At 42.7% G+C, this 72,089-nt stretch overlaps 1 protein-coding gene and 1 long non-coding RNA gene across 5 annotated transcripts; both read left to right on the forward strand.

Annotated features, from left to right (window-relative positions):
* Positions 1-12,036: 12,036 nt before the first annotated feature.
* Positions 12,037-15,712, forward strand: IRF2BPL (interferon regulatory factor 2 binding protein like). Its single transcript, XM_007426862.4, has one exon. The coding sequence runs from the start codon at positions 12,763-12,765 to the stop codon at positions 14,920-14,922; it is 2,160 nt and encodes a 719-aa protein (XP_007426924.1). The 5' UTR covers positions 12,037-12,762; the 3' UTR covers positions 14,923-15,712.
* A 4,120-nt stretch (positions 15,713-19,832) lies between these two features.
* LOC103061343 (uncharacterized) lies at positions 19,833-46,181 on the forward strand. 4 transcript variants are annotated; one of them, XR_015796949.1, is made up of 4 exons: positions 34,028-40,894; positions 42,502-42,606; positions 43,032-44,771; positions 45,022-46,181. It is a non-coding gene; the product is annotated as an uncharacterized LOC103061343 (long non-coding RNA). The 4 variants fall into 4 exon arrangements; XR_015796947.1 differs by having other exon boundaries at positions 34,039-40,894; positions 42,502-43,381; positions 44,704-44,771; positions 45,022-46,175; XR_015796948.1 differs by lacking the exon at positions 34,028-40,894 and adding an exon at positions 19,833-20,008 and having other exon boundaries at positions 42,502-44,771.
* Positions 46,182-72,089: the final 25,908 nt, after the last annotated feature.

Raw genomic sequence — 72,089 nt, forward strand, 5'->3', positions numbered from 1 at the left:
TTTAAAATCATGAAGAGATGAGTGAAGGATATATAAAGTTCCTGTATCTATTTAACTTGTTCAGCAACAATAAGAAAAGCAGAATTCTGAGATGACAACTGGAATCAAAATTGGTGGTTGAAACGGTAATACAGATGACACTACTTTATTAGCTGAAAGTAAAAAAAAAAAGTCTTAGAAGAGCTCATTATTAAAAATAGAAAGTGAAAAAAATGGTTAATGTAAATATTATAAAAACAGGTAATGTCAATCAGCATGTATAATAAACCCACAGAGTGAAGTTGGTAGATGGTTTTGATTTTGGGGGGCTTAAAAATAGAAAAGGATCAGTATGCTGGAGAAATGAAGGGGTCATTAAGAGGCTAAAACATACATTTATGAAAACATAATAAGGGTATTTCTATGAGAACAAAGGTCAGAACAGTTAAAGCAGTGGGCTTTCCAGTGGTAACATATAGTTGTGAATTTTGGAAAAGCCTTTGAATTAAGGATTGGGAAACTTATTAAGGGTACTATGGACTGCAAGATGAACTGATCAATCAGTCGTGGACCAGATAAGCCTAACTATTCCCCTGAGGTGATGTTCAGCAAGCCAAAACTCACATATCTGGGCATGTGATGGGAGCTGACAGTGGATTAGAAAAAAATAATGCTTGGCAAGACTGAGGGAAGCAGAAAAACAATGAATAAAATAGATGGATGGGATCAGGGAGAACACTGGCATGTTCTTAGAAAAGCTGTAGACTGTCACCAGGTTAAGATATCCCATACGGCTGGCAAGGTTTAGGTCTAACTTGATTGCAATTAACTAAACATTAAAGTGTTCTATTCCAGTTTGAAGTATGGTAGAAGTTTTTGATTTGTACTCATTCTATAATGGTTTCATGGTCACTTTTTGGCAATAATGTGGAAGTGGTTGGCCGTGGCCTCCTGGGATGTTTTTGACTTCTTGGTATTCCCTGGAGGTCCGTCTTTCAAATCCTAACCCTGTCCATCTTAGCTTCCAAGCCCAGGCAAATTCAGGGCAGTTCCTGCCATCTGCTCAGACTAATAGGTCTATAAAATATTAAAATAGGTCATGTAGTAAAGGAGAAAATCATAATTGATAGCTACTAAAATGCCTAACAACAGTATGCAAGCAACCATTCATGAAAAATATTTCCCATGTAACAGAGTATAGAATGGCTTTCTGAAAGGTAAATGAATGAGCATCAAGCAAAACTCTCTGGGAAGCCTACTTTATAATCTGGATGTTGTCAGATGTTAGATAGGGATTAGACTTCCACGAAGGAACGGCCAAGGTCTTCTAGGACAAAGCCCTTTACTTATTTTTAAGCACTGTATAAATCATAACTGCTTTTCTAGTCCAAAGTGCCTGCTGCCAGGAGAGATCTCTTAGAAGTGGCTCCGTTGAAATGATTGAGCAAAAATATATGAGCAAATGGTATTCCATGTTTTATGGTACTCCAGAATGGAAATCCCCAGATAGTATGACACACACACACACACACAGCCCTAGGTTTTCACTAATGGAAAACAGAAACTTCCCTTTAAAAAATGAAAAAGGGTTTATCAAGTAGATGTCATGTATGAATGTGCCTCTGTGTAGTGTGTATGGGGCATGGCTGGGAGAAGCAGAAGAGAGCTTGGTACAAGACAAAGAAAAGTATTTTGGCTGCTCAGGTGAAATGTAGAATGCTGCTGTCATAACTAGGATCACCATACAGCGCGAGCTGGTGTGGTTAAGTGTAGAGGTAAAAACAGAGAGATCCAGATTCAAGTTGAGCCTCGGCCATGAAAGCTCACTTATGGCCAAGAACTCTCTCAGCCCAGCCCACCTTACTGGGTTGTAGATAAGGGGAAAAAGTGGGGAAGCGTTAGGTATGGCACTGTGAGCTTTTGGAGGAAAGGCAGGATATAAATAACAAAAAAAAACAAGGCAGACTGCATATTGCCTGTTTTTTAGGCAGGACAAGGAAGATCAACCTGAAAAAAAAACTCTGTCAAAGAAATGAATAAATTGGAGCAAGGTTTGTGTATGGATTAATATATTTGTAGCAGAGTCTGATCAGGACTTGATTTACACACACACACCCCGCCCCCGTGTTCTCCTGCATTTTGCTGACATTGTGAGAATCTCCTGAACAGGCTGGTGATCGATGCCGCAGTGGGGGAGGGGCGAGAGGGCTCTGGAGGGGTTTCTTCTCAATGAAGCATTTTCCTGGGAACTTTATCCTGTTTGGCATTACTGAAAGCACAAGGGCTTCTGCTGGCAACAGAAACAAATTGGCACACTGTAATTCTCTGCCTTTTTTTTCCCATTTGTGTTTTAATCTTTTCTGAGATGCGAGGGTAAGGGGAGGTGGAAGAAAAAAGGGCTCCATTTTCTTGCAGCGTGATTCAGAAGCATTTAACACCAGGAGAATGAAAATCGGTGTTTGGAAGGAGTTCAGGAAAGCGACGCCTGGCATTCATTCTGAAGTGGAGGTTTGGTTTGTCCCAGCTCCATTAATGTCAACAGTCTCTTTCCAGCCCACCCCTCAAAGAGCTGTTGTCTGCTAAAGAATGCATTCCTGCACACAAACACTACAAACAGCTTTCATCTCTATCTCCCTCTTACATACAAATGCTCAAATCCGGCAGAAACTTGGCAAAATAAAAAGGGCCCAGCCATTTTCATTTTCCAGTACCCACACTTTTAGATCAGTTTCTTTACAAGTTTATAGGGAACTCAATACTACTAAGCTCCACGCCATGAACGGACTCAGATTGCAGATTTAAGTTAATGTTCCTCAGCTTTTGTTTCCTACAACCACACCAAATCCTGAAATCAAACACAGACACCATGCCAAGTGTCAGTGCATTTTGGAATTCAAAACAACCAGAGATGTGGTGGAAATTAAATGGAGGTGTTGAAAGAGTCCAACCGAAAAGATCTGTGGAGTTTCAAGCTTTCTCTGATGCTTCCTTTCATCTTCTCTGCATTATGCTTAAGGAATCGCAGCCATGGTATGCCTCAACAGTACCTACTGAAACCTCCATGTTCCAAGATAGTATACTGTGATCAAGTTCTGGGGAAAACAAGGATAGACCTCTGCCCCCGTGCTGTGCTTGTCATCTTTACAGTGGCACCTATATGGTCACAATTGGACAGGGTAGGGCACGTATAGGATTTTACTGTTACAGATTTAGTATGGCCTAAGCTTTGGGGAGAAAAGAAACTCTGAAAAATAACAAAGATTTGTTGTTCATGTTTTTTACTTAGCTCAGCTCTTCACTGTTTTCTCCTTTCACCAGAAAACTGACACACTCAGTTCCCCTTGGATCACAGGGATGCTGGTCTTATGTTTTCCCTGCCCCACATTTCAAACAATCTTATGCTTAATCCTTCCAGTTCTAGAAAACAACCAGAGCTAAAGTATGTAACTGTTCCATTTTTGCTAGAGTTTGGGGGAGGTATGTCTGTACAACCAGCCCAGCTTTGATCAGATTCCAAGGAGATGGGTTTGGGAGGAGGGCAGAAATCAGTAACACTGGCGATCTGTTAGTCAGCATGCTGATAATACTCTCCCTCCTGCCTCCTCCCCAGATGAAGACCATCCATATTATATTGTTAGCACAGAGTCCAGACCAATACTGCTATTGTGATGTTATTTGGATCAAATTACACTAAAGGTCCCTAGCAAGGAAAGGCTTTGATGTGCACAAGTGATGCTCCAAAGCCTTGACTGAACCCCCTAGACTTTAGAAGCCACCAAATTGTCAATTTTAATACGACAGAAGGCAGAAACTGTAAAATACCAGGGATGTGCTCATATTATCCATAATTCAATAAATTTTAATATAAATGTTATTGCCTCACCACTTTGTCTTCCCAACCATCTGCTTTCCTGAGTGGGGCTCAAGCAAGGAAAAAGGATGCATATCTTTGAATTATAATCTCTAAACCTGCTGGATCCAACTGTGGTTGGATCAAGCTTGATCAAATTGTAACGATTCACTAGTCAGCAAATTGTGGTGAATTTCCTGGATTGAAAAAGAACCTCAACCCATTTTCTGATGTGTGAGGCCCATTTCATGTCTCAATGAATCACATTCAAGGCCAATGGTTTAACTATTGCCCCAGCATAGGACATGTAAGATATTGGGGTTGGGAGGCAAGGCGGGGGGCACCTTTTCCTACCTCGAGTCTGCCTCTCATCCCTGCTTCCTGTCAGAAGAAAAACCAATCCCCCCTCCAAGTCTCGCAGCCTTCCTTCAAAGCCCTCTATCTGATGAGCCTGTAGGAAGAATAGATGATTTACAGTAGTTGAAAGGTGGGTGTTTATGCACAGAAACAGAGTCTCCAATAGTCTGAAAAAGGAAATCAAACTGCTATCCTTTGATTCTCTAAAAATATTCGATTTCCTTACCTGCCCCCACCTGCTTTTAAAAATAGCCCTTTTCACAATCTTTTCAATTTCCACTTTAAAAAAGGAGAGAGGAGTCAGGAAAAGGGGTTAAAAATCAATATTTTATTAATCATAGGCACAGGCCAACAGCTGAGACTCCCCCCTTCCTTTGGCACCTCATTTTGATAAACAATCTGTGTACGGGCAGGAGGGAGGGGCGAGAGGAGAGAGGGCAGCTGGCTAGCTGCTGGTAACCAAGCTAATAATGTTTAGCGGATTCTGCACCATCACGAGAGTTACGGAGCGTCCCACGGTGGGAATAGCCTTGGGGAAGAAAAATTACTGATTGTGTTGATTTAGTCGTGTTGATTGTTTATGTTCCCAAGAGGAGAAAGAGCTCAACAAGGTCTTGGGGGGGAGGAGAGAGAACAGAGCAGAGAGAGAGAGCGCACACACACCAAGGCCAGGCACTGTCTCTAGCAGCTCTTTTCCTTAGATACAAGCCTGTGTGCAGAGTATACAGGGACATTAGCTAGGATGCGAGCAAAAAACAATCCCAGGTATCTGGACTCCTAAATTAAACTGAAGGAAAGTTAAATCTCAAATCCAATTTATGGCTGAACTGTGCATTGGAGATTAATACAGGGCTGCATCATCTCAATATGCTGACTGGAAAGTCAACGCCATCAAAGCAACAGGACTTGCCAGCAAACATATTCGATGACATCATCGGAGTTGGGTTTACCAGGCAGGCCTGCATGCGGGGTTGAACTGTTTGGCTTTGCTTACGGTAAAAGATGACTTTGCCGCTTTTTAGCACCCAGTTCTCAAAGTGACAACAAGCATAGAGTGACCAGAAATTCAACAGGAACAAAGAAACCAATTAAAAATAGCCCCAAACTCTAATCTGCTAAAAGCAAATTGGCTCCATGCTCAGCTTGAAGAGTCTCCCTCAAGTCAAATTGTATTCCTAACTTTGAAAACATTTCCACACTGTCTTCTTGGCAACAGTTGGGAAGTAGTTTACCACTGCCTTTTCTCCCTTATATTCTTTAGCTTCCTAGCCTAGCCTACAGCCCCAGCTTTCCTGCTGGTCCACGTACAAGCTGTTTGCTTTTTGAGGTCAGCCAAGGTCAGGAGTGCTGCCATCTAAATAGACATGCAGTTTAGAAGTTCTCCAAATTAAGCTGGAGCCTTCATTTAACCCACCCCCACTGCTACCCACTGTTCCCAGTGCCAGAGCATTGGAAAAGACAATTTACAAGAACGGAGGGAGAAAATTTAATTCTCAAGGTGAGGTTGTAAGTGTTGGACAACTCATGCAATCCCTGCTTTGGGGAAGGAATTCCATGAATGAGTCCACCACCAGCCTGATCCTATTTTCAGACTGCTGGCCCTCTGAAACTGGTGGAGTCTTGGGACTGCTCCCTAGCAAGGCTGCCCACTGATATGGCAGGCTTTGCTTCTCGGTAAATTACCTGGAGTGGTGCCTCGTGAGTTTATTTAGAACTCTGATATAAGAAGAGAACCTTAAAATGAAATAGTTCCCTATTGTCTTACCAGAACCTGTGGGGCAAAATCCTTCCCTTGAGAAAGCCCGTGTCCAACTTCTGTAGGAACATACGCATGTGAATGTATTTGAATAATACCCTGGGCTATGTCAAGTCCAGTATGATTTGAACTAACAAGCATGATATGAATTTCAATATTCAAGTTAATGCTAATAATAAATGTCTAGCAAACAGTTTGATTTGAGAATCTACGCCTTCCTCCGGAAAGACAAATCCATGCAAGGAGGCATGGGGATAAAAAGATGGTGGATGAGGAGTGTTACTGTTGATGACAATGGGAGAGATTTATTTGGCCTTCTCAGTTGAGAAACAATGAGTACCTGGCAACAGCAAGAACAGCATTCAGAAATAAACCAATTGCTTAGTCTTTTCTGTTCACTTATTCTAAGAAACAGCAACACGGGATGTGATTTAGACGGGAAAAGCAGGCAGCAGAACAGAGGAGGAGAGGAAAGAGCTGAGTTTTGAAAACCCTTACTGAGAAAATGTCACCTGAGAGAATAGAGTGAGAAAAGCATTGGAGTCATTTAAAGCAGGGGAGAAAAGGGGGAGAGTGGATCGCAGACATCTTTTTTTTTTTTTAATGAGGTTTTACATCTCAACAGGATACAGTTCCTGGCTTTATTTTCAAAGTGGAACAAAACAGGGGCTGTACAGAAAAGAGTGTCTCAGCTGTACAAAAGTAAAATACAAAAGAGCCTAGTACTGCACTCTGAACAACATCGGTGTCTTGACAGGCATCTTCTGGCAGCTTAGAGACAAACTTTTACTTGACACAAATCAGGAACTCATTTGCAAGCATTTGTGGAATGCAAGAACACAATTCCCTGCTCTCCTCTCTTTCTTTCCCCCCAAAGCAAACCAGCTGCTCTGGCAGAGGCTAGATTTACAGCCACAGCCCAGTGTTGTAAGGAAATCACCTGCCTATGATCGGGCTTCATAAAAGCAATCTCTAACCACCACCCCCTTCCTATGCCCTCAAGGATTTCACAGGAGCACAGACTGAACCAGGAGGCCACCCTCTAAAGGCAGCACTACTGGCTTGCTTTCCAATCCAAGCCCAACCCAGAAAGGGAGCAGGGTGCTTTGGTTCTAGCAAAAATCACAGTGCCCTGTGGCATTTGAAAGATTAGGTTTCCTCCAACAGGCCTCCTCCAGGTGCCTTAAACAACCACCTTCATCATCTTTACCCAGCATGTCTGGGAATGATAGGGATGGTAGTCTGGGGGAGGGGGGCTGAGGAAGGCTGTTCAAAACTAGCCAGTGTGCTGTGACTTACACTGTTTTGGATTTAAGTTACTGCATAAAGCATTACTTATTTTGGCACCTACAGAAATATGCCTAGAGCAGTAGAGATTCCAGGCCAAAAATGGGCTCAGATGAGAATCGCCTAAGGGCAGATAGCCAAGGTAGAGACTCAGTGTGATCTCTATAGCTATTCAGATCCATTGGAGATCTGAAACACAGCTCTAGAGATCGGTATTTATCAGCAACAATAGGCTTTTTTTGTTCTGAAATTTACGATAATGCGGAAAGTCTGCAGGCTAGTATCCTATACAAAGACAGCAGCCAAACCCTCCCTCCACACATGTATTTTTCTAGGCATAGTTTAATACATTTATTTGATGACTCCTTAATGACACATTGTGTTTCCTATTCCTATTACATTCACTAATTGCACTGGAAAGATGGCAGCTGGTTTACACTGAAGCTGGTGATATATCCTTTCCTACTCCCAGTTCAGGCTTTTTTCTTTAAATCATCAGCACAGAAGAGGTTTGAGAGGGACTCCAGGTTCAGTTATTGCCCCAGCCTCCCCTTCTACTACACAAACAAGTTGGTGGAAATGTTGCTTTGGATGACCACAGAAGTAGCTTCCCCTGATCAGGCATGATCTGTGGAGTCCTTGGGATTCTCTAAGCTTGGTTGCTTTCTTGCAAATGTTTCATTGCCCGGCTAGGTAACATCTTCAGTGCACTGAAGATGTTACCTAGCCAGGTAATGAAATGTTTGCAAGAAAACAACCAAGCTCAGAGAACCCCAAGGACTCCACAGTTCAACCCTGAGCTACACATATTCGCTTCTATTGGGCATGATCATGGGGCAACATGAACAGTAGTCGATGTAAAGAAGGAAAAGTCACAAGCCTGGAAGTAGCCTCCTCAAACCCGGTGGCCTTTGGATGTTTAGGATAAAAACTCCCACCACCCTGATGATGGGGTTTTTATCTGAAATATTTGGAGAGCACCAGGAAATGGCAGTCTTTGCGGCTTCTTCCTATTGTCTTTGCTCCTTGACTCCTTCTCTCTCCAGCCAGCTGGCCAGGCGACCTCCTTCTCTCCCTCCTCCTGCTTGACTTCTTTTCTTGCCCCCATATTGTTTGACTGTTGTAAGCAAATTGTCACAGTTGAATAGATGAACTGTTCAGTTCTTTCTAACTTCTTTTAAAATGTGATCTCTAGGGTTCTCCCACAAGTCTCCTTTTTCTTTGATAAACCAGTTTGCTGCTGATAATACTGACTCAGCCCCCCCACTTGAGGGAAGGTGCTTGGAGAAGTGTGGCCTGGCATCTTTGTCCCTCAGCAGATGGATGTTCATCTTTGCCACTCTTGCTTATTGAGGGAAGAGAGTTCTTTTTGTTTGGGGTGGTTGATTGACATTTAATTTCTGTTTATTTCCCATTCATTTATATTGACTGAATGATTGATTGAGCACTGAAGTGTTGGGGCTTGCAAGGCACATGTTTTCTGGCTTGACCTATCCCTTAATCCCAATAGGTATCAATGATCCTGCTGGGGAGCTTTCTCAGCAAGCACATGACATATGGCAGTGGAGAAAAGCCTTCTTTTGCTGAGAGGAAAGCCTTCAAAGCATGATGGCATACAGGGAGTCTCCAGGTTAAGAACCCCTGGCTTACGGACAACCCATAGTTAAGAACGGAGCCTACTGTAGCAAAATCTGAGTTAAATACACAATAGTTCGAGTTCATTACACAATACTGCTCATACAGTATTATACAATAATACTGTTCTGGCTTACATACAAATTCAACTTAAGGGCCAGACCTCGGGAACAGAACTCCTTCTTAAACTGGGGACTACCTGTACTCCCCAAGTTGAAAGATCTTTTAGGGAGAACAACAGGTATCTGCAAGTACAAAGAATGGCGAAGTGATCTAGGGTCTGGAACTAGCTCTTTCTAGCCACTGAATCAAAAGCGCAAATCTAATAATTTCATACAGATGAGCTAAGAAACCTGCTGGTAACATAGAGGCACCAATTACCCTAAAGGGCTGGATGATATTCACGTGACAAACTGAACCATATAATAAAAGTACAATTATTGTTATACACCACCCAGAGCTGCTTTTTGCGAAATGGGTGGCCATATAAACGTGATAAACAAACAAACAAACAAACCACATTTGTTTGACATTTTAGCCCAGGGTGTTGGGTAAAACCATGGGTTCATTTATGATTTAAATAAATGCAAATCCAGAACATTGGGTTAACCAAACAAACCATGAGCAAGTTAACTATTGGTTAGTGTCACATGAACACAGATACTGAGAACCAGGAATGGAAGCTTTTGAAACCAGAAGGCATTTTGACTGGGAGGGGATTTGGGGGAGGAAGAACCCAATCCAACTTGAGAACAAGAGTGCCTGTTGCTATGGCACTAGTCATCTTCCAAAGACTCCTGCCAGGATCCTGGCAGCACCCCCTCCTTCCGTGCCTCGACCTTAAACTATTCAGTAGTCGCTGAAAGGCGCTGAGGCCTTCTCAGGACAGTTAGCCAAGGTCACGCTCTGAGGATCAAGGCAAGATTTCTTCTGACATTCTTCCTCAATACAGTGGTCCTAGGAAATGCAGCCTTTCAGAACGAAGTATCACCTGGACTAGTTGGGTAATCTCCCCTTCCAACTCATCCCTCTGATTTAAACCTTAGGCTATGTTCACATTATGTTCCAAAGCATGGTTTTTTAAACCAGGATTTGGAGATCTAGCCACAATTGGTTAACACAACATAAACAAACATAAACAAGCAATCTTCACTGTGACAACCCCACCCTGATTTGCCTGCAGGGATCCTCACTGGTTGGATTCACACCAACACATATTTATCCTAGTTATGTGTCCAACTCAGTCTGCTACTATGCCTTGTGAAGCCAGAAATTCAGTTAATTTAATAAACCATGTTTGAGTATGGGGTATTGGTGAGGCTTGCACAATCACCAAATCTGATGCCTGGAGCAAATCAGATTAGGTTTGCAACCTTGGGCATGTTCCATGGAATTAAGAAGTGTTTTCCTGTGAAAAGAGGGCTTTTTAAAAACGAAGGACACCTGCAGCCTTGCAAAAGTTTAATTTGGCCTTCTGCAATCTATGCTCTCTACCTATATTGAGCTTCAATTCTCATAATCCTTAGCTTCCTGGCTTTTCCTGCCTTTGGATTCTCATTTGGCCAGGCTTTTGGGCTTTGCCGTTACTGCATTAACACAGGCTCCTGGATTTATCAGGACGGTGTAAACGTTCCTATCCAAGGACTGGAATGATCATGTCCTCTAGGATATTCCATCTGACAACACCTGTGTAATTTATTGCGCAAAGCTGGTGCTGGCTGAGGTGTTGATTTTGGATTTACATGGAGTAGCAAGGCGCAACCCTACCTTTGCACTGCGAATGAAAACAAGAGCTCTTTCCCGCATTCGTTTTCCCTCTCCCCTGGCATCGAAGGAAAGCGCTGAGTAAATATTATTACAAGGCACGGGTTATGCAGCCCAACCCATCCATAATATGCTACAATTTCTCCGCGGGTAGCACCATTTCTTCACCCTGGGGAATGTTGACTCACCCCGGACAGTTCATTACTCGGCAAGGGCTGGAGCAAGTCGGTGACGCAACCTGGATCGGCCTGCCCAGGGACGCCTCGCAGGCAGGTCCCTTCGCAACCCGAGTCTGGGGAGTGCTGTGCCAGGCAGGCAGCGAATCGGGCTTCGCAGGCGGACGGAGGGACGGAGGGAGGGAGGGAGGGACGGCTGAAGCCAGGTTCCAACCAGACGGGCCCCTCCTCCCTTGCTCCAGGAGAGCTAAGCTTCCTAGCGGTTGCAGAGGACCCCCTCCGAGCGCGGCTGTGCTGGGGGCCTAATTGTATTTCTCTTGGGGATAGAAAACTCAGAGCAGCTACTTCAAAGCAAAAAGGCAGCCCAGTTACTGACTTGCAGCTGAAGGTTTGGGGGAGGTGATGCAGACAGATCCCACTCCCTCAGGGACACGTTCTTTGCAGCCTTAGATCCTGAATGGAATCCATTCAACTCTCACCGTGCTCAGTGGGCACCTACGCAGGACCCGAACCTTAATCACAAAGGAATGCAAGCTTTGCAAAATATGAAGAGGCTGTGACCCAAACGGTTTTCAAAGTTCCGTTCCGGTATTGCAAGTGGTCCCGCAAATCTCACCCAGTTATTCACATAAATTGGGCCACCAAAGAGATGTTTGCAAAAAGACCCGTATTTGACAGCTCGGTCATTGCTAGAGATTAAAAAGAGCGCTGCTGCGGTTCTCTAAAATGGAAGGAAAGGGGGGAAAATCTACACCAAATCATCCCTCTCCCGCCCCTTTACACACACAAAACCCGATACGTTTGTAAGCAGAAAACTCAGCCAGGAACGCGCAATCATCTTCTGCATGTGCTTTTCTGGCTGCCTGCTCGCTTTGGGGAAAACTGCCATGAAGGAGAGGGGGAGGGAGAGACCCAGCGTTTAATTTTCCAAACATAGCCTCAGTCTGCATATGAGTGTGTGTAAGAGAGAGAGAAAGGGAGCGTATCTCCTTGGTTTCCAAGAAGCAGCTCGCCTCGCTTCAGCTGTTGTACACACAGGGAGGAGGGAGGGGGTAGGAGGGGAAGGAGGAAATGGGCAGGGCGCCGAGCATGCGCAATAGCCGTGGAACAAGTGGGCTCCCTGTCCTTCCACCCAGAGGAAGGGGGAAGAAGGGGGAGAAGAAGCTAGTGGGTCGGTCACTCAGTCAGTGCGAGAAAGGGGAACAGCAAAAGCGGGGGGGGGGAAGGGGGAGGGAGCGAGCGAGCGAGCGCCCTGCGGTGACGTGAGCGCTCCACCCAGGTGGCATCTGAACTGAGGAGCGAGAGGCGGATGGAGCGCCGTGCGAGGAGGGGCAGAGCCGCGCTTGGAAGACTCGGCAGCGGCGGTCCAGAGTGACACTCCGGCTTTCCCCACTCCGAATGCCGAGGGGCTCTCGAGGATGTGAGTCGAGCTGGTGGCACTGCTGCTTGCCATGATGTCGCCACCGCCGCCAACCTGAGGCGCACCCACCTCCCCGAGCGGCCGGACCGCCTGCACGCTGTGTGGGTGCCTTCTCGTCCTCCCCCCTCTACCCGCCTCAACATACTGTTGGGGAAGTGGCCCGCCTGGGTCAAGCAGCAGGTAGTGGACTCCTCTCTGCCCCCGCCTTCCTCCTCCTCCTCCTCCTCCGTGCCTTCTTCACTACCTCTCCGTCCCGCATCTTGCACTGTGAGAGGAGGAGGGGAGGGGAGGGGGAGGAGGGGGAAGAACAGCCGCTGCTTACAGACACCGTCCGAAGAAGTGCCGGGAAGTGGCCGAAGAAGTGGCTGGGGGCTGAACCCCTGGCCCTCACCTGAGGACACTTGGAAGAGCTTCCCGCCTGGCCAGGTAAAGGGCAAGGAAGAAGGAAGATAGGAAGATTCCCCTCTCCCCCCTTCCCCCGGGTGGCAGGAATAGGGAGTGACAGGGGCCAGAGAAGAGCCCCCTTTGCCCCGCAGCCATGTCGGCGGCGCAGGTGTCGTCCTCGCGGCGGCAGTCCTGCTACCTGTGCGACCTGCCTCGCATGCCCTGGGCCATGATTTGGGACTTCAGCGAGCCGGTGTGCCGAGGCTGTGTCAATTACGAGGGTGCCGACCGCATCGAGTTTGTCATCGAGACTGCTCGGCAGCTCAAGCGGGCTCATGGCTGCTTCCAGGACGGCCGTTCGCCGGGGCCGCCGGCTCCAGTGGGCGTCAAAGCCGTGGGACTCTCGGCCAAAGAAGCAGCGGCGGCAGCGGCGGCGGCGGCCGTGCAGCAGGGGCTCAACCATGTGGACGCTGCCTCCTCGAAAGCACCTTCGGGCCTAGAGCGCTACGGGCTCAGCGAGCAACGAGGCCGCTTTGAGTACCCACCGCCGCCACCTCCAGGCAGCTTGAGTGGAAGTCATGCGGGCCGCCTCCCCAACGGCCTGGGCGGACCCAATGGTTTCCCCAAAGCGCCTGACGATGGGCCGCCGGAGTTGAATCGTCAGAGTCCCAATTCCTCTTCATCCTCATCCTCCAGACGAGGGGCACACGGTGGGCTGGTGAGTGGGCTCCCCCCTGGCAGTGGCGGGGCCCAGCTGAACGTACCACCCAACCTCTTGCCCCAGACGCTGCTCAATGGGCCAGCCACTTCTGGGGTGGCGCTGCCCCCTCCGCGAGGCCCCCCAGCTTCATCATCGTCCTCTTCATCCTCCTCGTCCTCCTCAACTTCCTCCTCAGGCGACCCATGTGGGAAGAGGCCAGGCTCCGTGTCAAGCAGTGGCGATCAGGAGCGGGAGCTAAAGGAGAAGCAGCGCAATGCTGAGGCGCTGGCTGAGCTGAGCGAGAGTCTCCGCAACCGTGCTGAGGAGTGGGCCAGCAAACCAAAGCTGGTCCGTGAAACACTGCTGACCTTGGCTGGCTGTACCCCCTATGAGGTGCGCTTCAAGAAGGACCATGCGCTGTTGGGCCGCGTCTTTGCTTTTGATGCTGTCTCTAAGCCTGGACTGGACTATGAGCTGAAGCTGTTCATTGAATATCCGAGTGGCTCCGGTACAGTGTTTTCCAGTGCCTCAGGTGTGGCCAAGCAGATGTACCAGGACTGCATGAAAGACTTTGGCCGTGGCCTTTCATCAGGCTTCAAGTACCTCGAGTATGAGAAGAAGCATGGCTCAGGGGACTGGCGTCTCCTGGGTGACCTGCTGCCTGAGTCAGTGCGCTTCTTCAAAGAGATGGTGGGTGCTGACATGCTACCACAGCCCTACCTTGATGCTTCCTGCCCGATGCTGCCCACTACTCTTATCACATTACCCCGGGTCCCTACCTCCTCCGCTAGTGCGGGGTCAGGTGGGCCAGCCTCTAGCCGTGGGCCTGGTGGGGGAAGTAGCAGCGCAGGCAGCAGTGGTGGCCTGCGCAAGAGGAAGGCCTCTCCAGAGCCATCGGACTCTGCGTCGGAAGGCAGCCTCAAGCTGAGCGACGAGCAGCAGCGACAGCAGTGGATGGCCAGCCAGAGCGAGGCACTCAAGCTCACCATGACCGCAGGTGGCTTTGGTGGAGTGCCGCCACCTCCACCACCACTGGGACCTCATTCCAACCGGACCACCCCACCTGAGTCGGCCCCACAGAATGGGCAGTCACCCATGGCTGCACTCATGTCAGTGGCTGATACCCTGGGCAATGCCCATTCACCCAAGGATGGCAGCTCTGTGCACTCAACCACCTCAACTCGGAGAAATAGCAGCAGCCCAGTGTCCCCTGCCTCTGTGCCAGGCCAACGTCGCCTGGCTTCCCGCAATGGGGATCTGAACTTGCAGGTGGCCCCCCCGCCCCCCAACACCCATCCTGGCATGGACCAAGTACACCCCCAAAACATTCCAGACTCGCCCATGGCCAATAGCGGACCCCTGTGCTGCACCATTTGCCACGAACGCTTGGAGGACACGCACTTCGTGCAATGCCCCTCGGTGCCCAGTCACAAGTTCTGCTTCCCTTGTTCTCGGGAGAGTATCAAGGCTCAGGGGGCAACTGGCGAAGTCTATTGCCCCAGTGGAGAGAAATGCCCTTTAGTAGGTTCCAACGTACCTTGGGCATTTATGCAGGGTGAGATTGCGACCATTTTAGCTGGGGATGTGAAAGTGAAAAAGGAGAGAGACCCTTGAAATCAAATCAGCAAATCCAATGCCGTTCAGCCATCTGAAGATGTAGATTGTGAATATTCAAAACAGAACACACGGGACAATACTGCAAAAAGTTTAGTCTTATGTATAGACCTTATTTTCGTCGTATGTTTCTATATTTTGAAACAAAGGTATGTACCCTTCTTCATTTGAAGGATAGAGCTGTTCTTTTTTGTTTTGTTTTTGTTAAAACAGAATATAATATTGTTTGGTCACCACATAATACCTGTTTCTCATTTCTTTGACAGTGTGTTGGCTAGGTACATGGTTAAATAACCTTTAGCAATTACCTGCTGCTGGTGTGTATTTTTGTAAATGTATGCACTTCTCTAAAAGAAAAAGAAAAAAATCCCTTTTCTTTTGCCAAGGCCAGTGTCATGCCTAAAAAGATGTTACAAAAAATGGTGACAGCTTATGTTTTACAGCCCCAGAATGTTAGTATTTCACTCTTTTTCTTTCCTGTTTTTTATTTCTTTTTATTTTTTTTGCAATATGGTAGGGTGATGTAGGAGAGACTTTTTTGTTGCAACTTTGTAAAAAAAAATGTTTCATTTTTTTCTATTGATCTGAAAAATTTAAATCATGTTTTTTTGTTTCGTTTTTTGTTTTCGTTTTGGCTTTATTGATGCACGGAAGCTTTTTAACACTAGAGCAAAATTGCTGTAAATGGAAAACATGCTCTGTTTGTCCTTTATACATTTCTGTAGTTAACAGAACACTGTAATGTGCCTTGGAGCTTAGTAAATTGTAATAAATTCAATTGATATTAATAGTTCCTGAGTAAGGTTTTTTTTTTTTTGCCCAGTGCATAAACAACAGAAAGGACAAAATGTGCTGACCTTTTTGAATACCCATAATTCTGCCACAGGTCTCTATCTTATTCTGTGCCATTTGTACACACACCACAAGAGAGAATGATGCTATTGAGCTTATCTAGACGCTGGCACTGTGCCTACTTACATTTCACCTTTTAATATTACAGGACAGCTGCTGACTAAGCATTTTCTTGTTCTCTCTTCCTGACTCTCATTTCCCCTTTCAATTCCACAGCTGTAAGGATTTTGTTATACACAGGCTTTAAAAAGAGAGATGTGTATCAGATAGAATTAACATCCTCTGTGTTAATTCAGAAAGAGTCCCAAATGTATGGAGTGGGATTTACCTTCATTTGCTGTTTAAGTCTACAGTCATGTATGCTTCTCTGGAATAAGCCACATGACAGAAGTTGGGGATTACTTATGAAGTAACAGGCACTGGATTGGGCTGTATGTTTGTTACAGGTCTTTTTTGTACAAAAAAATAACATAACTGAAGACCTAAGTAGATCTTTTTGGGAGTAAACTGTTCTAAACCTAGGTCTGAGTAAACATATTTAAGATTAGATTGTGTAAAGTAGCATCCATTGACTTCTGCAATTGATAATAAAAACTAAATCTTATTGGGGGAAAGATGAGAGATGGTCCAGATTAAAACAGCATGTATTTTAGTATTCAGCTTAAAAAAAAAGGGTTGATTTTCCGTACATCCACATGCAGAATGTCAATAGTTGCCTATTCTCTCCTCCCCTGTAAAATAGTTACTAATTGCACAGTGATTAGACTGAACTGCATTCCTCCTGGCAGTGGTTGAATGCAATTATTCTTTTTATTACGTTTGCAGAAGTGACATTTGCATTTTCATGAGATCTGGGGGTGGTAAAATGCCTGCTAGTTGATCAGATCAACAGGGAGAATCAACACACAGGCCCCTCTGGCTGGAAATGCAAACAAACATCACATTGTTGATGTTTCAATGCTTTTGCAGTATGAATGAAGAGGTGGCCCCAGTCCATTGTACTATAGGTTACCAGCAGCCAGTAGCATTTACATGTTTGGCCCATTGAAAAACAGATGGGAGGAGGCATTTTAAAACAGCCCTCTAGGCCTTTGGGTTTGTACTTGGTGGAGTACTACAGTTTTTAATTCAGGATGGGAGTATAAATAAAGCTATGTATTTTAGGGCTGTACTGTGCATCTGGATTTTCACAGCTGAGTATCTTCCTTTGCCTGCTTGAGATTTGGTTTTCAGTACCATCCTACAGACTTTGAAAAACGATTATCTTTTCCAGTGAGGGATATTAACATTTATGCAATTTGGAATGAATACATAGGCAATTCCACATTTTTGTTTTTAATAGAAAGTTCTTTAAGATGGCATCAGTCCACACAGGAATTGATACAGAATAAAAGAGTAGCCCAAGAGGCAATAAAGGCAATGTAAAAATGCCATCCTGAACTTGCCTCTTAGGAATAAACCCCACCTAGGAATAAGCCCCACTGTAATTTATTTCTCAGCAAATGTGTATCAGACTTTAAACTTCATGCTTGTATTGTGATGGGGGATAATCAGTGGATTAGATGATTTTCAAAGTCCCTTTCAAATTCTTACTGCTTATAATTCTATGGATATGTGACAAGAAATACAGCTTTGATGGACATAGCTAATTAAAAAATATTGTTGTAAATACTCTACAAAGATCCTTAACTTGCAGATTTCCCCTTTTAAAACTATTTTTCAAGATAAATCTGGTTTATCCCTCCCCCATCTTACTTCTTTTTGACAAGGAAACTGTCAAGAGACAGTGGGCATAGGTGAGAAAGAAGATTGCAATACATTGTAATACTGTCACAAATTAATATTAACCATAGCTAGACAACATTTGTTGTATGAAGGTTTTCTGTAACCATGTGACTTTCCCTTTCCTCTAACCCATTAAAGAGCTAGTCAGAATGAATGAACTTTTTAAATGATTGCTGAAGCTTTTTAAAAATCATTTACAGATGAGAGCATCATTCTATTCTATTCCATTCCATTCCATTCCATTCCATTCCATTCCATTCCATTCCATATTTGCTCTGAAGTGTTTTCTTCCCATTTTGGAAAAGGGTTTTTTTTAAAAGCCCAAAATTATTTTTAACAACTTTTTATCTCTTGCTACATCCTAAAGTACTTTGGGATTTTTGAGACACAAGATAGAACATGTACATCATTAAGGAAACATTTTAAAAAGTGGCAGAAATTATTGAGCTAAGGAGTTCCTGAAAAACCCAACTCTGCATTAAAGAGGGAAGGACTAATCCTCCCCCCCCAGCAGGCGGTGATGGTTCAGGAGGTGTGGCCTTAGTGATTCTGGCTAAAGCAAAAAGTAAAACAAAGCAAGCCCTTGAGTGAAACATGCTCAGCTGCAAATGAAGCTTGTTCCACTACTTCAAAAATGTGTCTGCTGCCATAACTCAGAAATTCTTCTTTATTTTAAGGTCTCTTTTCTTCTGCCCTTTGTTTTAAAGGGGAACCTTGTTTCCATTTTAGGTTGGTAGCTAAATTGCATGGGAGTAGCAAGTTAGCAAGATTCCTGACATGCTACCTCTCTGCCCTGCCCCCCCCCCTTATTCATAAGAGATGTTTATATTAGGCCTCTGTGAACTTTTTCTCTGTGCCAAAGTGACACATCCTGTTGCTTTGAATTAGAGGACTGGCTTTGTCACTATTATGCTGACTCTGACAAAGTTTCAGCAGCAACACAGCTTCCCCTTTGGCTCTGAGCCACAATTCTCCCTTTGCAGCTTGAAACTTAAAGCTACATCTCTCCTTTCAAATAAGTTAGCAGCGATTGCCTTTCATTATCTCTCTATCCAAGTCACCCAGGCTGGCTATAGGTTCGGTGGAAAAGCGTTGTAAATCTGGAGGCATAAGGTCGGGGAGAATGGCAGAGAAGCCCTCTAAATGTTAAGTTGCATTCAGAAGTTCAGAGAAGCTCTGTCATCTTTCTTCCCTCCCTCCTTAGGCTGGCTACACCTCTGGCGGGTGGGGAGGGGGCACAGCTGATTTGCTTTTGTTGCAGTCCTGATTTTCAGAAAGGTTTTGGGTAAATATCCGTCTCAGGAGGGATGTATAATTTGACTTCTAGACAGGACATTCATCAGAACGAACGTTGTGGTGGTGTATCTGTAGCCAAATACGAAAAGAATTCCAAGCAAAAGTCTCCCCCCTCCCCATAAAAAGAGGGAGGGAGAGTGTCTGTAACTAGATGGGTCAAGACTAATCTTACCGAGTGCATGAGCTGCTCTCCTCTCCGTGCCTGACGCAAGGATATTGGGGTGCAGATTCACCTCGTCCAACTGCGCCCTGCTCTCTGGCCCTTAGGAGCCCCTGAGGTCCTCGCACATTCTCACTCAAGCACTCAACCAAAAGGGAGAAATAGGACCAAAAGCGCAGATGAGAGAAGGTGGGCGGAAGGCAAATCGAAACAGCTACTAGAGTCTCTGAGGACACATTTTCAGAAAGGATAAAATTGTATTTCATGGAAGGAGGAGAACTCTGAGTGACGGCTCTACTCTTGCACAATTCGGGTTTTTCCAGCTCTTGGCGATGGAAGTTGTACGAGCCAAGCAGAAGTGCGCATGTCTCTGACTGAGGCGTTGCCAAATGGGCGATGCAGCAGCCTTGCCGCTCATTTGCATGCCCATTGCGACCTTTTGAAGGAAGCTGGCACCGTATCAAAAGCCCTTCCCTTTATCCAAATTGCGCATTCCTTCCTCCCGCAGTAGCTACACCTAGTTCCCCAAACACGCTCGCTCCTGTCCTCCATTTTGGAAGAGACCGATTGCCGGGAAAAAAAAGATAACCCTTTATAAAATAAGTTCAATCTGGATGGGATTTCTTTTTATAGATTCCGTCTCTGTCTTCCTCCTCCCCTCCCTAACAGAGCGATGTCGAGTCCCAGCTGGTCGCGATCCCTCCCATGCCCGCCAAACGCCTGGAGCTGGTTAAGGTCGCTTTGTTTCCAAGCTCAAAGAGAAAGGGAGTCTCCCTTGCTCTAACGTTGCTTTGACAAACGAAGCAAGAGGAGGACATGGGGGCGGGCAGGGAAAGAGAACAGGGAGGCAAAGTTCCCGCTGCAAATCCCACCCCGCTCAGTTCTGCTTTTGGCTGCTTTGCACGACCAAGCTTGCAAGAAGCGGCCCGGAATGCCACAGCCTACGGACACAGCTGGAATTAGCGCTACTTGACTGGGCCCCGGACTAGACAGGCACGTGACCCCCCGCCTCCGGCCACCCACGGAAGGGTTCGGAATGGGGACACGCAGAGCGTCTGCGCGGCGGGCTGGAGCCCTGCAGAATTCCACGCTGTCACCCACTTCCCCGCGGGCTTCTGTTGGTGGGAGGGGAAGGGCCGGTGGCACACACACACCCAGTCTGTTCCTACAGGGGCTTGATTTGCAAGAGGGGAGGGGGAAGAAGGTAGGAGTTCGAGAACTGCGTCAGGATTAACGTTGGGTCAGTTCCTGCCTCTCCCGTAGTAGTGTCTTGCGCTTAGGTTCAGCTGCAGGTGGAGGCGGGGTAAGTGGGAGTTGTGTCCAACATCTCGGAAAGGGAAATTCTTTTTCTCCTGCGGTTGGGGAAGAAGGTTCGGAAAATTAGGCAGCCTGGCCCTGCCTTTACACAGGAGCAAAAAACGGTGGCGGTGGATGCAAATGCAGTTTTCTGAGAGGGCCTTTGATTTTGGTAGGTGCTCCGCGCTGCAGGGCACCGGTACTCGGTTCCTGCTGTCCTGCTCCGCTGGCTGCGTCGGGGCAAGGCAGGGCTGGAGAAGCCGCAGTGCCACGTGAGAAGCTTGTTCTCTCCAGAGGACAAAAGACCACCCGGCTGAGGTTGCGACACCCTGAGGTGGCTCAGTTCTCCTGTCTGAGTGGGGCAGCCTTTCGTGCTTAGCCAGGACAGGAGGAGAGGCAGACGTGAGTTTTGTATATGCACGAAGCCTTTCTCCTGTGGGCCCTACAGTGCTATGGCTGTTAGATCTGAGCTGCAAAAATCCGGATGATCAATAAATGGCAGCAGAAAGTTTGCATTTCTGCACCTCACTGATACCATCTAGTGATTGTCTGGATTTCTGCAGCCCAGATCAGGTGGGGTTACTTAAGACACCAAGCAGCCAATCCTCCTTTTCCCCAAACGTTCATGGGTTCATTTGGTCGGGATTTCCATGGTGTTCAAACTTTGCGGCTCGGCTCGTATTAGTCAACCGTTGAGGGCTGCTGCTGAAGTCAGTTCTGCAGAGGGGCTGCATCATACGCAAGAGGACAGCAGCACAGCTCAGAATTTGGCTATCCAGAATGATCATATGACAGATCTCCCCACCAGAAAATGCAGAGTGAAACTGGTTAAGCATCACAATCTTATGCATGTTTACTCAGGATTAAGTCCTATTATATTCAGTGGAACTCACTTCTAGGTTAGCATGGAATTACAGCTTTGTAGTACACTCTTTGTATGTGATCAAAACTGAACATAATCCTCACATTCTTAAGCATTGATATAGATATGGAATAGAAAAGAAGACATTGAATCCCTGCCGCCATATCTGACGTAAATCTTCCAGGGAGGTACCTCACTGGACTTAGGAATCAACCTCATTCATGGTTTGTGAAATCATAGTTCGTTGAATTAACCATAATTGATCAGGCTCACAGATAATGCTAAGCTATAAATTATAGTCTGAAAACCATAGTGGCTGGGTTTACACAACATGCTAACTGAACATCTAAACAATTCATAATAGCTTAGGGTGATGTGCCCATAGAACACACTCATGGCTTACTCAGCCCCATTTCCTGAGTTTGCATGACACACCAAACCATAAAATAATTACCCCAACTGGAAATGTGCAGTGTATTAGGTTAAATAGTGACTGTGGTTCAGTGTGTTGTGCTCTCCCATTTTTTAAATAATAGTCTACGTAGAACACATGAAAATCATATGCAGTTCATAACTCGTTTGAAGTTGTAGCTCATTTTATAAAGTATTTCAAAATGTATGTGTTTCTGGAACTATTTCTAGAATTTCTAGAACATGGAATTCAGGCCCTTTCTCTTTACAGGCTCACAGTCTAGTAACTACCATACCAAAAGAAAAGAGGGAAAGGGAAAGTACAGTAAGGATGTGTGGGGCAAAGCTGAAGTACCTTTGCTGTACTGACCTTCCTGGCAGGCAATCTGTCCTTTGGGGGAATGGGGTGGGGGCAGTCAAAAAAGTAAAGATGCTGGTTGTGTTCACATGATGGAAGCCCTGCCCCCTTATTACAACTGACCACCATCTTGACCTTTTTACCTACCCACCCCTCCCACAGACATCCTTGCCTTCCACTTAGTTCTATAGTCTCAAGTAAAGAGGCTGCTAAGTGCTCTTTATGGCAAGAAACCTACTGCCCCAATGCTAGATGAACAGACCAGGGGAATCATTGTCTCATCTGCATGGAAGCCGGGCAAGGCAGGTGTGGAGAGATCATACTGTGTAGGCAAGGGCTTTCTAAGGCCATCCTTAACATAATGCAGCTATATCGCTTCCATCTGAGAGGAAAACTGCAGCAGTAGACTCTGGGCTTTTATGGCATAATCTTCTCACAGCTATTTCTTGTCTGATCATGACAGATGTAGTACTAGGATATACCCCTTTATGACTCCCATTCCCAGAGCAGGGATAAGTTTTACATTTAGGTTGAAAGTTAAAAATTTTGTTGAAATTTATGGAATTTAATTTTAAGAAAATATATTTTAGGTTGCAGTCCAAGTTACTATCCAGGGTTAAGAAATTACTGAAGTCAGGCTACACTGAATTAAAAACCCATAGATTTAAGAAAGTTTTTCAACAGCCCCTGGATTTAATCTATGTTTTGCTACTGAATTTTTTAGCTTCAGAAGTTCCTTTTCATTTTAAGGTTCTCTTGTTTTTTTTAAAGCTAGGTAAATATTTTGTGACCTTTGAAGCCAGAGAATTATAAATGTGTGGAAATAAACATGCACCCTTTGAAATATTCCAGCCAAGAAAAAGTCAAAATATTTGATTCCAGGCTTTCTGTGATGTATGCCGCTCTGATAATGTGCTGCCTGCGATGTATGTAAGGAACACAGCTGTGAAGACCTTACTCTGCATTTCAGGAATTCAGTGACTCATTTTGGCTCTTCTGGAGCTGGCTATGTTGACACAACATGACACACCTTTCTTAACTGATAGTAGTATTTTATAATTGGAGCCCAGCGGATAGGCAACCTAGTAAGATCAATAGGATATTATATTATTGCAATTTAATTGGTAAGAGTATCTGGGTTGAATTGAAGTGTGAAAAAGGGTTTTTTTAGATGAAATCTAAAACCTAGAAAAGGTGCTACTTCCTTTATTTTTTTCCCTCCATTTGTAGACCTTGGAAGAGCCAAACATCTGTTAACGGAAAACCATCAGTTTTTATGCTTGCATGTTTTTCAAAAAATGCAACTTACCTACATTTTACAGGTTAGGGCTTGAAAATACTTCATAGCAAAAGCTCTGTCATTTTTGAAAGTTCTTCCCTCTGTCTCCCTCCATCTTTTGAGAAAGGAGGTGCAATTCACAGTGTTGTCTGGACAAGCTCAGGGAGCAGGTGTGATATCTAGATGCCTTATAATGCTATACACCAGTCCATTTTTGCATGTCTTACTGTGTGCAGCATAGCACTATTTCTGCATCTTGTTGAATTCAGTGGAAGAAGTATCCAATTAATGACAGGGATTTTCTCAGATCTGCATCTAGGGCAAGAATTGTACCTTTTGTAAGTAGAATGTCTTTATTTCCATTCTGATTTTGAGAGGGGCATTTGCTTTGGCCAAATTTCTTAACCTTTCTCCTTTAGTCATGAAATATGATATCTCTGATTTCATCACATGATTGGGAAGCTTAATTATATATCTGTGAAATACACCGAGTCATAAACCACTAAAAGCCCTGGGCTTCTTTTTAATGCTGTTTCCAAAAGGAAAGAAAGATATGAAGAAAAGTCCCCCAGACCTTACATCAGAAGTAGGTGATCTAGACTTTAGGGTGACATACAGCCTCCAACCTGATTTTACATGGGTCCTCACCCTAAATTCAGAAACCTTTTGCAAGAGATCCCTGATAAGAGCAGTCTTTCACAGCATAGCACATGGGGAGGGATAGCAAGAAAGAGAAAAGGAAGAGGTGTTGAACCAAGAAAAACAACAAAAAAAGAGGATTTTGAAAGAAAGAGTGGCAACTCTGCCAACTTTGTGTTTTGACCAGATCAATTCTTGATGTAGCCCCTGGTACCACCAGTATCCTTGCAGAGGTAGCAGCACCTACCCAGGTTTGGCTTATCTCAAACAAATAGGCAGGATCAGACCTGATTAGTTCTGGATTGTGGGAGACCACCAAGGGAGCCTGAGGCTGTTGGTGGAACTGGGAAGTTGAAAAAACATATCGGAAGAAGTCAGTGGCTATCCATTTCCATATTATCGTCATTTTGTAATTTTAATTGATTTTAACTGTTTTGTAAACCACCCAGAGTTGTTCAATGAGATGGGCGGTGACAGATTTGATAAACAAACAAACAAACATTATGGCCAAGAAAACGTTGTGAAGCTTTCCATGAAGTTAGTGAGAGTCCAGGTTGACTGAAGGGAGTCTTTATCTGTATTTATGTCCAGCCCTTGTCGTGATGCCTAAGGGAATGTGACCTCAACGTAGAATAGCTGGGCCATGCTTGTTTTATGACAGCGATTGCTAATTTGCTTTGTTTAAGAAGTGAACTTTAGGGGAACAGATCCTATCTAGCCAAGTTAGTCGGCTCTGGTGATGATACCTCCTGTAGAAAAGTGGTGCATAGGAGATGGATTTGGATCTCTCTCCCCTGCCCTCCACCCAGTTATACTTCTGAGAGCTCAAAGAAAAAAGTATGGAATTTTTTTGTGGGAAGGCTATGCATACTATTAAGTTCTGGTAGTTGGAGTAAATTCTTACGGTCAGAATTCTTTAGTTCTAAACCCTTCTCAGGATCCAGATGTTAGATGTGTGTAGAAGACAGAGATATGCATTGCTGGCCCAACTCCTCCACCCATCCAACCTGGAAACCACTTTCCCACAGAGAGCCATATTTTGTTGGTCAAAATCTGTTGAAGTCCACATTCCAGTGAATGTATAAAAAGGGGCAGGTCCAGGAATGAGTGGGCCTATGATTGTGTCTTTTACATTTTTCAATGTGCAAGTAGGAGCTGGAATGTTAGATCTGTTCATACTTTCAAATGCTAGAAAAAGTTGTCATAAGGTCAAACAAAATTCTTTATAACAGTTTGGTTTTGACATGTATTACAATACTCATTATTTTCCTCCCTTAAAAACATTTTAGGTATATATTGAAAATCTGCATCATGTTACTGCTATCTGTGTTTGAATACATGAGTATAACAGCTGGATGTGGGAAGAGAAGAATATTTAAGAAAATATTAAAAATAAAACCTACATTTCTAGGCTCACATCTTACGGAGATTTGTAGTTCCTCTATGTGTGGAATGTACTAAAAATAGCCATGAATTTGAGAAGATAGGGAGAATGGAAGAGAAAGCCCACGTGTATGAACATGTACACCAGAGCAGGGAGAAGAGAAGGAAAGGCATAGATGTACTATATTTCTTCTCCACAAAGCTAGCTGGGCAACATAGTCCAATTTATCTGAAAGCGGTTGGGAAAGGGTAGTATATTGGAAGGAAGATCAAAGAAAGTTATTTGTAATACTCTGAAAATCAGAAGGGGCCTGGTAGCATCTTTTCAGACTAACACATTTTATTAAAAGGCTAAGGCGAAAGGAGAAGGGGACGGCAGAGGATGAGATGGTTAGATAGCATTACTGAAGCAATGAGCATGAAATGAGCAAACTCAGGGAGGCGGTGAAGGACAGGAAGGCCTGGCGTGATATGGTTCATGGGGTCATGAAGAGTCGGACACGACTTAACGACTGAACAACAACAACAAAGCTTTTGTGAAAGAAAAGAAGAAGAAGCAGGATAGGAAGAGTATTGATGCCTTTGAACTTCGGTGTTAGAAAAGACTCCTGAGTATACCATGGACAGCCAAGAGAAGAAATGGATAGAGTTGTCACTCAAGGCACAAATGACCAGGCTCAAATTATCCTACTTCAGACACATTATGTGAGGACCCAGCTCTCTGAAAAAGAGTGTAATGCTGGGAAAGGTGGAAGGAAAGAGAAGAAGAAGACAACCAGCAGCAAGGTGGATGGACTCAGTTACAGTGGTGATGCATACACCATTCGGAGACTTGAAAGACCAGGTTAGGGATAGATCATCATGGAGAAAAATTGTGTGGTCGCTAGAAGTAGAAAATGACTTGATAGCACATAAGCAAGCAAGCTTTTGTGAGCTGGAGTTCACTTCATCAGATGCAATGCAGTGAAAAGGTGCTACCAGACTCCTGATTTTTGGCTACCACTGACCATACCATAGATTATGGATGAATAGACATAGAAACATAAAAGATGTTACTGCAGTTGGAGATAATGGCTTTGCTCTTATAGCATTTTAAAACTCTCTTGTATGTAAACCAGCCATTCCTGCAATACAGGTAGTCTTTGGTTAGCTACAGCAATTGGGACTGGACTTTCCATTGCTAAGTGATGCGGTCATAAAGCACAATGTCACATGACTGCGTTGCTTATTGATGGCAGTGCCAGCACTTCCTAGTTGCTGTCATTAAGTGAATCACCGTGGGTCATTAAGCGAGGATGTCACATGGTCACCATTTGTGACATCCTGCTGACTTCCCCATTGACTTTGCTTATAGGAAGCTGGCAAAGAAGGTCACAAATGGCAACCATGTGGCTGCGGGATGCTGCAATGGCTGGAACTTTGAGGACCAGTTGTAAGTACCGCTCGTTCAGCACCATCACAAGTTCAAACGGTTGCTGAACGAGTGGTCATTAAGTGAGGACCACTTGTAATAGATGATGGCCTTAGGAATCATATCACAACATGGTAGGGCTTAAGGTCTTGCCAAAAATAAAATTATTCAGTTTCCAATATATTCATTTAAAGTTGAAGATGTTTTTAGAAACAGGAATGATAGAAATGAATGAACTTTTTCTGGATTTATCTGGATGAATAGACTAATATTTAAATGGTTGAGAATATGTAGCTATAATCTGCTATTCAGGCATGGCCCACCCACCATCCATGGATACCTTCATGTTCTGTCCACCAAATCACATTGGCATAGTGTTCTGAAAATGTAGTATCATCTGTTCAGAAGAAAGGGGCAGGCATATCTTATCTTTTAAATTAAGGAATGGCACTGTCTATGATGGGGTGCCCTGTTTCTCATTTGGCCAAGGGTCAAACAGCCATTGGAGGGTGTGCTGGGAACTATGTTCCAAAAAGTAGGATGGGCCCAGGAGAAAGACATAAGCAGCACCAGAGCATTTTCTAATGTGATGTCTACTTAAATTATATTATTTTGATTTAAAATTAGTAATATGACCACTTCACAGATACTTAATAATTTCCCTTTTCTGTCACATTAAAAATTACAATTTGCTGGCAACTTTTGGTGGCTTGCTTCTAAGCCCAGAGTTCTTGGGTGTTATGCCTCCAGCACCCCCAGTCAAAATCATGACTGGTAAAAGGTTTTTAACTTTTACCTGAGGGCAACACAGATTGCTCTTTCTCAGCTCTGGGGATGCCTCTTTGTACATGAGCAGGACCCTCAGTCTCCTGTGTATCATTCAACATCCCAATGCCATACATGGGGCTCCCACTTAGGCCTGGGAGAAGAAAATGAGAAATCACTCAGACCCCTTCTCAACCTGAGCTCTAGCTACTTGTTGACAGAAGGCTTCATATGACAGTGTCTGCTTGGTACCTTGAGAGCAAGGAAGATCAGCTCTCCTCCCTCTGCTTGGTAGAAAAGGTCATTCTTGATGTTTGAAATGTAGATAGTTCCCAGAGTGCTAGGGTTCTAATCCACATTCCTGTCTCTGCTTGTTAAGGAGAGAAACCTGATTGGTTTTTTGAGTTTCAGAGTTGACTGAATTCTCAAGCACTAGAGGATGAGCAGGGAGGGGAAAATCAGGCCATGTCAAGTTCCAGAATTTCAAGCTGGGCCCAGGAGGTGGGAAGAATGTTGGGTGCCTGACTTCTGATTGACCCTCTGCCAGGCTACTTCAGAGGCAGGCAAATAGTTTGCCAGCTGGCTAGAGAAAGGACCTCTGGCCTTTAAGAGAAGTTTGATAAGCAAGCATCAGCAGATGAAGTTATTTATGTAGTGGTGGTAAACACTCTCTGGCAGATCAAACTGCAGGTTTAAAAGCTGGCAGCTGGAGTGGGTAGGAAAGGATGCTATTTTCATGGCTTGCCTCTGTAAATGGAATAACCTCACTGAGGCCTTTGCATTTAAAGATGCCACTTCTGCATTTCATGCTAAGGTTAATTAGAGATTAATTAGAGGCTAAGCTTGGTTATTCAGGAGCAAGTCTTGCTGAATATGGGGGATTACTTGTATGTAAGGATATATAGGATCAGGTGGCATTTTATTTGGGAAGTTTATCTCAACTCAGGTGATTTTTTTTTTTTCTGAACATAAAAATCTAGCATTGAAGTACTAGTGAAACTCTCCAGGTCAGTTTTAAGGTTTCTGTAGGTTCAAGGACAATATACTGTTTGTGGAATAATTTCAGACCCACATCCCTACTTTATCCCCATTCATGGATTCTTTTGACATCCCTTTGATGCTATCTTTTGAAAACTACCAACATGAATTTTAAAATAACTTTTATGTACCCTTGCTGGCTCCATGATTTTATCAGACCTCACTTACATGAGGACTAGGAACATACTCTTATATAAAATAAAAGCTGAGCATTACTGGAACGCTGCACTGGATATGCCAACTGTTAAACTGGCTTCTGTAGCTGTTCCTTTAAATGCTGTACAAGCCCCATAAGTTAGTACAGAGCAGGCAACCTATGACCCCTGGGCTGCAGGTGACTCCAAATTCCTTTTTATGTGGCCTAGGATTGTCTTTTTATTTAATGTGCTCTGCCATTAGATAGAGTGATGACCCTCAATTTGAGTGGTTCCAAAAAAGAACTGAACAGATTCATGGACCACAAGATAATCAGCAACTAATGGTCTTGATGCTTATTTGCCACATTCAGAATCATAGGCAGTATACTTTAAAGGCATTGTCAACTGTTTGTGAGCTTCTGGTTGGCTGCTGTGGGAGACTGAGTGCTGGGTCATTGGCCTGACCCAACTGTGCTTTCCTTGTATTATCTCTGATAAGGCTGCCCTGTTTCAGGGGCACAATTTCTAAAAATGGGTGGCATGGTTTCCCACAGTTTTGAGATGGCAATTACTCTATACAAGTGGAAGACCTCAGGAAGGCTGCATCCAAATTTTAAAGCGAGAGGAAAAGAACATAAGATAACCAGGAGGAGGAAAAGGAGAAGAGACAGTGCTGACAGCTGATCCATAAAGAGGACTTTGCTGTACTTATCTCCTTGACACAACAAGCTGTCTCAGATCTCCATTTAAAGCTCAGGAGCAGATCAGGTAGGGCTTTTCTTGGTCATTTGGCAACCACTGAGTTTGAAGATGTCTGTGGATTCTAAGCTAGGCAGTTTTTCCACACGTTGGGTGAGATCATAGCCATGCAGACTTTCAGACTCCCTGATCATCTGTAAGCCTGTTATTGTATAAACAACCCAAGAGTATGAATGGATCAGTTATAAATGGCATCTTGTTGAATGACTAAGTAATGGATGGCTTAAGCATGCCAGGCCAGAATTGCTTAGAGCTGCTTCCCGCATCCATTATTTTGCTAGGAAATCCTTGCTTGGTTATGACGTCACAGTGACAGACATACACAGTGAGGTTTTCATATGATAATTCCTAGTGCCCATATGCCCATTCTCAGTTTGAAGAAGACACCATGCCCTGTGATTCAACATGGTTACACCATGGCTTTCTCAGAATTGCTGATTAATCAAAAGCAGGAATGATTCTGTCTGCAATCCACCAATGTTTATCCACTCCCCCTTTTTAAAATCTGAGAACCAAAGATGTTTGCTTGCTTGTTTGTAAGCATTATATGCTGCTTCCATCACATGACTCTAAGTGACTTCCACAATTCAATACCATCAGTGCAACAAAAGACAAAAATGCAAACAATCAAATCAGTATTTCAATAAATACCCAATAACCCAGCATTCCTAAGACAGTACATTACTCTCACTTACCCAAAAAACATAATACATTCCACCCTTCAGTCTCCAAAGACACTGCAAAAAGCAATGTTTTAACTGCTTTTCAGCTGTTCCAGAGGAGGGGGGGGCCAAATAGAGGATATTCCCTTTCAGGCCCCCTCCTGTTACATCTCCCAGTGGGGAGCGGCTCATAGTAGCCCTCTGCTAGACCCAATTAGGCAGATTTTACCTGGATTAGAGGGTCTCACAATCCCTGGGTCCCAATCCATATAGGGCTTTATTAGTGGTAATCAGCACATTGGATTTTTTTTTTAGATTTTGAATCCCACCTTTATTATTTTTTATAAATAACTCAAGGCGGCAAACAAACCTGGTACTCCTTCCTCCTCCTATTTTCCCCACAACAACCACCCTGTGAGGTCATTTAGGCTGAGAGAGAGAGTGGCCCAAAGTCACCCAACTGGCTTTCGTGCCTAAGGCAGGACTAGAACTCTCAGTCTCCTGGACTCTAGCCTGGAGCCTTAACCACTGGACCAAACTGGCTCCCAGAATCAATGCAGTTCCTGTAACAAAGGCATTACATCATCATAACAGGTCTCACCTGCCACTAAACAAGTTGCTGCATTGAATGGTCTTATAAAAATGGATAAAAATTAAAGTAGTCCAACTATGAAGTGTCAAGAGCACAAGGAACCATTGTTAGAGACTCCCGGGAAATGCAGGGCATATAAAATCTGCAAATAGGATCTACAATACTCTCTTATCTCATCCTATCCGTCCATCTCCCTTCCTAAACTAGCAGGAAAGAAGTGTGCTACCGTGATTTAGTAGCACACAAGCTTGAGTTTTGAGGAGTCAACTTACTTGTGTGTCGGTCCGTCCATCCATCCTCCCTAGGCTTATCTTTTGGGTCTATATTTTTTGTATATTTATATATATCCTGCAGCCTGCATGTATGAACGCCTTTCAGTGGAACTGGGCTCTTGGGTCCATCCCTTTTCATGTTCCGTAAGAACATTAAAAAAAGTTTGTTCTAATGTGATTTTGGTCGCTACTTCCTATGGTTGGAGTTTGTGCCATTGCTTTTTTTCTTTGTCTTTTTTAAATGCCTCTTTTGCGTATTCTTATTATGTAAAATGATGTTTTTTAAAAAATCTCATTAAGGAAGAAACAAACAAAAGTGCATTTTTTCTTCTTTACAGAGAAAGAAAACAAATCTGCCAGGCAAAAGTAGGATTTCCATTTGGCCAGATACAAGCCTTCATGTTTAGATTTCATTGTCTAGATCCTATCTGTAACTTGCAGTTTTGCTTGTTTTATTTTAACAGTGTCCTCCTAGATCCAGCTTTCCAACATTTTCCAGTAAATCTTGAATTGGTTAGGGAAGGTGTTCGCTGCAGGGAATAATTAAATTGTGTCTCCTCCCCCACCCCCTGCGACGTTCCATCTTTCTTATTTATTTTTATTATGCAGTTAGGTATCAAGTCATAAGAGCATCACTAAACCCTTGGGGTAAGCCCCCCCTCCATTTTGCTTTAGGTCTCCAAGTCCCTATACACCCTGAGAGCCTGTGGCGTATCTGCCTCCCTTTAACTGTGTACATGTTCCATTCCTTTTGCAGAAAGCTTTGCACACGGGGCTGATCCCGTCTATCTCTGGCTAAAATAATTCTAAGCAAAAGGTTTAGGAAAATCCACAACAGAGATTAATACCATGGGGCTAGATCAGCCATTCTCAGCCATGCTCTAGGTAATTGGGGATGATGGGAGCTGTAGTCAAGCCATTTGATTGAGGGTGGGGGTCTGTTATACTGAAACAGTCTGTGCAGCACAAGGAAGCTTTATGAGTTCATGTGTCCCTGGTGTGCAGACAGGAAGACTGCTGACAGGCAATTTTTAGCCTATACATTACAGCAAATGTCAGAAATGTTTGTATTACAAAGCTGTTATTTTGGACGTTTACAAACCAGTCAGAGTAAATGTTATTCTTCACTGGTATGAGGGAAACTAGAATGAATGACAGTGATTTAGTGGGGACAGTAGATTGAACTTCCTTTGGTTTACTGATAAATGATATATCAGAAGTCTCTCATATTTTTCATTAGCCTCCTAAGATCCTAAAAATTCATCATAAATTTCATATTCTCCAAGATTTATTATTATCACTTCCCTCCCCTGGTCTCATTATATGATAGCACTTTTGTGCCTTTTAGTAATTTGTTACTTTCCATGTTGTTCCATTATCATTTTCCCTTCTTTTTAGGGATTTGATTGTGATTTGAACGTCGGCTTGTGTTTTCCAGCTCAGAAGAAGGATACAAACAACATGAATGGCTTGTCTAATGCATCATGTACTTGCACAGCTTTTTGATGACTAAACAGAGGGTTTCCTTGAGATATGGAAGACACTAAGCCACAGAAGCTTCTGAAAATGAAGGGGTTTCATCTGGAAAGAGTGGGAAACCTGGCTGTCCAGATATTGCTGGACTTCAGTTCCTTTCATCCCTGACTATTGTCCAAGCTGGCTAGGACTAATGGGAATTGGAGGCTGACAACATCTGGAGGGCCATAGGTTCCCCACCTCAACCCTTACAGGAAAATCTCATGCAGTGGGACATGGTTTTAAAGCCTCTTATATTAAATTTGCTAGTGCAGAAATCTACCCGTTATGAAAGATATAGTAAAATACATGAACATGTAAATGTTCGCATGTTTCTTTGTGTGTAGTCCTACTCCACTTGCTTTATTTTAAATGAAAAAATAATTTTACCTGTGAGTGCCACATTTGTACTGATGCATTCTACATGCTTTTTTGCTGGAATAACATGAGTTGCTTTAAGAAGTAACAGGGTTTTAATATCATGCTATCCTATGACCTCCAAAAGACGTGAGTTAAAATCTTTCAAACACGAGGTAGCAGCACTTCTGCAGTACAACTTTCATGCTACTGGAAAATCTGCAGGGAATGAAAATGCTTAGAACTAGGAAATGCTAAAGAAATCGGTTAGCCTAATTAACACCTACTCAGAAAAGGGGATTTGTTTTTTGTGCTAGTGCCAGCCTCGGGAAATTGTGCTACATATTTCTTTCTCAGCAATCGGCCTCCCAAAAGTTCTTCCGATGGCTTTTGGTCTTGGTCTCTATCTTGCAGCAGGGTAGAGGGACGGCCCCTCCCCTTAACGCGGTTTCTGCAGGATAAAGAGCGCTTTGTTTAAAGGGCTGTCCTGCTAGCCAGCTATAGCAGACCAGAAACATGCTAATGAAAGCACATGTCAAACAGAAGGGAAACATTTCAAGCCTTGTGCCAGTTCAAGATTGACAGTGTTTTCACTGGGTTCAGTTCCCTGACTGAGATACAGAACGTTATTTAGGGATGCTTTTTCTTCACTGGGAGATGGAAGGCTTTCCCCAGTGATCTCCTGCCTCATCCATAATTGGCAGCCGTGGGGTCCTCACTGTTTTCCTGCAGATGAGAACAACAGCAAAATCTGATGGCCTCTCTTCCCTCTGTATCGGATGCAGGAAGCAGGAAAGGAGCAGCATTTACTGTATATCCCAGAATGCTTTATTCCAGCATCAAAATAATTAGCTTAAATGTTTACATGCGAAACCAAACATAATGGCTTTACGATTAACAAGTTTATAACTTCTGTAGAGTTTATTTTCTCTCTCTCTCCCTGGGTTTGGGAATCTGCTCAACAGAAGATTTCCATTTTGAACTACAGCAGCTTTGTGTGTTTAATTTCGTTTTACATGAGCTGAGATTTGCAATGGCTCGCTGATTGCCCATGTGTAACATTTTGACCCTCGCTGGCCGATTACTCTGGGGAGGAGTATAAAAATTGGAAACAGTTGAAGTGTAAAGTGAATATGCTACAGGCATGTATATACGTGTGTGAAGTAGAGAAATGGGGGGGGGGGAAGCAAATGAAGGCTTTGCTTCATAAATTAGCTTTACTGTATCTCTGTAATGAAAAAGGAGGGCTGAGACAATGAAGGGTGAAAAACATCCAGACTAATAATGAGAAGTGGTGTAACTTTTGAATGAGGCAACAACCGATGCATGTCTTGGCAAAGTATGTGAAACAGGAAGCGGGGGGGGGGCGCTAAATGGAAACAAGCCATACGGCGTGGTGAGGTTTACCTGTACTAACTCCTTGAACTATTTTAAAGGAGTTAGTATATATGTGTGCAGACATGAACAGTCCTTAAAGCCTTTTACAGTATATGATTTGCCACAGTCTGTTTAAACTTTTCTTTAAGAAGCAGTCAGAATGTGATTGTCCAATGACAGATCAGTATTTGGGGCAGGGCTGTTTGCAGGGTGGTCAGAAAAGTCAAGATGGTGGCCACACATCAAAAGGGCAAGGCTTCAGTTGCATGACTGGCTGCTTTCTTGATGTTTTTGACCCCTTCCTGGAGGGACACCTGATTTGGGCGATATTTGCTTCTCTCCCTTGTCCTCTCTCAGCCCTCTCTGTTTCGGTCTGCTTTGTGCTTCCCCCTCAACTCACTTTAATGAAGGGAAAACTGGTGCCAGGAATGCCACGCTCCTGCATCACAGCCTAATTTAGGATGAAAAGGGAAGCAAAGAAAACCGTTCTGGCTGTGGATTGGCTGGGAGGAATTCTTTAAACTGAAGAAGTTTCATCAGTCTGGTTTTTTTGTTGGTTTTTTTTTTAGCTTTGAGGTAGATTCCTACCCACAGAATCAACAAGGCTCAGAAAGCCTCCAGTATTACCTAGAATATTTTAGTCATTAGGAGAGCAAAACATACTTACATTAACTAGCATGTTGTAACAATGAAGTGAGAGCCAGCATAGTGCAGTAATTAAGATGTTTGTCTAGGATCAGGGAGACCCCAGGTCAAATCCCAGTTGGGTGACTTTACTCAAATCACCTTTTCTCTTAATCTAACTCACCTCAGGAATAAAATAGGATGGGGAAGAAAAGCAAGGTATGAATTTAATAAAGAGTAACTGGGATAAATACTAGGGAGCTCTTTCATATTTTAAAGAAAATCGTTATTTTTTTCTGCATGTACACAAACAATTCTTAACTATTAAATTTCCCAACCTCTTCTCTTTGGTATTCACAAGATTTCACATATATGTTTCATACATCCACACACACACACATCCAGAAAGTCTTCCTTTTTCTTTTTTAATTTGGAGACACAAAATATGTGCTGGATAATCCAGACAGCAAAGGACACGTTTGAAAATAGGCTAAGATTAGTATCAACACACCCACTGAAAAAAATGAGCCAAGAAAATCTCAGTAGGAAATGAATTTAAGAATGAATGCTGAGCAAGTTTTATTGACAAAGGAAAAAAAAGTGCATGGATGATCTTAGTCTAGGGTGATTAATACAGAAACTAAAAAAGGAAGCATCTTTAAATAATTGCACTGAAATCTGTGTATGAATGAAGCATTTAAGCTTGGTTGATGAAAGGGTGTTATATCTAAACACTGCAAGTAGAATTATTTTTGATTAAAGACTCTGCAACCAAGAGATTTTAGGACAAACATTTGGGCTTATGCATAAATGTATCCAGAAGAAATGAAATGGTTGGAGAAGAAAAGTGATAGTGGATGGCAGAGTATCCATACAAGGGGAATAGAGAGAATCTTTGTTTCTTACCCTCATTTACTGAAAATAGTTCCTGTAGAAATGCAATTTCAACTTAGAGGGAGATGGTGAGAGAAATGGAGAGTTCATTATGTTCTTCTTTTTTGCAATGTTTTTGAGATGGTAATGTAAGAAGGGAGCCATAAATATTCCCATCACAGTGGCAACATCATGGAGATTTAGAGGGCAGGTTTATGGCAAAGAACTTTGGGATGTTCCTCTGTGGAGTAAAGCCAAATGAGAACAAATGCCCCAACAACTGTAACCAAAGAGCCACCCCACTGGTCTTACTTGATGTCCCAGGCTGGAGCGAAGGCAAGAGGAGCAAGAAATTAGAAAGGAAATGAATAGGTATTCCGAATGGTCACGCTTTTTAAGTTCATTGCTCACATTTTTGAATAAGAAGCACCTAAACAAAAATTAAATTTACTTTTTGGATGTGGACTTTTAAAGTTATTTTGGAACTAAAAACTCAAATTCTGAGAGATTTAGATTTTTTAGAATTTGGTGCTACGTCATAGGCCTCAGTGAATTCTCCTAAGTTGTCAAACCCCAGGAATGCTCCCCATTGTATCTATCAAATGCTATTGGATACAAAATGCCATTGTATATTAACGATAGTTAATAAGAACATAACATAAGAATAAAAACCTGTTTTTCCTGAGGATTCATGGGGTTCTTTCATGTCAAACGACATTACTATCTATTCTAATAGAGAACATTTTCCAGACCAGTGTGGCCAGCATGGAATCTGTCTCACATGGGCAAACCCAGTTTGCTGAATTATGAAAAGGCTATAGAAAAAAATCCACTCACGTGGATCTCCCCATCTCTACCCCTTCCCACTGCCCTGGGATTACAGAGTATGCTTAGTGGGTACAGAATGCTTATTTACTGACGGGTGGATGGGAATGAAGAATAGACAAGGGGTAGGGGAAAAATGAAGTACTTAGAAAAAGAGTTTCAGTCAACGAACACTTTACTCGATAACATTTGATGGTAGGCCTGATACATCTTTCTTTACGTCTTTCTGAATGTACCTGGAATTTTCCACACGACCATAGTCAATTTAATGAAACTCAGTTGCATAACCCACCAGATTTCAGTCACAATGGAGTGGGGGTGGGGGTTAACCCTTCCCAACCTACACACTTTCTTCTGAAAACTTTGGAAGGTGCTAGTAGAAACAAAGGGTGGTTTCAGATTTAGGGATAGAATATTCATTGGAAAAACAGCGATTTCAAAGGGTTTAACACTGTTTATGCTGTAGTGTTGATCTTAAGCGGAGATCCCAGAGATGATTTTTCTTTTTGAAAAGAAAACCCAGATGTGGTATTCAAAGACATACCTTGAGCAAAATGTACAGTCTGACCTCAGAAGCTTCAAGAGTTATTTAGTGCAGAGAATCATTGCTATTCTAATGAATTCCTTCCATCATGAGTAGTCAAAGGGAACATTAAGTGATTTGAGGGCATGCCATCAAGTCAAGTGAACTATGGCTGGAGATGCCCAACAGCAATCTGGGTGAATTTAATGTGCATGTGGAATATGCCCTGCAATTCTGCAGTGAGGGATTCTGAGACTGCAGTGCAGGGTTGGGAACAGAGATCAACTAGAAATTTATCTCTGAAGATTGGGGCAAGTATTACCACATGTGTCATTTTTAGGCAACTTCCAGGGTCCCCAGTGGCTCTCCTACAAAATTCATTATTGAGGCTCCACTTAATTCCATCCCACCCCAGCTCAGCATGAGTTGTTGATCATTTTTCCTTCTTACACAATCTTCTTCTTGGGCTCAAATGGAAAGCTTAGCAAGCCCATTGCTCACTGAGGATACTTTGCTTTGGGACTGTGAGAACGGCTGAGTATTATATGTCATCGCATGTTAGCAACCAATATTGGGGATCAGATATGAAATACTGAAACCAGATACCAGTAAAAATATCTAGACAAACTAGGTATCAAAATTTGCATGGGAGAATTTTGGGGGATTTTTGATAGCCAGCTTGTTTCTGTGACACTCCCTTCCAAATATAGACATCTATTGCATGCGAGGGGTAGGTTCATTTCCTCGCCTACCATTATGGAGATTCGTTTTGTGCCTTCACACAGGTGTCTTTGAAATGAAGCGCTTCCCAAACTACCTTTGGTGCTTGAAGTGAGCACTGGCTAAAGGGGGCCAGGGAGGTTGCAGGCAAAAGCTGCTACCTTCAAAGCTGCAGGGCTGTATTCCCTGTGCTGTCACGGCTGGCTGTGATGCTCATTTGATTGGCATTTACCATATCTGGGCTACCAATGTCTGGACAACCAGGAGATGGCAGCAGAGAGTTAAAGTGTTCCATATTTCTTTGCCGCCGTCTGGTGGTCCTCCAGAGACTGGTGGCCCAGGTAGGCGATGCCTGTTTGATTGTCCTTCAGAGATGCTTAGAATATAAGCGAAATGGAATATTCGGTTATAGGGAAAAGGAGAAAAGCAAAGAAGAGCATTATGTATGCAGCACAGCCAACATTTTTTCCTTTTCTTTTGTGGCACTGATCCTCTCCTGCTGCTATTGGGGAGGTGAGAGAAAATAACAGGGAAGGGTTAGAGCCGTAATTCACAGAGAAATATGGATCTGCAGAACTTGTCTTTTGCAACCATGCTTTAATTTTAGATTGCACCTCAAGGTTACTCTTGTCTTAGGAGAAGGAGGAGAAAATCCTCCTGCTTTTTGTTTATGGTTTGATCATTAGATTACTGTAGTACTAGATTTATTGTTCATTATAGAGTACACTATGGTAATTTATTTTATTGGAAAATAATACATTTGTATCTCTGAAGACAGTATTTCATTATCTTCTGAAATTCATTCCAACCCTGTAAAGAATAGGAAACACATACTCCATAGCAAAGTGTTTTTATTAGGAGCTCAGGCCGACTTGTTTTCACTGGAGATTTTTCCCAGGTGAGCATGCACAGGATTTCAGCCTTAATTGACTCAGAGCCATTTTGCATACAGAGACAAAGCCGCTTTGCAACATTCAGTCATCTGCAACTGCAGTCAACTACAGTTACTATCTAGGTGCACCATTTTTCAAAAATGCGTCATGCTGTATAGTATGTGTTTGCATGTGGCTCAAGCACTTTACAATTTTGGAGTGTTTATGTACATAAAGCAAATTAAGATCATAGATAAAAAAGTTACATGTCCGTTAAATAGAACTGCTTTGTCCATTTCTGGCATGTTCAGTCCAAAAGCAGCAGGTTGCAAGGACCTAAATTCAGTATGCAACTGAGCCCTTTCTCTCCTTGTGATGGCCATAAGGAACAGTGCTAAGTTAAATGAACAAAATGGGCTGATCTGTTTTGCTGTAAAACACCTTCATTTGTTCCCTCAGGTCCTTTTCAGAGAACTTAGGAAAATGGTTAAAGGTGACCCAGGGATGCTGCCTGCTCCCTCAACATTTGAGATGAAGAAGGAATGGAGGCAGCACTAGGGACTTGCATGTGATCGACAGCCAAAGTTGTGTAGCTGGGTTGCTGTCTGCCTCTGTCATTTCATCCATAAACCCATGAGCATCATAATGAAGATCTCTTATCTTTGCCTATTTTAGGGGCACGGACAGTCTTCAGTCCAAAGAAATTTTCCTTGTTTCCCCCTAAACATCACATAGAAAGGGATAGATTTTCTTACGAAAAGATCTAGCTGTTGAAAGAATTTCCACAACTGTTTATTTACTATTAGATTTCTATGCTACCTTTCTATGCTACCTTTCAGAAAGAACAGTCCAGACAGGTTACTTTCCTAGAATTGCATGGGTGGCAGACTTCATTGTGTTACAATTTTGCTACTGATTTATCTAAAGCAAGGTGACCAACCCACAAGCTCCCCCCTCCACCTCCACCTCCAAATCACAGGGAGGCAAAATTCTGAAAAATGGCAGGACAGTTTTGCTTTATAAAATTGGAGGAGAACAAAATAAGTGTGTTAAGTCTCCAGTAGTCTTAATGCACCTATGTTAAAATGGCAAAGCCCCCCCATTGAAAAAAGTGGCCCTAAATTCTGTCCTATCCATCATCATGCCACATCCCACTACTAGCATGCATTCAGTAGCCCAAACAAAGTTAAAAAGTGCCCCAGCCACAAAGCTTTTGTCTATCCCCTATAAAGTATAACTTATTTCCTCCTAATTCTTAATCTGTATTTGAATGCCAGCCAAACTCCTCCTAAATTTGAGCCCAGTTTCATCTGCTATGTGGAAGGACGGCTGCTAGGTGGATCTGACCTCCTTCCCACCCCCTCCACCTGCCCCCATTAGTCGACACAGCATTCAGATAAAGGTTGAGTCATAGGCGCAGGAAGCAACGTGGTCGTTTGGAGATTCTTTTTTTCAGAAGATTTCCACTGTGGTGGATTCCAGCCCCCCTGGCGTGTCAAGGACACATTCCATTCTCAGTGGAGGACTGCAGCCAAGCAGGTTGTGAGACATCCTGTTTGCCCTTAGAGTGCCTGAGAGAAAACCCGGGAATTGCGTGGCCATTTCTTGGAATCTTGCAAGGCGCTGTCAAGACACTCTCCTCCCCCCTCCCCACAAGCCACCCTGTAGCTTCTGACTCCCTCCCACCTCTGCAGTCATTCCTGCAACAGTCAATAAAAGACTAAGCAAGCAGAAGCTGGCTCCTTATATAAACAGGCACTATCCAAGGAATCAGCTGATTTTGCAATCAAGTACGCTTTTGAAACTGGTGACTTTTTTGGCATTATTCATATTGCATATCTTTAAATTTGAGTGAACAGGAAGAAAATGCCGTCTACGTAGAGCTAGTTTGGTCTAGTGGTTAAGGCACCAGGCTAAAAAGGAGGAGACGGTGAGTTCTGGTCCCGCCTTAGTCATGAAAGCTGGCTGGGTGATTTTGGGCCTGTCGCTCTCAGCCCAACTCACCTCACAGAGTTGTGGGAAGATAGGAGGAGGAAGGAATATTAGGTATGTTCACCGCCTTGAGTTATTCATAAAAAGAATAAAGGTGGGATAAAAAAGATCTTTTAAAAAAAACCCCATATCACACAGCATTTGTACCAATTAAATATTTTATTCTATTTTAAACTAGTAATGCACATCTTTGATGTGACCTACAATATTATGTCTGGACCATCTGCCTGAATAATTTTGGGGGTGAAACTTGGAAGACTGTATTATGAACACTGAGATTATTACTCATCCATGGACCAGCATGGATACTGGATCTTAGTTGGAAACATAACCCAAAGTAAGTCTGGAATTCTGACCATATACTCTTAGACGCATTAGCTGTTTGTCATTATTCTTGCTCTGTACTTTTCTTCTGCATCCTTTACCTTCTCCTGTTTTCCTTGTCAGATCTGTTATTTGTGCCCAGCTCATATCCCTTTCTGGAAATCTTACTGAAGATTTTGTAACTCAGGCTGTTTCCAATAGCAGAGTACCACAATGCAGCATATATAGTTCTTTAGCAAACAGCTTTGCAGAAGCAATTTAAAAATAAAGGCATGCCTGGGGAAAAAGAAAAATATTGCAGGGCGTTTTGTGTGAATGATAATCGCTTGTTTGGACTATGCAACCGGCGCTTCCCTTGCCACATTCTCAGCCTGCAGTGGGAAATCGACAGAAGGACTGTAGGACCCAGGAGACTTCTCTCGTTACCAGCCACACTCCTCAGACCTTCTGCAGTAGTTTTGTGCCACCTGTGAATGTCCTCCTTGCTGTGCACCATCTTCCCCCAGGGAGTCATCCAGTCATCCCTTCAGTGGGCCAAAGGGAGAATGTCAAAAATGGCAGCTAGTTAGGGCCATGCCCTTCCTTCATTCTTCACTTGCTGTGTGGTTTTTTGCAGTAGAGAAGAACAAGGTGGGGGTGGGTGGGGGAAGCTCAGGTAGCTATTATGTTTGGAGCAGTGACAAAGCTGTCCTTGAGTGACTGAGGAGGATGGGAGATGGTACCAAGGCAGTATGGTGCTTTGATCATAGGAGGAGGGGAGGGAGGGAGGGAGTTCCAAGGTGTTCCTTGGGAACCCCAAGGTGTTAGGAAGTTCCTGCCAATAGGAAAACCCCCCTCACCACAGGTCATAGGAAATGCTGAAAAACTGTCTTCATAGTGCTTAATCAGCTCAGCTTCCCCAGCCCCACAGAATTGTAGGATCAATGTACATTGAGGCATCTGGGATCAATGTAGGGATAAATGTAGACAGAAAGGAATTATAAAGAAATAAGTCATCAGTTCAATACTAGAACTGCACACAGAAACTTCCAGGTTCAATTCTTTATCTTTCTTGAAATAATCTTTACATAGAGAATCTTCTACGTGAAGCCCTGGAGCTGCTACAAGTCATAGTAATGCCCAAATGAACCAAGATGGAAAAGTGGGATGGGTTTGTGTAAGACAGCTTTACATAGTTTGTGTGTAGACTTGGGATATCCTGAAGCAGCTTGCTTGTCAGGCATCCTCATCTGAAAAAATCTTCAGCCTGAAAAAGCCCCCAGTTTTCTAATGTAGATTAGATCCACAAAAACTGTATTGGAGCCAAAGTGGATTAAGTGTTGGAAGAAAGTGTGACTACATTGCCAGTTACACCAGCAGTTTGGTTGAAATTGAATAGATCTGCCTGGATTCCCTGCGAATTTTGACACTTGAGTTTCAGCCAAGTCTTTTTTTCAGCCACAGCATCAGACAGCTATAGAAAGCTCTCTTGTGAAAACCTCTAATTGAACAGGTTGTAATAATTCAAATAATAACAATAACTGTTAGTATTTCTCCCCACCACATCAGCAGCCACTCAGCAACATACTGTGTCTTCTTTTTCATCCTTAGTCAAGTCAAATTTAATTTCTTTTGAAATAGGAGGCCTCGAGTGCAGTTTCTTCTTCTTTCCAGATTGGGACAAAAAATGGATAGGGGAATTCCTTCTCCTCCCAGCTCATCTTGGATGAACAGCACCATCCTTTTGTGAGTATAAACGGTGCCATCTGCAGACTGGCTTGCTTCCCTCCCCTCCCCACTTCAGCTCCTTTAAGGGGGAGAAAAGTCATTAAGCACTGCAGTAAGAGCTGATTCAGGCCACTGGAGTTTAGCCCTCTCAGAAAATGCGTTTGGGAGGGATGATGGAGGAGAGACTGCAGAGTCGGCTCACTGCTGACCTGCTGAATTATGACTTTAATGCAGTCGCTTTAATAACTTGCTCTAGCTCCAACCACCAGATGCAATTTATGGCAGATCAGGCGCCCAAGCATTTTTCCTTTCTCTGAAGACTAAGCAGATATCTGATGCCTCCCGCTCCCTCCCCCAAGCCTATTACTTTTCCCTGTTCACTCTGCAAATGGAAAAATGTTATGTGTCTGTGTGATTTTTCTTTCCTCCGGCCTTGTTTTCAGGAAATGGTGGAAAAGGAGACGCTAACACGCACAGCGAACAAAAACTCCTTCTCCAGTCCTCTCTTAGGCCCCAGCCAGGAAATCTGTGTAGCCTTATCTTCTTTTTCTCTCTAGCACTTTAATATCTTGCTTGGGCAACGGTGGGGGCAAACAAAGGAATACTCTAAGTAAACAAATGGCACACTAAATATTGTGTCGTTAGAAGAATTTTCACGGCACGTATCCTGCCCAGTCTTTCAGCGAATCCAGGATGATGTAATGCTGATGTCTGGGACTGGCAAAAGGCTTGACTGTGCACAGATGAAGGCGTCTTTATAGTAAAATGTGACATACTAAAGACTTTAACTAAAGTAAGTTTCCTTCAAGTTGAATGCAACTCCCAATAATGTCAATGACATGTTCTTGGCAGCAATGTGGAAATGGTTTGCCATTAGCTTCTTCCAGGATGTTTTTTGACTTCCCAGTCTGTAGACAGACTAGATTATAGAAAAGCAGGAAATGTTGATGTAAATGTTCCATTTTTTTAATGATTACAACTGGGCAATGGAGCAGAACCTGGAAGAATCTGGAGATCAAAGAAAATGTTATGGCAGAATTTCTGGAGCAGAAGTTGAATTTGGTAGATGGATCTAGCAGAATTTGGCAGATGAATCTAGAACATGGAGAACTGGGAATTAGGCAGAATCAGATGCTGGTTTTCTCTGTCTCTCAAGGTTGATCTTAACAGGGAACTTTGAGGAAATAACCTTAGAACCAAAGAGGAGCAAATTCAAGCACTGAGAACATTTAAGGTCCTCTCTCTATGGCTCTCCTCTAATGGCTGTCATGTTTTACCATAATGCTGTCTCTGTAAATTGTCTCTTGGACTGTTTTATTCACCAATGCCTACTTTACCTATTTCTTCTACCCCATCTTTTACATAAAGGGTGGACTACTTTTTGATGGCCAAGAGACACACTTACCATCTTTTTAGAGGCTGAGGGCAGAGTTCAAGTACAGAAAAATATTTTTGAAGATTTTCTTTATTTTCTGATACAAATAGAGTTTATTTTATACTTTTCACCTGTTTCCTGTTCCAAATGGCAAGAAATTCTGCTGTCAGTTTTAAATAATCATGGTCAGAGGTGCCTTCAAGGACCTCAAAGGGGATTTGGATGGTCCATTCTGTTGTAATGTGTATTCTTTCACTTCAGTATGGAGGAAGCCAGTCACAGTGCATTTCTTCTATTTGTTATGATGAACTGTGTCCTGGATTTCTCTTCCAAAGTCCTGTGTTGATAATATTATTGTTTAGAAGGGACAGTCCCTCCTGGCTGGACTTGCCTAAAAGGAATCCAAAGTAACTTACATATGCCTTCTATCAGGCCTATAGTGAGCCTAAATGTCAGAGGGAGCCAAAAAAGTAAGAGAAAGCTTATCTGATCCTTTAAAGGCTATTTAAAATTGGGGTTGGGGGCAGAGGAAATTTAGGGATTGATAGCCTGGGCCTTCTACCATTGCAGACCTGCTTGTCTATCAAAGAAAGCCCAGTTGGCTAGTTTCTTGCACAAGAATTGATGTATATTTCATTAATTCACTGAAATAATATTCATATGCTTAATCAGTTGAATGTTTTTAATCAGTTGACAGCTCTAAAAATGTCCCACCCCTCTTTCTCTCTTATAAATTTCAGAGATCTTTAATCTACTATGTTCTCATCAAAAGGCTTGGCTCTTCTACAACTTCTTTCTGGCTCATTAGGTAATTTGTATAACTAATATGCTACTCCATTAACCTCCACTTGTAGCTCCAGGAGGGAGGGAGAAAAAAATCACAAATGTATTCCAGTCTGATCAATATATTAAAGTGCTTTCTCATAACAGGATAAAGCAAGAAATCAAGGGGGGGGGGAAGCCAACTTGTAAATAATAGTTATTCTTCATTAAAGAAGAATGTTTAGCAAAGAGTGTTTATAGAAATAAATGTTATATTTTACCCTTCATTTCTCCAGAATGCAGTATTCCATCAGTCACTGTGAACAATGACATCCTTCAAAGAGCTTCTAGAAGGAGTCTTACAGGGACGTCGTTATGTACGCTTCAGATATTTACTCCTGTGGCAGATCCCTACTGTTACTGGAAATATAGATTTCCAACAACTATGACTTTGAATTTGGATAGATCAACCTTTGGATAATATTTTGCTTCTCATGACTATGGAAGCATTTCCTTCAAGCATTAAAATTAGAAGACGATAACACGGAGCACACCTTACTCAGTAAAAAGATGTGGGATACAAGGTCATATGCCATTCCTCAGAGACAGATGTAAATTATGTGTGATGCTTTGTAAGAAGTTAAGCCAAGGTTTAGCATTAATTGACCTTAAATTTTCTACATTAGAAAAATTATCTTAATTATGATATTCATTTCCTTCTCCTGTAGAGAAATGCACATCAATTGCTGGCTTCTCACTCTCTGCTACTGAGACTCTGAAAAATAAATAATAATCACTGTACTTCTTACTCCATTCCTCAGCTGTCTTTCTGATTTTATTGTGTGTAGTAAAACTTTAATTTTGGTCAAGAGTAAACAAACAGGTACTAGAGAAGAAATACTGTGGTTTGTTTTAGCCATAATTTGTAAACAAAGCATTTATAGTCTCTTCCATATATAATAATAGGCCAGAAACTCTGGTTCATAAATTAAAGTGGCTGGTTCATGTATCACACTAAAGTAAAACCATATAAATCATATTATAGTTTAACGTGATATCTGAACTCAATCCAAGGCTACAATATCTGGACTATGGAAGTTGGATGACCTGTAGGTGACAGCAAAGAGATACAGGAAATTAATAGCTGCTTTTAGTGGCTATTCTGACATTTGCAGACCCGATATGGAAGCCCTAAACCCATCCAATGGTTGCACTAGGTTTTCCCAACCAGATGTTCTCCAGATAGGCACTCTTCCTTCCTTTGGCTATGCTGGCTGGGTGGTACCAGGCTGAAGATGTCTTGTCTGTTCTGCTTGTGGTACCTTGGAGTACTTAAAGATATTGGATACCATTTCCATCTTGTAACCCTAACCTAAATTCTGACTGCAATAAAAAATGGTTAAACCAATTGTGATTTATTAGCACATAATTTTGTGTCCATATAAATTGGGAGGCTTGAAACCTGTTCAGACAGGGAGAAATTTAGATAAATGGGGCTTGAACTGCAACTAACAGAAGTCTGGGTTGTGTACATTTAAATGGTTTGTTCACATATACCCACGCTTTTGCAGTGTGGCCCACCAGTACTTTGCTAATGAAAGCTTCTTTGAAAGTAGAGTCAGAACTCTGCAAATTCCAAAGTCATGCATGATATTTAAACCACATCTACATATTTTTATAAACTGAAAGCTTTCCTCGCCTTGAAGTGAACCGGGACTTAGAGATTTGCTTGCAATTCACACTCAGAACATCTGTACTGTTTCCTAATTTACAGGTCTGGTTTATTATTTATATTGCTGCCATATTTTGGATGAAAGGTTTGACAAAAATAGATTCAAACACGTCTGATTTGTACAGTTCATTCCACACCTTGTTTCTCCAAAACTCTTTTATCTGTTTCTAAATGTCTTGCTTGCAATTCATGGTGACTTTTAAATGGTTCTGTTCTGTTTAATGGGGCCTAGAAGTGCATAATAAGCACATAGACCAGAAAGCCTGTGATTCAGAAAATTTGCCTGTAATATTCTTTTTCAGCCGTTGCCATAGGTAACCAGTTTCTTCAAAACACAGTTCTGGAATGCAAGGAGACTGGAAGGGCATTCCAGTTAAGGAATGCAACGGCATCATTCCAGTTAACCCTCTCCTAGTTTTTTTTTTAATAATACCAATACTGGTGGAAGGAAGGAAGGAAGGAAGGAAGGAAGGAAGGAAGGAAGGAAGGAAGGAAGGAAGGAAGGAAGGAAAATACTGCTTGTTATTTATTACATTTTTTTTCTTTTCCATGGATCTTGTGCCTTGACCACCTACAGAGCTGATTGAAGCACAACATGGCATCCCCTTTTCTAGGCAATATATTTTTCTGGCAAATTGCCAGAAGACATTTCCCCATTGAACTCAGGCACACTGTCAGGTTGTAAAGGCACAAGAATCTTACCCTCTGCAAAATGGTTAATGTACTTCATCCTACTGCTCTCAAGATCCTCACAAATCTTTGCTTCTGGGTTGCCAGCATAGAGGAAAAAATGAATTCAATCAGGTCCTTTGTAATGATTGCCCTTGATTGGCAGAGAGTTACAACAGCTTGCAGGGTAGTAGCCATGATCATTTCTTGCTGCAAAAGAATAAAAAATCTGGGAGCACCTTCAAGACTAACTGGTATTATTGTATAAACCATTGCAGATCATGGGCACTTCAGCTGGCCCTTTCCAAAGGGAGGGGGGAGAAACATCATCACCGCAGTCCCTTCCCTTGGGCTTTTCCAGGAATGCTGCTGTTCTCACCGGCATGGGAGAATCTTCCTGTTGAGAAATGGTTGGAGAACTTTTCCTTTGGAAAAATTCTGAGAAATCATCCCTCCAGTTTCCCTGCCTGCTAGCTTGTTGAAGAATTTCAAAAGGCCATTTGAGCCTAGCTCAAACACCTGCTCATGCTTCTGATTAAGATAAAAGTAAAGGGGCATCTGAAAGGGGAGATGCAAACACAGGCAATCAATCCCAGTTACAGAACAATCATAATGAGAACACATGCAGTTGAGAAGTGGATTCCTGCTGCCCTGATCTTCAATATATAGCAATGTTTCTCAACCTTGACAACTGTAAGATGTGTGGACTTTGACACCAAGAATTCTGGGTGTTGGCTGGGGAATTCTGGGAGTTGAAGTTCACACATCTTAAAAATGCCAAGGTTGAGAAACTCATGTATAGTCACATCAAGCCTATCCTGGCTACTCCTTTCCCTCCCTCCCTCCCTATTCTTGCCCTTCTTTGGTGTTGCCAAGTTGGCCTGGGGGTGGCAGAATGACCTAAGGACTGAACACCTATAGTGCAATAGCAACAATAACAACAACAACATTAACTGTGGTTGACAGTTTGCTACCTTTAAGGCATTCCCATATTTGCTGCTAAAAACAAGCTGTCTCCTCCAACCTCATGATAAGGCCAAGCAGTTTCAACATGTCAGGTTAAGAGAGACAGAGCTAAACTGAAGCAATAGGTGTGATTTCCATGGTTAGCATGTCAGACTGGCATCAAGGAACCCGTGCTTTAAAAACAAAAAATGACCCAACCACGATGTTCACTTAAGAACTTTGGGCCCCTCATTATCGCTTGGACCTACCCATTATGCAACCCCACTCTGTAACAGGGTGTGTTTTGAATATGCAAAGTACTATGTGCTGGAAGGCAGGGGAAATCAAGCACGCTTGGTCAATTCTAGGCAATGCTTTGACACTTAAGTTAGGCCAGTTTGCTCTGTGCTGCTACCACCCAATTCCCTCCCTTGCCTGGCTGGCTCTGACATGGGCCTCCCTTTCCCTTGCTCAGACCTGTGATGCCTTGGCAGGGGTGCCTGAGTGTGGCGGGGGGGAGGAGGAGAGGAGTTAAAAAAAGACAAGATGGTAGCTGTAACCACAGGACCAAAATCCTGCCTCTTTTTTTATGTGAGCTGCATTAAAAGAAAAGTATGGCTTCAAGTACATGGCTTCCATCTTGACTTTTTTGACCACCCCTGCAGACAGCCCTGGATCTCTGCCTTGGGGTTTTATCCACCACTGAGACAAAGGGTAGTATCTTTTTCTACTCTAAAGCTTTTGACACCAAACCTTTTCTAATCATTGCTGCAAAATGTCCCCCAGAAGCTGTTAATCTGTGCCAGGAAATGCATATGTGACTAAGGGGATGCCTTTTCCAGAAACTCAGCACAGTAAACATTTCAGGTCACAAAGCACTTAGGCTGATACTTGATTGCGGTTGTTGTTTTACAAGACCCTGCTGCTTGCTAGCTGATGTTCTTTTGTTGCTCTGCTTTGCTTTTAGGGCTGGAAACTTTCAAAGAGTTTAGCTTGAATTCTTGGTGACTCACTGGGACAGGTATGATTCATTAGCCTCCTCCCCCCCGCCCCCCAGGCTTCTTCCTTTAGTTCTGACTGTACCATTGTCACACCGGCAGCTCAAGATTCCTGCCTTTGAATCCATGCAGTGCTGCATGGGAGGGAGAAGGGGTGAGGCAGAATAGGGTTGAGCTTCACTGCAAAATTGTTGAACATTTGACCTGCGCATCTCCTGGCTAGATTGAGCAAGTAGACGCATTCTACAGTTCTTCCTAAACAATGGTCATATGATTACATTGCCCTGAGCAGATTGCTTAGATTCTTTTACTTCCTCAATCTTTCCCAATTGTGTGCCTTCAAAATGGGCTGGATTATATCTTCAATAATACTCCAGCCAGCCTGGTGTCTGGGAAACGATGGGAAGCCGAGCAAACTGGAGAGCTCTGGACTGGGGAAGGTTGATCTTTAACAAAGACCATGGCCTGATCTCAGGTTTTATTCTGAAGTCTGGGATGTTCTTAATTGAGCAGGGGAGTTTGCAACTTCATTTCTACCCACCCTGGCTGTCCTGATGCCTAGGGCCCAGCTTGCTTAGGAAATGGGGGACAAGGCAAAATGAGCAAGCATTGGAAAAGGTGAGAGAAGAGCTGCACTGCTCAGGCTTGCTTTCCCATCTCCAAATTCCCATCTGGTGACTCATCTCTTTTCCTAATTCCTTCTTTCCTCATGAGGGGATCTAACAGGCTGACCAAACCTCAGGCAAAGTAAGGTGGCACATCGTGTGTTGAAGGACGCTGAAATATGGGTTTTCCAGTTTGTTTCTGATCACAGAAAAAATAACTGACCATATTTTGTCCTTCGGCAGGGCTGGTCCTCGTAATCACTGTCCTAGGACCTTTTCCTGCTGCTCAGTTAAGTGTCATCCATCCATCCTTGACTTGGCAGAAAATTACACCAGCATGAAATTTGCTGATCCTAACTTACTTCCAGGATAGATCTTTTTGGGCCCCAAGGCAAATGTCCCTGTAATAGTAAAAGAGCTCAGGTGTCAAGCACTGCCTCCATTGCTCAATGATCCATAATGATTTTATTTATTTTTATTTATTAAATTTATACTGTATGCCGCCCATCTCCCCCGGAGATAGTGTGTCTGTCTGTCTGTCTGAGATCAGCAGCACAACCCTAAGCCTAAATATTTCTGAATAAGACACTCTCAATCTTTGCTTGATGACATACGCTCTAGAAATGATTAAATTTCAAAGAGCAGCAACAACAACTCTCCTAAGCAGGCTTTTAAGAATTGTAGCTGTTAAAAAAGGAAGAAGGGGTGGGTGGGACTAGTCTGAAAAGGCTACCAGGAAGCCTTCAAATTATTGCCTCTTTTTCCATTCATCTATTTCCTGTGGTGTATATGCTCACTACGTATAAACTGGCATCATCATGTACTAATTTTGTATATAAGGCTGGGATTTCCCAGTCTAGTGTGCCTAAAAATAAAGTTAGATTTTGCTTGTGAACTTAGAAAGGTTTCGGGTCAAGCAGATCAACCAGATATATGAAGTCAGTTGAGTACTTGTACTCTGAATTTCTGCTAGAATATTTTAATGGGGAACTTAATGTATCATGCTGAGATAATATGAGCTCCATGCACATTTTCATGGAAATAATGCACAGGAGCATACAGAGCTACCTGATAGCAGACTACTAGTCTACCAGGATATTACTGTCTATGCTAACCGGAAGCAGTTATCCAGACTTTCAGATTGGAGTCTTTCTCAATCCAACATAAAGATGTCAAGCACTGGATTTTGAATTTTCTGCATGCAAAGCAGTTATTCTACCATTAACTAAGGTTATTCTACCCTTTGACTTTTCATAACTTGTTTATTTATTAGATTTATATCTTTTTAGTACAAGAGCTCAAGGCAACATACATAATATTCCCTTCTCCTTTTATCCCCACACTAACAAACCGGAGATAGGTTAGGCTGGGAGAGAGTGATTGGCCCAAAGTAACCCAGTGAGCTTCTGTGGCTGAGGATGGATGAGAACCTGGGTGCCCCCACTCCTAATCCAATAGTGTACTACACAACACTGGCTCTCAAATGAATGCTGCACCTCAGATGAAACTTAACCTCTGTAGATATTCCAGTTGGTAGCAAAAATGATTGCATGTCACTATTTCACCCACTTTTACTTCCTGACTGTAATATATGTATGGTATATTTAATGATGCAAGTTTTTGGTTCACATTAGATGTATATGTGACTTATTCCTGCCATTGAGAGCTATGATCAGGAATTATGACCAGTGGAACATTGGACCAGTTCTAGTTGTACACAAGATGAGATCATGTCTGTCTGCTCTGCACTTCTTTGTTAACTTGGATCCCTAGAACTATCCTTTCTCCACCCTGGAAAGGACTTGCAGGCTGTACTGTATATAGTGCTAGAGTTAATTAGCAGATCTGTGCATGGGACGATATATACGATTTACTCCTTAGCGTTTAGCTTGTGAATACAAACTGTCAGAAAATTAGCACCCTTTCTCTTGTCAATGTAACAACAACAACAACAAACCTGGCAAAATATAGGCCATTTCAAATTGAAAATAAGGTTTCAAAAATTGTAGGTCACTATCTGTCTCTATAAAAGTCAGTTTCCAGCCTTCCTAGCCTCACAACATTATGTCATACTCTAGTACTGCCAAGAGACAGAATCTCATAGACAGAATGGCCTGCTTTGGTCTGGCAACAATCCCAGTGGAAGAATCATCTGTGCCTGTGCTGTCATGCACAGGTAAATGGGGAGTGGGGTGGGGAGGGTCTTCATAATGGCCATGCCAAGACTTTGAAAATAGGTAGTGCCTTATGTATCCCAAATATTTTTCTCTTGTTCTCTGTGAATTACACAGCTCAAGTGGCAATGCTTAGCTGATAAAAGCCAAACAGGGTTGGGCTGGTTACAACTTGCACTGGGGATCACTAGAAAATTGCAAGGCTATGGACTAGACTACAAAGTAGAAAAGATACCCCAGAAGAAGGCAATGGTAAGTCACTTCCATATACTTGCAAAATAAATTGAATTAGTTATTAGAAATCAAGGTTGACTTGAGACTTCCAGGGGAGGCATGGCAAACTGAAGATGTTTCTGCAGAAGCGGAGCCGACAGCTGTGGCAAAGATCAAAGAACCAGTGAGTAGACTGGTTCTTCAGAACCTCTCCAAATAAGAAGAGGACAGGAGATCGCCCACATGTACTCTGGATGGGTGCTTCTCACGAGAAGACTGTAGAACAGCAGTCTTCTGCAGGTTTGAGCTCTGGGAGATGAAGGGATTAGCCATCTTGCTCACAACTGCAGTAGGCCTCACTTTCTAATCACTTTTGGAAATTTTTGGAAAATGTTTTCTTATTGGTTCTACAAAAGAGGCTTATTAAACCCTTGAAGAAGTCTGTGTGATGGGATAAAGAAGGATTGAAGAGAAATCAAATCCTATGACAATATTTGAATGAAGTAAAGATTAAGGCGGTTAGAAGTAAAAAGAAGGAATATAAAGTTGGTTTATTTGGTCAAGGTTAAAATAAGACATTTATCTGCAAAGTTCTGGCAACTGTTTATGGACTTTTTGCTGACACTAGGATTGGAAAGTTGATGTTTTATCGATTTGCTTATCGTTAAGGGATGGGATATGGGATGAAGAGATATCTGTTTGTAACCTTATAGGGGGTGAAGAGTTACTAAATTTGTCTATACTTGTAATGAAGGTTGGAAGTCACTTCCGTATATATTTCTTTTCTTTTTCTTTATATTCTTTTCTCCTTTTCCTTTTTCTTTTTTCTTGCACTTTTTATTCTTTCTTACTATTCTTTTTCCTTTCTTTAAGTTTAGTGTGTATTAGCTTTTACTATTTTAATCAAAATCCTTAATAAAATTATATAGAAGAAATCAAGCTTGACTTGAGGACATCTTTATAGTTTGCCTATATGAATTAAAAAGAGAGCCAGTTTGGTATAGTGAGTAAGGCACCAGGCTAGAAACTGGGAGACCATGAGTTCTGATCCCACCTTGGGCACAAAGTCAGCTGGGTGTCCTTGGGCCAGTCACTCTCTCTCAGCCCTAGGAAGAAGGCAATGGCAAACCACTTCTGAAAAACCTTGCCAAGAAAACTGGAGGGACTAGTCCAGGAGGAGTCAAAACTGACTCGAAGGAACCAAAATAATAATAACAACAACAGCAGCAGCAGCAGCTTTGCCAAAGATTAGAACATTCTACTTAGGATCAAAGTTGCAGAGAGCCAAAACCTATCTACCAATCCTCATAAAGCATGGCTTGGCCTCTATTAGGGGAGGAATAATATACCTCTCTTGTAGCCCAAGGGAGCCTTGCATTCTGCACTCGGTGAGCCTTTCTTGCTCCTCTTCATAATGTTGTTAATATTTCTTAATGAATTACATAGATATAGTGTGCTTCCTTAACCTATTGTTATACTGTACAACATTCTTTTTACAATCCATTTTCCTTCATCAAGTGTTGGGGATACATATAAACCTAATACATTTTAGCCCTGCAGAAAAGAGGATCATTTCGATACCAAATGGCTTACAGCATTTATGACACTGTGAAATAAGTTACCACCTTTTGTTTTTTAAGACTCCAGGGAGCATATAATTAAAATAAATATATTCTGATTCAATTCAAAACTCAGCCAGGCTAACCAGAAACTAGGCAGGGTGCAACTGAGTCTTAGTGGAAGCCAGGAGTGGAGTGAGAATGACTGAATGACTAGGAAATACTCAGAAACCACCACAGTATTGAATGTTAAATTCTTGGTCAGAAAGTGCATGTTCTGTTTTTGTTTTCTCTGGGTTTCTCTCTAGCTGTTCTGCTGCTGCAGAGAAAGGTGATAGGGGTCAGAACTATGATTTGCTGTAGCTCCTTTTTCTTAAGGCATCATTTCATATCTGGCTGCTCTTTTTTCTCCCTGAAATCGGGCACAAGAGTGATCCACCCAATCAAAATTTTTGTACAAATGTGATAATACTGTAACTCAGTGCTGGCAACTAGATTTAGTTGAATGATAATAATCACCCAAGGCAATATAAGTTCATAAGCAAACATCTAACTTTGGGCAGTTCTGCATGTGGTTCTTATACCACTCTAAAATCAGCTCTGCACCAGTGTGATCTTAACCTATTGGTTTGGCAGGTGTATTGATTTATTTTGAGCCTTTAGCACAGTAAGAATTGCATTGAAGACAATATTTCATTAAAAATGCTGTAGCTTTGCAGACTTTATGGGAAGTCTATTTCCCATTCGGGGACTTCCCATTAAATGTAGCTGAAGGATAGTAGTAGGTTTGCAATGCTCCCTCATTTGGAACAGTTCAGAAACTTTTGGAAATCACCAGGGAAATGAACTCTTAGTAATCTAAAAAATGGACAAAGAAGACAAAGAACATTGATTGAATTCTGTTCTTTGTACTCTACTATAGTTGGAAGGACCAATGCCACTGTTAGCACTTTTGAGGTCAGTGATAATGAAGATTTTTGGTTGAGTTCAAACTACTTTTGAAGGAGGACTAGCAGGTTGAAATGATGGCAATGCAGAAATGCCTATGGTTGTTATTATTAATATGAGTGCCAACAATGATCGAGAGCTTTCTTTTTAATATGGGCAATAGAATCAAGTAAAAACCATCAGAAAGATTGTCATATAGGATAGGGTTTTCTTTGTAATGGCTTTGTTATTGTAGAACTTGTCCTCCATGAGAAACTTAACTGGATGTGATATACCCTGTGTCTTCATGTTACTGTATGATAATACAAGAAATATTCCATACAATTTTTATGCTGTACACAATTAGATCAGCCTTTGCCAACATCTTGTCCCCAAGATGTGTTAAGATTACAGAATCCTCAGCCATTCGGCAGTACTGACTGGACATTCTGAGGCTGTATTTACATGAAATCCATGGTTATCTTACTCATGGTTTACTCGCTTAAACTAGTTTTCTGTGTTCACACAGCACTTTCTGTTGTTTATGCCTATGGGAAGCCAACAAACACATCACACAGGATAGTTTGCAAAACAGACTGAAATAAGTTGGAGTATATTTTGGTTTAACAAATACAACCTTTCCCCATTTACACCTGACCATAGCCCAAACATGGTCTGGCAACATCTTTGTTCTACTGCGTCTCCATGCTGTTGCCTTATAGTGATATTAAGGTAGTGTTTCTTCCTTTAAGCTCACAGTATCTAACAACAGCTGGAAAATGTATTAAATCTGTGACTTCACCAGCCATTACATTGGAGACAAATGTAGTAAGCAACTTGTAGTGGGTTGGACCAGAGAGGCACTTATGGCCATTTCAGGCTGATACAGGACACCCCCTCACCTGCTGTCCCTGGTTAGCTTTGACTGTCACTGTTCTGCTGTTCTTTCTCTAAAGAGCTAAGCATGGGAGCTGTATGACTGGAGTTTCTGGTCAGTCAGCACTGTGCAAGAACATTAAACTATTCAACCAGCAATATTGCATGAATTTTAAATCCGGTCCATTATTGGCTTAGTGCAAAGCTGAAAGACTATAACAGTCGAGTGAGAGGGCTAAACTATCTCCTATCTCAGAGGCTCACCAAACCTGGACTGCCAGTGTCCGGATGGCCACAAGATGGTAGCAAAGAGCTTTCTGAACCTGCCTAGAATTTTGCACCGGACCATTATTACTTTGGGAGCAGAACCTAGACGAACATGGAAGTCAGTTGTTGCCTATATAACAGAAGGAGGAGGGGAGAAATCCTAAATGAAAGTGCTGCTCATGGCCTTTTTTTATGACTCTGGTCTTGTTGTTTCTTTAACTTGGGTTAGGCCAAAATGGGACAGAGGAAGAGGGATGCAGAAACAGAGAAGATGGATGCAGTCTTGCAGGAAAACTACCCCATTCCGGCTACTGTGCAGTGACTGGTAGATGTTTTTCCCACTGGCTGGTGATGTGCTGAAAAGGGAGGGCAGCAAAGACAGAGCAATCAAGCAATTGTTTTGCATACCCTGCACAGTACACACATAATCAGGACAGCACCATTCAACAATGATGTGAAAGATGCAATAGAAGCAGGATAAGGATCAGCAACAAGGACAGCAAATGCCACGCTACTACAGTTTCCTAGCAGTCCAAGGAGGGGTGGATCGAACTTTAACTCAGCAGTAGCAAAAGGCCCAGTGCAACTAGAGGACAACAGGTTGGCGAAAGCTGAATTAGACACATTTTCTGAACCTTACTGGAAGATGAAGAACTCATTCTTAAAACAGACCATTTGTAATTTTCCTACAAAGACAGCCGTCCATTTCTAAGGGGCCTAAAAGATCCTTTCCCATAAGTAGCACAGATAGTTTGAAAATTGTGACGCCAGTAAAACAAAAGAGAAAAAGGCAAGGATACAGTATTCTGAAAGAGAAGGCTGCTGGACATCAAAGGGTTACTGGCTGTAACGCTGGCTTCTCTGGGGGCAGGCAAAAGCAAGTGTGAGGCAGTGAGGTCAGCATTACCTTCCACTGCTGAGGGCCTCTTGCCTGACAATGTCAACATTTCAGCGCATTCCAGCCTTCCAAAATAAGAGCCTTCGTTGCTCGTATTTCCTGACCTCTTTGAATTAAACCATTTGAAGTTAAATATATATGCAGTCTGGCGCGCACCGATATACACACACATACACGCAAACACACACAGAGAGAACTTGCTGCACCAAAAATAGACTGATGGGAAACTGTCTGCAGCTGTTGCTGCATAACACTCATTAACTGTGTCAAGCTGATCAGTGAAAGAAGCGGGGGGGGGGGACAGTGACAGGATGTGCAGTTTAGGGCAGTGTTTCTCAACCTTGGCAACTTTCAGATGTGTGGACTTCAACTCCCAGTATTCCCCAGTCAGCATGGCTGGGGAATACTGGGAGTTGAGGTCCACACATCTGAAAGTTGTCAAGTTTGAGAAATGCTGGTTTAGGAGATGTAGAACCCCCAGAGGCCTTGCCATGAGGAATGGCCACGTTGTGGTCTGCTATTGCCCTGATGCTGAAAGCCATCAGAAAAGAAAATGGAAAGGTCAGGAAACACGAGTGTTAGGAGATACATGACAGAAATACCAACCTGTATTACCTGCCTTTTCAGAGAGGCCAGCTTGTTTCTTCTTGCACCCTAGATGAACACAGCTCTCCCCCTACAGTTCCTAGCTATAGAGATCTTAACACCGAGACCGGGACAAACCTGTTTGTAGGGAGTACACCTTTCTAACATTCACTTATGTGGGATAAGCAGCAAACAATACTGTGGAGCCTTCCTCTACTAATACGTGATGCTGCTGTATTAGGCCTGCTCCTAACTTTTCTGCTCTCGTTCTGTTGGCTCCTATCCACATTCAAATGAATACAAGTAGGACTCATACACTGAAGGGGCACCCTGTAATATTTACATAATGTGCTATTTATGTAATATTTTACCATCTTGGATGTTCCACAATAGATTGGTGGGTTGCCTTGTCAGGATGTCAGTTTAGAAAAGGTCCTTATTAGTAAAAGCTTTTTTTGGTAGAAACTACTGCCATAATAGAGATCTCAAAGCGTGACTTATTTATACAGTTCTCTTTCCCCAATTTCCTCCTCACACATTCTTCCCTTTTAGTCTTTCCTCCTTTTTTTCATCAGATGTTGCTGACGGCTTTGATCTTGTGAATTCCTGTGGGTGGCTCTCCATTGAGATGTCTACCCTTCAGATGGCCCCTGATGGAAAGATCTCCAAGCTTGGAAAATGATAGAGAGGGTGGAAGGCAGGGCAGCACAAATATAACCTTCTCTCTAGAAACAGCTGTCTTTTCCCCTGAAGGCGCGAGGGGAGGGGGGTGAAGGACGGAGAAGAGGAGGGGCTCGCAGACAAGCCTAAATTGTAAAACTAATCTGGTGCTAGAAGGAGTAAGGCAAACAATGTTTGATATGGGATAAAAATACAACTCCCTTAAATCTCTTAGAGTCTGCCTTAACCTTGCCTTGACTCTGCAAAGGAAGGATGAGCTTGAATTAGAAACAGAATGTTCTCTCTGTCTGTCTAGCCTCCCTGATACTCAGTCATATCAGTGCAGACTGAATCTTCCATATTGATTTCTGGCTATTAAGGTGGGACTTTCCTCCCTTTCTCCTCCATTAATAACAGTGAGAGCGAAACACTGGAATGACTCCAAAAGGATCTTTGGCTGAGTGTGCCTGCTTCATTTTCTGCTTTGGATTTAAGGTGGTTCCTTGCCATGGTTGCTCAGCTGCTGCTAGGCAAAAAGAAAGGTTGCGGGCTGGCGTGCTACAGCAGCTGAAGCTTCATCCTGTGCCATCTAGTTCCACTCTGCTTGCCAAGGGAATGCCTTTTGTTTCACATTCCTTGCAGAAAATCCTGGATGAAACTGATTTTGCCAGGGTTGTGCAAATCCAGCCTGCAAGATCTCTCCATTGGCCATTTAGCTGTATCACACAGGAAGGCTTTCCTCAGCTGGCTGCAGGCTGCCATTAGAATTTCCTGCACAAAAGAGAAACAGAAGAGAATTCAGCCCCCTCACAGGATTCCTTCTGTCACACTTTTCAGGCCTTCCCCAGTGCCATATTGGGAATTTTAAGAGCTGTAGTTTCAAGATCTTTGGAGGCATTAAGTTGGGAAGATTGTATAAATAGCACATCCTGGAACAGTCAGGTTCAAAGACTCGGCCAATTGGCTGGGTGATCTTGAATCAGTCATTGCCTATCAGCCTAACCTACCTCATCTTTGTTCTAAAGATATAAGGGAGAATCTTATCCACAACCTCGAAACCTTGAAGAAATGAAAGGAGAAAAGGTATAGTGAATAACACTAATAAATGAACAGAGTTTCTGTGGGTTTTTGGGTGGTTGGCAGGAGATCTGCAAGGGAATCTCTGATTCCAAACTGCTAAACAGCAAAATGTTTCCTCTGCGCACCAGACCCAGTTTGGGCTACTGAGATGAAGGCCATACCAGTGCATTCACACAGCATCATCAGATTTCTACAGCTCTTCTGCCTCAGCTGCTGCACAGGGGGAAAGGTGTGAGAACAGTTCTGCAACATTCACACTGGAGCTGCGAAGTGGGTGGTTTCCAGGTGGTGAGAACTCTAAGCTCATCCTGTCTCTTCTTCTTTGGCTCTTCCCCTCCCTGCCCAAATGAGGTGCCATGCGGGCTCACCAACATTTCATTGTGCTTTTAAAAATTCATCACCTTTCTCTCCCTCCTGTGGAAATCAAGGCACCAGAGTGCTAGCTATGACTTCACTCTGTTTGCTAGACTGAAAGAAATGCAATGAGGTAGCAACAAGGATGGCTGGGGGGTGGGGGCACAGCGGGGAAGGACACTGGGCAAAAACTGATTTTTGCACACCCTCATTGGTGCATTGGAGGGAGTGCTGGTCAGCTGATGGGGAGGGCTGAGCATTACATGGATGGCAAAGTGAAGATATCTGCAGGCCAGTGCAAAAGTCCTTCAGAGAGGTGGCGGTGAGTGATGGCTGTGTGCAAGTACGCCAGGTATATGTCTTTTACACCAAGTTCTGGTTGGTGGGATTCTTGTGAAAAATCAAAGTTGATTCTAAATCCTGAAGTCCACTCACCTGACATTTATTTAATAAAACAAGGTGATTTCCCTCCCTGTAGATTCAAAGTACCATTTGCGCTATTGCTTCTCTAGACCAAATGACAGGCAAGCTCGGCTGACAAAAGGGAAGAATTGGTTTAGAAACAAAAGAAGTCTAAGGAGATAGAGATATTTCTTACTGCCATCCACATAACTGTAAATACTTCAACACAGTTGTTCAGGGGACATACTGTGTGTGATAAAATGTATTTACTGAGCATGAGTACATTTTATTTTTGGCAGGTGTAAACAAAGTCTTCCACCAAAGCAGAGCAGCTGCTTCCGTGCCAGGCAGAAGCCACTCCTGCCTTGAAGATGAACTGATTTAGATCATTAGAGAGTGTTATTTAGAGGGGACTGAAATTACTTGGCAAATTTCAGGGCTTCATCACCCAAGGGAGGTGGAGCTCCACATGTGCCACCTCTCGTCAACTGTTTTTTAAATCTTAGGCTAAATAGCTCACAAGCAGGGTTGGTGTTTGGAGAATGAGTTAGGAAGGGGGTGGCCTGGCTGGAAGGAACTTGCAAATCAGTCCCCATGGCCCAAGTCTTTCTAGCTTAAATGGAAGAGCATGAGGAGCCATCATTTTGTGTGGGGAAGTAACAAGCAATGTTAGATATGATATGGAAATACTGTCCCCACTGGGAAGAAGTATTAGCAGCTTGGGCACTGTGATAAAATGACCTTAGCTGGAAGCTCCCCAACACCACGCAGCCATCAGAATCTCAAGGTCCTTCAGATGCACACATTCATTTAGACTTCACATGAGCAGTTTGGCTGACCCACCTGTGTTGCTCCAATGAACTGCTTGACTTTATAGAGGGAGCCAATAGCTGATGATAATGGAAGTGGCAGCAGCACATAGAGTAATAACATTTCTATTGTTTGGCCACTGAGTGAAAGGAAATGAGTTTAAAGAGCAACTTATTTCTACTTTCTCATTAAAAAAAAAGAAAGAAAAGAAAAAAGAAAAGAAAAGAAAAACAGCGAGTATGATTTGCAACAAAATGTTGCAGTGTGGATTGCTAAGGATTTCAATCAACCAGTCATGCTTTTTTCCAGGGTATTTCATTCCATATCCCCCCTCCCTCCACCTCTGTTCCACTTTCCCTTCGGCTACATTCTGTGCCTGAGCACGTCAGTCCCCGCTGGATTAATCTGTGGTTTTCTGTTCCCCTTATGACAGAAGACGAATCCACAGTAGGAAGACAGGACAGCCCACTAGTTATTTCCGGAAGACACGTCCAAGTGCCACTGTCTGTAACTCTTAATCCATCCACAGCTGAGGCATTAGGTGCTCTGCCTTATCCTACCTCCATTGTGTAGGCAGTGTAGGCCATGTGGGAGGTAGCCTAAAATAACATGGCTTCAATGATCTGCCTTTTCCCTGTGGACCATCTCCTTCCATCTGGTCCCTAACCTTTTCTCCTGTCCCCAGTCCTCTTTTCACTGGGAGGGAGACTGAAACCCCAGCTTCAGTGGCTACTATTTTCTTTTCTAAATGGATAGCTGAAAAAGTGTGAAGTCCTAAAATTGATTCCGTGCCCTTAACACACGGAATTGGAACTGTAGTCAAAAGGACTGTCTCTTGTACTATTGTAACCTATCAGGCAGTGAATTCCCTTCCTAGTGACTGCTTCTCCCAGGAGCCCTGGATCCTTACTTCCTCTCCTCACATACTGTCCTTAGAGTTCTTATGATAGGTTACAGCTCACAGACCAACCCTTACAACCCTTTCTTCAGCTCTTGGACAGTACATATCCAGATGGCCGCCTGAGGGCAGCCAAGAGACTAAAAACTCTAACTCTGTGTGTAGGAGGCCAGAGACAGGCAAACAATAAATCATCTGCAGCTACCAGCTACTCTTTTTTGTTAGAGCACCCCCCCTCCGCAGACCTCCCCCAACAAAATTCAGCAGCAAAATCACTGAATAATGATTATGCAATTTCTAATGAATAATGATTATGCAATGATTATGCAATTTAGCAGAAAATCAGATAACATAGTTATATTTTTATAAACATTTCCCTAAACTGTAGAAAATTTCAAAGACAGTTCTAACATTAAAAACAAATGACCCAGAAACACCAACCATGAGAGCAAGCCAGCTTTTGCAAAGGATACTCAACTATCAGCCATCTCCACAGGATCAACCTGCTAACGGAACAACTCATACGACTCATGTTTCTAATGTTTGTGTGGTTGACTATGAAAAAGCATTTGACAGCATAAAAATTAATATGATGGTGAAAGCCTTGAGAGACCAAGTCAATGATGAGAAGTACACCAAGCTTATAGAATCAATAAAGGCTGATCAACTCACATTAATCTCTTTTACCACCCAATCAACATCCCAAAATGTGGTGGTGTCTGACTAGGTGACACAATCTTCCCAAAATTCTTCAGAGGTTCAGCTGGGGAGATAAAGGTATCAACACAGACCACAAGAAGCTTACCTATTTCTAGTTTACTGATGATATTGTGATCATCAGCCACAGTGTCCAAGAAGCCGAGCAGTGTTTAAATGAGCTCAGTGTTGTGAGCAGAGGAGTCAGCCTGAAAATCAACAGAAAAAAGACTTAGTGTTTGTGAAACCAGTTCTGCACATAACATGAAATGAAACTAAATGATAATCTAGTAGAGGACATCAATTCCTATGTCTACCTCGACCAGGAGTTCAAGGCTACATCCACAATCACCCAAGTGATACTGTGATGAAAAACAGTGACACGGCTCAGCTTTAACCATATAAAACCAATTGTGCAACAGATGAGAAGCATCAAAGCAAGGACAGACACCTTCAATGCCATTGTTATACCAGTGACAATCTACAGCTGTGAAATGTGAAACCTAAAAAAATTGGAAATAGAGAAACTGTGAATAAAGCAGCGTGTGATGGAGAGGAAAGTACTAAAGATCTTGTTCAGAGACCAACTCCAAAATACAGAAATTCATTGGAGAACCAACTTTAAATATGTCATCAAAGTAACACAAAAACAGAAAGGTGAATGGGCAGGACATGTTATATGCATGCATGGCAACAGATGGGTCTGAAAAATGACATACTGGTGGCTCTCTGACTTTGTAAATTGACAAGATTGGCCACTTATAAGATGGAAAGATGAAATACAGAAAAACCTTGGTTCCAGTTGAAACACTATAGCATTGGACCATATGCAGTACAAACACCTGCTGATATTGTTGCTTTGGGTGGTGAACCCAACTGAATAAATATGATGATTGAAATAGCAAAATTTAACAAATATCTGAAATAGGAGAATTCAACAGAAAATCCCATCCCTCTAGTAATGTTAACTGGGCTACTGCTTTGCCCTGTGAGGATCTTGTCTGCAAAACACAACAGCAATAATAATAATGTCTTCCTTTCCTTAGAACAACTGTAAATATGGTGGGAGACAGGGGGCAGGTGCTCTCAGGGAAGGCAGGCTGGGTTTTTAATATGGATGCCTTGCTCTAGCCTTCTGTGCTCAGCCCCAAGACCTGGTCTTTGGACTTTTGGTTGCTCTAGTCTCCATCTATTGCTACTTAATGTAAGGTTGGCTTATAAATCCCCCTCATCCATGATTTAATCTGGGATGAGAGGCTGATCTAGTATGCATTACTGAAACCTGGTGGGGCACAGAAGGGGAGATCTCCATCTTGGAAATGTGCCCTCTGGGTTTCGAGTGTGGTATTAGCCACAACTCCAGGGCAGGGGTGGGGTGTAACTGTTCTCATCTGGGAATCTCTGGTGACTTTTAGGGATACAGCTCTGGACATAACTGAATGTGAGACCCTGTTTGTGAAACTGGATCATAACGATCAGATGGGATTCCTAAGTTGTGTACTAGCTTCCCTGCTGTGTAGCAGCTTCTCTGCCCAAGTTCCTCAACTCTGTGGACAAGTTGGCAACAGAGCCCTTCACTGCAGGGAGGAAGAACCTATTCATTTGGTCCACCTCAGGCAACTGATAAACCTAACTGGGTTTCAGAGGGAACTTGGGGTTATCTCTGAAACACTGTTGCATACTCTAGCCAAGGGCTTAGTTGCTTGGAATGATCAGGGGATAATAGCCTTAGATCAGATTATGCCTGTGCAGATTCTCTATGATCGAGGATCCTGTAGATCCTCCTGGTTTTCCAAGCAGCTTCTGGAGATTAAATGTCATAAGATGCCTAGATGTAATGGTACGTGGGAAAGACCTTGGGAGATGGGGGGGGGATGCTCCCTAAGGAATGATCAGACAAGAGAGGGTATAGTCTGCAGCTGGGTAATGGGCAGAGAAAGAAACTCAGAAAGGAACCTCCCTAACTTATTAGGCTGTAAAAGAGACAGCGGGAGATTTGTACTTTCAGACTTGCAATATTCTGTTAACAATCTACAATAAAGTAGAATTAGTTCATCTGGCATGTTTCCTGTCTGGTCTACCTAGGAAGGCTGACACTAGAGCACTGCTGGAAGAAAATGAAGAGTAAATCTGACCAAGCACAGATAAGAGCTTCGTTAGGACTTATCTGGTAGCAGTAAGGGTGGCGAAGCAGGCTTACTTCTCCGCTTTTATTGCATTTGCAGATAAACTGACTGGCAGCCCTATTTCGGGTGACTGGATTCCTCCTTGGTAAGGAGCTAGACTTTAGTTGGGGAGGTCCTGTGGAAGGGACTGAGGCATGGTCTTGCCCAGTTGTCTGAGACGAGTTTCATTTGGTTAGCCCTGAGGAAAGAGATGGGTCCTAGTGTTCAACCTTCCCTTTCTAGGGAGAGTTGTTGAGAACATGGTAGGTACATAGTTTATAATATTGATACAGTATTGGTCATGCTTATGGAGGACCTGCAGAGGGCTCAAGGTGGAGGTTTTGCATCTGTCCTAGCCCTCCGAGATCCCTCAGTGGCTTTCAGTAGCATGGTATCCCTCTAGACCAGGTTCAGGGGTTGGGAATGGTGGCACTGTTTTGCAATGTTTCTCCTCCTTTCTGTGAAGCCAGTTCCAGTTAGTTTTGGGGGCAGAGGTCCCCACTCCTATTTAATAGCTACATGAAACTGATGCACAAGATCATCTGTCAGCATGGAGTGAAATACCATCAGTATGTTAATGATCCTCAGTATGTTAATGAGTATGTCATGTTAATGATACTCTGCTTTATATTTCTATCCTTGGCTATACAAGTAACACTGTTGAGGTTCTTACCCAGTGAATGGAGACTGTGAAGGTTTGGATGAGGAGAATAGGTTGTAGTCAATCATGCAAGTTCAGGGTGCTATGGGTTTTGAGCCCCCATGGATCTGGTAATTTTTCATCTCTAATTCTTGATGGGGTAGCACTCCCCCAGACAGAATTGATGCACAATCTTGAAGAACACAGGAGCTCTTTGCACAATTTCATCTTGTGTAGCAGTTGCACCCATTCTTGGACCGGAAGGCCCCACCCACTGTTACTCATGCCTCAGCACTGTGACCTCACTGGATTACTGCAACAGCTCTACATGGGACTATACTTGAAGAACACTCAGATACTTCAACTGGTGCAGAATGCAGAGGTGTGCACGGTTTTGGATGCTTCAAAATTTGCCCATGCAATACCACTGCCGTGTGAGCTGTATTGACTTCTGGTATGCTTCTGGGTACAATTCAAGTTGATATTATCACTTTTAAAGCTCTGCCCAGCATTGGGCCAGGTTATTTGCAGAGCCATCTATTTCAGGGATTTTGCCCATTCCATCAGATCCTAGAGGGTGGGCATGCTCCACGTCCCCCCATGAAACAGAGCCATCTTACAGGATTGAGGAGAGATGCTTTCACTGTTGCACTGTTCCTGCCCTATACAACAGCCTTCCCTCTGACATTCAGATGGCCCTGACCTTCTTGGCCTTCCAGAAGGCTGCCAAAACCTGATTCCCCCCCCCCCCCACCAGGCATTCGGGCTAGAATATTAGGAGAAGCCAATACTGTACATGTGTGTGCGTGTTTTTATGGAATTGTTATGTAGTGCCTTGGTTATATTTTCTTGCATTGGATTAATTTCATTAGTTATGGGGTTTTTAATTGTTTTTGTATGCATTGTTCACTACCAAGAGTTCTGTGTTTAAGATGGGTGGCTCTTCTTACTTTATTTGTTTTTGTTGGTTTTGTCTTTTTGAACTGTATTGTATTTTATTGTCTTCATTATATTGTGAGCCACCCAGAGTAATTCTGGAGTTGGATGGCAGCTAAATCAAATAAATCAAATAAAACAAAATAAATAAACTCAGCATCCCCTAAATGTTTTGGACTACAGCTTCTTCTTGTGTCTGAATGGTGCCATATAGGCTACATACTTAAGGAATTAGTTCATTATTAGTGTATAGTGTAGTATGTATTCTACTACTACAGTGATGATTATTAAGAGTACTACCAATGTATTCTTTTACAGAGATGGAGAAGTAAGAGGATAATCTCTATTCCCAATATCTCACTACCCAAATAGTTGATGCCAGGCCTTTTTCACTCAACAAAATATCAACAAAGCTTGATCTCTTAGAAGAGAGGCAAACAGGATGAATCCAGCTGAGTTTAGCTTTTCTCCAGTTTTGTGTTTGGACAGGGAAAAAAAAACTCTATTCATGCCAAAAGTACACTTTCCATTGCCACTGGTGGCTTTCTTTAAACCATATGCACGGAAATGTTGAGAGACATTTTGAAAAGGGGTGTTCTGAAGACCTGCATTTCATACATAAAAGTTGATTTTTGGTGAAAGCAGAGGGTACAGGAGAGTGAATTATAGTGGCCGATTCTCAGACATGCATGCTAGATTTTGTCTTGTTTTTTGCAAGAATGGGAACCCAAACCAAATTGCTTTGCATGGGCCTCTTCTTTCAAAACCATTTAGTGAATGAACAGCCATGAACTAGAATATGTGGCTGAAATATATATGTAAGCACAGCCAATGCACCATACCTACACTACTTGACCAAGGGCAAAAAGGATAGCAATAAAACCCAGGATCAGCTGTCCTAACTGAACCACAGAGAAAGAAACCTGGGCATTTCTTTCAGTGAGTAAATTGGATAAAGTAATGGAAACAGAGACTTATTCTGAGTCAGCAGAAATGCACAACTCACAAAGAATATTTATTCACCAATGAATTATTCAACCAGCTTGAATGGCTTCTCTGCAGCAATAATTCTACAAGCCAGGACAGCATGCACACCAGCACTCCTCCAATCACAACTGCAAAGTGGAATCAGGATGATTCTGTTGATCAGTGAAAGAAAATTAATCCTTTGCTTCTGGGAGTAGCTTAGACAAAACAGCACTTGGAGTTTCCTTTATAAAGTGCTTTAAGTCTAAAACCAGTACAATGAAATGAAATGTTTCCTCTCTCTCTCTTTCTCTCTCTCTGCATATATATTGTATTTTTATTGGGCAAGTCTTCTGTAACAAATCTCTAAAGGTTTTAGTCACCCAAGATTCCCCAATCAAGGTTATTAGAAAAAAAAAAACTTTAGTGAACAGGATTTAGACTTACACCAAAATGTAAAGATAAAGAACATATTATTTGAAATGTAAAGATCAATTCTATCCATGCCAAATTCTTATTTTGGTATGCTTCTAAAATCTACTGTATGATAAAGCCACTGAGATTACTTAGTATTGTATTTACCTTTCAAGTGATCAAAATATTTCCAGATATAGTAGTACAGTAATTGTTAGAAGGGTCCTATAAGGTAGGGCTGTGTTATTAAACTAAAAATTAAAAGGCAGAATCTGTACTCACCCTTGGCTTCAGATGGTTAGCATTTCTTTCCAGGAGGCACTGATATATTTGCAAGAGAGATTCAAAAATTGAATATAGGATTTACCTTTTTTTTTTTTCAGGCCTGTTCACCAAAGGGTATCTACTGTATAATCCTGTGATCAAAGAGGCTATTTATATTTTACTATCTATAAATTACTTGTGTCAGAAACATCAAATAAGGATAGCTAATTCTAAATTGACTTTGCTTGTTTATGATGAGCATTTTTTGGTAAACAACTTTGATTTGTTATCTGTTTAGGATGCAAAGTGAGAACACAGAGGATGTAAGTAGAAGCCTGAGAAGTTAAAGTTTGGAGTACTTCCACTTTTGGAGAGCATTGGCTGCTGTTAATTAAACTACTCCAATTTAAAATGGATTTTGTCTAGCCCCAGACTGATTTTATTTAAGTAAACAAGCTATTTAAACATTGTATCTTAAAACATTTAAAAATAAATATTAAGTAGGTTAAACTAAGTGCCACACATTCATAATCAGCCCTGAGTCTTTAAGTGAGGATGATATGTATATGTGTAGGCATGTATAGGTAAGTGTGTGGTGTGGGTGGATATGGGTGAGTACGCATGTGTGTGAATGAAGTAAAGTGTCCTTTGAATAGTGCTTGATTCCTGATGATGTCATGTAGACACCATGCCTTTTTCTTGGCAGCAGTATAGAAGTAATTTGCAGAAGTGATTTACCATTGCCTCTTCTATATTACTGTTCTCAAGTTCTGAGTCTATCTGACAGCCATGGGATTCACAATCTCCTGTCCAAGTACTAGCCAGGGTCAACCCTACTTAGATTTCCAAGCTCATTCAAGATTGGTTACATGCTGCCACCTAGCTGAGTGTGTGTGTGTGTGTGTGTGTGTGTTGACACACAAACACATGTCAACATGCATTATCACTGTACATGCCTTGCCCACAGATTGTGTATTTTTACTGGGAAAAAAAAGGAAAAGTCCATTTTAGATCTAGTTTAGCTACTGCAAGCTGTACATTTCTATCTTCATAGGAGATGCAGTAGAGAAATATGGATGTGTGATTGTGTATGCACACACACAAACATTTATTTTGTATTTCTAATTGTTTTAAATAGCATTGTTTTTTTTTTTTACCCTATAGGATGTTTGAAAGAAATTATGCAAATGGGGGTTATATTTGTCTGTTCATCAGCAAGATAACTTTTTGAAAACAGTATAGAACTGGTCCAAATTTGGTACAGAGAAAAAACTGGCAAAAGAAAGATTGAGTTTTAAAATGGGCCAGATCTGGCCAGGGATAATGGAGAAAAAGATCTGGACAAAGAATCTCCAACGCATTCCTACGGGAGAGGCAGATGGGCCTCTGCTCGGAATTTGCCAACCCTTCCATTCTAAGTCCTCTCCTTTCCCTTCCCAATCATATGACCTAGAGCAGGCCTATTTTGAAGGGGACAGAAAGAACGCCAAGAGCCATGCTCTGTGTTCTTTTCTTAGGTATTGACTGACTGGCAGATAGCTTCACAGTTGGGACCATATTATTGCTGGAAAGTTCTCACATAAAAAAATGGGAGGAGTTCCAATTTTCATTTTTGTGGGATTTGGATGAGGAATTTTTAGCAGATTGTTTCATTTATTTCTAAAACTCCTTTCAACATTCCAGTGGTAAGAAGATGAAATCATTAAAAATTAGGTTTTCAAACTGTGTAGTTCAGATGCTAACTTAAAGAAAAAAATCCAGACAGGCAGCTGTACTAGCTTGTTAAAATAAAACATAATCAATAAAACCTTATGCCTTCTGCTGCATAAGGCAACCATATTGCTAGGCAAAGTGGGATGGCTGTCTTATGCAGCAGAAGCTGGAGAGAGCACTGAGTTGTTGAGGGCAAACCAATTATTGCTTTGCGGACTGCCCTGCATCCCTTAAGCTTGGGTGGGAAAACCCTTGGTGGCTGGGGCCAATTTTTTGTGGGGTGGCAAAGGCCTCAGTGGATAGAGTGATGATGCGAGGATGGCCAGGCTGGGTCATTTGTATGGTTGGAGCTAGGCGTGTCCATCGGGGGAATAAAAAAGAGTCAAGGTGGGAACTGCAACTGTGCAAATGAAACTTTGACCATCTTTAATGTGTGCGCAATGTATTTCACACATATAAAAAAGGGACAGGGCTCCAATCCAGGCAATGCCCCTACATGGGGCCCAGATTGTCAGGTTTTTTTCTTGAAATTTTAGTGAGAGATTTGGGAGGGGTTTTTTTTTCCCATTAAAAATATGTTAAACCTCTGAAGTCTTCATGCATTTGTTGCCTCAAAATGGTAGGGAAGCATGCAAAATATTTTTTGGCCTCTGTGATCAGAAGGGGCTCTGGGTATATAAGCTCAGCCTGCCCACCATTGTCCTCTGTGATCTTCCTCCCTTAAGACATGATGGAGGATGCTACTGACAGCATCGGACACCACCTCTTTTCTATGGTTGTAGCCTGGATTCATATGGAGGGCGGTATGATTTTCCACAATTTCTTAAGTTGCTTTTCTTGGCTGGACCTCTCTTTGGGTACAGTCCCAAGACTTTTGTTTGAAGTAGTAGCAAACTTGGCAGCAGTGAATGAGGAAAATGTCAGAATGTTTCAGGAAAGTTTGGGGATTTGCTTTCTCCAGACACAGCTCAGTTGTTAGTGATGTTTCTGATTCCCTCAGCACATGGAATTCAGGTTGGCGCTTGTTTCCCTGCTGCTCTTGTATGCAAGCAAACTATTTTTCCAGTCCGAGTCACATGTCTGCTGCCCTTTTTCTGCTTTGAAGTTTGCTCAGATTCCATTTGTGATTTAACAATGAACCCATCAGCCCTGACAAACAGTATGGTTGAGTCAAGGCTTGAAACCATGTTCAAGCCTGATGCAAATTATCCAGCATGTCGTGTTGGTCTGGACAGGAGGCTTTTTAAAAATGGGTCGGTTCAAATTCTGTTCTTTACAAGCAAACACAGAGCTGAACACTGTGAACAAGAACTCTGCAATCTTTATTACTGGAGTACAGAATAGTTGGAGAAAAAGAAAAAAAAATCCTTTGTGCTGGAAATCTGTTTTTTAACCATTAATGTCGTGCTGTGCCGGTCCAATGAGAGTTGTAGTCCAAGGCATGTGAAAGGCTCTTGGTTCCAGAAAGGTGCTTTAAGCTGTAACCAGGATAATCCTTTCACATCTTTTTGTATAGATGTAGAAAACCAATCTACTATGCCATTTTTCCCTCATTTGTGTTCTTAACCAGCAGCTGGAGCTAAGGAGAGTAAGAGAAAGAAGGCTGAAGATGGAGAAGGAACTAGATTGGTTTGGGTAGTGTTTCTGTCTCTCCCTCCTGCCTTTACTTGTGCTGGTCATAGATCTAAGGTCCTAAGCAAAGCAGGCTGAGTGTGCATGCCCTGTATGGGGCCAAATTCTGTCCTGAAAAAAGTCCAGTTCTTTTCCCTCTCCAGAGGAGTGATGTCAAAATCCAGCATTCTGGGACTGCTGCTGGGGCACCTGCACCTCACCTCGGCAACGGAATCTATGGTAGACAGATGCCCAGGAAACTCTTAGATATAACCATAATTTTTATTTTCACAGTGCTTCTAATGTGATGGGGCATTGCTCCTGAGAACAACTTAAAATGGCAGCTGGACAGTGCTACAAGCACTTCTAGCTTTCGCTATCAGGTGAGCCCAGTAGGACCCACTCATGAATTGTGGGGGGCCTGTCAAACACAGAGCTGGCTTTTTCCTTAGCCATCTCTTTTCCTTCCCTCACCTGCAGGACCAAGTGAGTACAAGTTGGAAGACTAGAATCCAGTGAACAGTGAGCCAAATGGCAGCAGAGGACTAGGAAGAAAAGAAACGAAGCAAAACAAGAACAAAATACTGGCCTAAGCAATCCATTCGCTTCCCCAATTTTCAACCAGGCCTGGGTCTGGCTTAAAGTTAGCCAAGATAGTGAGTTTGAGAGACATGGCAACAGCCCAGAAATTGGTTGATACAATACTGTATGTCTGTACAATACGTCATCTGCACTAGCTGTCAGTCAATTTCCAGACTCAATTAAAAGTGAATCCATGTCTAGATTCAGTTAAAACTGGTGAGTCTAACCTTGAAATCTGTTAAATCCTGCAAATTATCTAGAATCTTCTTCAGATACTTACCTGGATCCCAAATCTCTTCAGTGGTCATTTGCATGTGGCTGTTAGAGAGGAGCAATGCCAGTGACATCTTTTGGAACATTTCTTCCAGGGATGTTTATCTGACAATGGGGTCTTTTCCATGCTAGGTAAATACCTTTTTATTTTCCCCAGCATTTAAAGAAGCCCTTTTAATGCCTTTAGATCTTTGCTATTTTTTATTCTAGTTTTCCTATGTGCTGCTGCTGGCTTTATGAATTTGTGGCATATTATGTTTTTGGTCTGTATTCCCTATGCAGAGGATTTTAATTACGTAGGGTTTAGAATATAATAAATAATATATAATATATTTTTAAAATAGCTAATTGAATTAAATATTAATGTAATGCTATTATTTTTTTCTATTCTTAACACACACTCACATTTGTAGTGACCCTTACACCCTCATGTCTCAATCAATTCCCAGCTC

This window comes from Python bivittatus, unplaced genomic scaffold (assembly GCF_059951505.1).
Source record: "Python bivittatus isolate LINGU-HERP-01145 unplaced genomic scaffold, Pbiv_v1 ctg000480_np1212, whole genome shotgun sequence".
NCBI classification, from domain to species: Eukaryota; Metazoa; Chordata; class Lepidosauria; order Squamata; family Pythonidae; genus Python; species Python bivittatus.

Excerpts from the sequence above, each read along its gene's own strand:
- IRF2BPL (XM_007426862.4), top strand. The coding sequence starts at position 12,763 with ATGTCGGCGGCGCAGGTGTCGTCCTCGCGGCGGCAGTCCTGCTACCTG.